Source organism: Hyaena hyaena, unplaced genomic scaffold, assembly GCF_003009895.1.
Source record: "Hyaena hyaena isolate Hyena2069 unplaced genomic scaffold, ASM300989v1 scaffold_375, whole genome shotgun sequence".
NCBI classification, from domain to species: domain Eukaryota; kingdom Metazoa; phylum Chordata; class Mammalia; order Carnivora; family Hyaenidae; genus Hyaena; species Hyaena hyaena.
The window spans coordinates 69,462-141,550 of NW_024081006.1; the positions used below are offsets into that span (position 1 = coordinate 69,462).

At 45.5% G+C, this 72,089-nt stretch overlaps 1 protein-coding gene across 1 annotated transcript; it reads left to right on the top strand.

Moving 5' to 3' along the window:
- Window positions 1-15,057: 15,057 nt before the first annotated feature.
- On the top strand, window positions 15,058-60,276 carry GALNT15 (polypeptide N-acetylgalactosaminyltransferase 15). The gene is made up of 10 exons (XM_039250596.1): window positions 15,058-15,596; window positions 35,887-36,053; window positions 39,371-39,575; window positions 47,404-47,571; window positions 48,293-48,410; window positions 50,105-50,299; window positions 52,248-52,379; window positions 52,761-52,865; window positions 57,560-57,703; window positions 59,925-60,276. Exons 1-10 carry the CDS (start codon window positions 15,070-15,072, stop codon window positions 60,069-60,071), a joined length of 1,908 nt encoding a protein of 635 aa, XP_039106527.1. The 5' UTR covers window positions 15,058-15,069; the 3' UTR covers window positions 60,072-60,276.
- Window positions 60,277-72,089: the final 11,813 nt, after the last annotated feature.

The following is a 72,089-nucleotide window of genomic DNA, read 5'->3' on the forward strand; positions in this document are numbered from 1 at the left end:
TTTCCAGGATTACACAGAAAATGAGTTGCAGAATTTGGGTTGGGATCCAATGTCCACCATATCTGTGACCAACCCAGGATCAGGTGCATAGACTTAATTCTAGCCTCTAAGACAATCTCTTAGAAATTTCCTCCAGACTCACCTCCATCTTAGTACACTCAAGGTGCACTTACAATGTCCGTCTTTCAAGAATTGCAGTCTATGCCCCATACTGTCTAGATACATAGCCTTCTGAACATGAGGCCTACTGGAAGGCTCCAGCAGGCCATGAGAGTTCTCCGTTCAGGCCTCTCTAAAGTATGGGAGGGCCCACATTTCTGCCTGCCCTATTCTTGCTTATTAGCAAACTGCTGTTGTCAAGAATCATCTCCAGCCTATACACTTTCTCTTAAGGATCATCTCATGTTTATAAAGAGATCACACAAGGTTTTCAAAAGCCTCCTTTAGAGATAGTTCCCACCCTTGTATATTGGGACACTGTACAAAGGACATCCAAGGAGTAAATCCCAGTCCCCAATCTTGGGGACCATTGTCCCCATTATCTTCCTACACCCGAGTGTTCTATAGTACCCCACCCTTCCCCTTCCAGGTGCTGCACAGTGTAAGGAGAGTTGAGTGCTGAGCTGGATGAATTCAGCATCTGAACCATGTCAGACCTTTGTGTATTAGACTATATGTATTTTCTAGTCTTTCCCTAGGGACTAAAATTGGGCTGCTCATAAATTCATCTCCTCTCTATCCACTTGGAGTTTACACTGTAAATGTTCACAGATTAGCTATTTCCGATGCCTTCACATCTCAAATGGCAGATGAAAGTGGAAGAGCTCAGGTTTAGCCAAGGAGAAGTCACGAGCTATGGACATGTGACCCATTGTTAGGGTGTCCAAGATTATAGTAACATTGGCTAGAGTTTATTTCACACATCTACCCTGCTGTGTCCAGCTCTGATCTGGTCTACAGAAGGGAGGCAGAAGCTTTTAAAAAATGATGATAAACAATGAGGTCACAGGCCAGAACAGCCAAGTCCTCCTGGACTCAGCCACAAAAAACAAAACAAAAACAAAAACAAAAACAAAAAAAAAAAAAAAAAAGAAAAAAACAAAACCACAATAGTCTTTAGATCACTGAGTCAAAGAATCATGGCTGGTAGTGTCAACCAGGTTGGGACTCACCAGTTGGGAGATCCACCTAAGAGTAAGGACTTAGAACTGAAGAATATATATGTAGTTCCTGGTGATTCTGACCCTCTGGTTGACCTCTGACCCCTGATTGATTAGGTGTTCTGCCATTCTCCACAATCAGTGACCTCTCCCTCCCTCTGTATTGAAGAAAATGCCAGATGGTGGCTAATTCCCTAGTCTCTGCTTCCACAAATACTGCCATGGCAAGGTCCTTCTGATGATGTCTGTTCTGTGTGCAGGTGGAAAGTGGGGCAGGCAGCCCCATCTCAGCTGTGGAGTGGGCTGACTGGCTGTGCAGACCAGCAGATGCCAGACAATTAGCCTGGCTCAGCTATTTTTTCATGAGAAGAAAAATGCCAGAATAGTGACAAGAAATCATGGTGAACTCCACTAACCATGACAAATGGTTGTCTTTGGACATCTGATAAACCTCAAGTCAGGAGAGAGATGTGAGCTCACTAGACAGACACAGAGGTGCCTGGCCGCGCACACATCAGGGCAGAGTTCACAGCCTCCCTTGACCGTCCCAAAATGCCTTAGATTTTGCACGAGATAAAGATATATTTTCCTGGGCTCATCCCCAACAGGTGGAGTTTTGCACAGCTTCCATCAGGGAGGTTGCAAATTGGCAGTCTGTGGGCTGAAGTTGGCCTGCCAACATGTTTTCTTTGGCCTTAGCAGTGTATTTTAAAATGTTTGAATTCATTGCCAACTCTTACAAATTGGGGATTTCACATTTTTAAAAATATGAATTTCCTACTTTTAGTGAAAAATCAGAAGATTTGAAAAGGATAGGCTTATTTTCCCTGCATGGCACAAATGGGCTGTACTGAGCAACAGCTGTTCTCATCCAACAGGGAGAAGAACTCGCCAGCTCCTGCAGTCCCCCCTAGCCGATTTCTCTTGCTTTGGTTACCTGCCTGACTTCTGGAGGCATTTGAGTGTACAGCCCTGGGCATCCTGTCTGTAGTAGATCCCCCTCTCCCACTGTAGTAGAAACCTGGGCTGGTTTCTTCCTTTTCTTTTCTTTTTTGTCACCTGAATAAATCAAGTGTACAGCTTATCATACTATAATGAGAATTTGTAGTAGCTATTTTTTATGAAGTTGTCGTGAACACAGATTAGTGAATACTGGACCATTGCTTCTGAGGTTGGGTTCTTAGGCTTTTGGTCACAATGTTTTCATCACCCAATCAATATATAACCTTGTTTTTTGTATTTATGTTCAAAGATATGTTATTCAATATATACTATTGATTCAAATCATTGAACTCATAACTAACAGCACTATAACTCATACCTGAATGAAGCTCATTTAATACATATTTTCTCCATAAAGCCCATCACAGCCTTCTTGGTCTTAGGAACACTAGACAGCACTTCAGTACTAGGCCTGGGAGCACCAATGAAAAGCACAAAAATGGGGGAAATGTGGCACAATATAGAACACCAAAAAGGTGCTTGGTTACAATATAGGAGCTAAAACAAGAAGGCAGAGTGTTACCATGTTTGACGTCAGCTGGCAATAGGTGTATCAGGCAACTCAGTTTTTTTGGTCACACTCTGCATGTCCACAAATGAATGTGAAAGTGCCACGAATGTTGATTTTGAGGCTACAAATAAATTATAGTAAGGAGGCAAATTCACAAATACAGAATCCATGAATAATGAATAATCAGCTATACCCCAGAGTGAGCTTCTAGGAGACCCCAAATAAAGACAACACCATAGAAATGCTTTCTTCCTCAAATAATTCAGTAGCAACTAAAAACACTGGGAAGAAATACTAAACTATGGTTTTCAGGGATTGGTCATCAGGCAGCACAGGATCCCCAAGAGAGGGGGCCAAACGAGGTGAGCCCTATGATTTCCCAAGGGTAATGCCTAGAGACTATTTCCAGGCTGCACTGCAAGAAAGAGGAACCCGGGTGGGACCTGGGGGTAGCTGTGAGTTGAAGAGATGGAGTTGGGGGACCAAGGAAGCCGAGCATTTACAAGGCAAAGTACTGGAGAGTCAAGAGTTGTGTGGAAAGAGAGCTTCAGAGGTTTGCAAGGATCTGTGAGTCTCCGTATGAGCTCTGATCAGGACCTGTGTAAGAGGAAACATAAAGACCATCTAAAGGAATGGAGGGAAGAGTCCTCAGAGCTTACAGAGGGTTGAGAATATTAGTATTCCCACCACCCAGCGTGGAAAACCTTGTAATTCCTGGGGGCATTGGGCACAGTACTCAAGAGGGTCTTGCTTCGGTGGCGGGGAAAATTGGCCCTCATCTAAAGACGGCTCAGAGGCCAAGCTGTTTTCAAGTAAGTGTACTACCTTCCAGGGCAAAGGTCAATAATACTTTCAGAAATACAAAAATCTCCAACATTCAACAAGATAAAATTCACAGCAACTGGCATCAAAGAAAAAATTACTAGGCATGCAAAGAACCAGTAAATGATGACCCATAGTGAGGAGAAATATTCATAGAAACAGACCAAGAAATGACACAGATGACAGTATTAGTAGACAAGAACATGGAAACCACTGTTATGACTGTACATTCCATACATTTGAAAGTGGAGGACAGATCAAGTATCTTAAGTAAAGACATGGACGGTATAAAAAAAGATCCAAATAGAACTGCTAGTGATAACATTAGAATGTTTGAGATGAAAAATGAAAAAATACACTGAATGGGATTAGTAGAAAATTAGAAGCTGCAGAAGGAAGATTACTTAACTTGAAGACAGAGCAATAGAAACTAGAAACAGAAAATGAAATTCAGAGTGAATAAAAAGAGTAAGATAAGTCAGAGGCTTTGTTAGAGAGTGGCTTCAAAATGCAGGTCATTTAGGCCCATTCCTGGAACCTGGCCTTATGTGGGCACTTGAGGTCCTTGGGAGGAGACATGATGGGGAAGCTGGACCAGGGCCAACTTTCCCAAATACCCTGTCAAAGAGAAGGCATGGACAAGCCTCCTGCCATGCTCAGCTTAAGGTGGCTTCCATCACTCCCTAGATTTCTTCCTTCAGGCCTTAGAGATTCAGTGGGGAGCTGCCTACTATATAACTTTAAGAGATGTTCTTCCCAGGAAATGGAAGGAATGGCTCTGGAGCTTTCTGTTTCTCCAGTTCCTTCCCTTATTTTTGCCCCCACCCATAAACATAGGAGCTTTTGTTTTAAGTCTGTCTACTCATTAATGTGAAAGGATAGATGACAAGAACAACAAAATGAAGATGACAGAAATGTCCTAAATACCACACTGAATTTTCACAGATCTCATTTCTACCGGATGGTAAAATATAAAAATGGCAGTGGACATCTTTTCCATGGACATCTCTGATGATATTAATATACCCTGAGTAAAGGCCAAGGCCCTGCAGAATGGATATTCAAACATTAGTAAGATACCAGCCAACTTTCTTTTGATTATAAAATATCTCAAACATATTGAAAATCATGTAATAGACACTCATGTATTTACATTCCAAATTTTTAAAAAGTTGATTTTTGGTCATATTGGCCTCAGATCTTTGGCTTTATTCAATATTTGATGTTACAGATACAGCTATATTCCCTACCCCTACTCTATTCCATTTTTTCCTCCATTTCCAGGAGTGCTCATCTCCTAGAAGTGTTTTACTTTTTAATAATTAAAATTTTTTTAATGTTTTATTTCTTTTTGAGAGAGAGATAGAGACAGCATGAGCAGGGGAGGGCCCGAGAGAGAGGGAGATACAGAATCCAAAGCAGGCTCCAGGCTCTGAGCTGTCAGCACAGAGCCCGATGCAGGGCTCAAACCCATGAACCGTGAGATCATGACCTGAGCTGTAGTTGACTGACTGAGCCACCCAGGTACCCCTACTTTTTAATAATTTTTATGTTTACCATGTGTACTTAATATGTAGTATTATTTTGGTTATTTCAAAAATTCACATAGATATTACACTGTCCCATTACAACTTAAGTTTTCACGCGATATTATGTTTTGCAGATTTGTGTGTGTTAATGCAGTTCATGTCGTTAGAGTTCACCCATTCTAACTGCTTGTATAGAACTTCATTATGTGACATTATGTGGACATTTGGGTTATTTCCTATCTTTTGTCATTGCAGTGCTTCAGTGAATATCCTTCTGTGTGTGTGTGTGTGTGTGTGTGTGAGTGTGTGTGTGGACATGTACAAAAGATCTTCCCAGAAGTGCAAATGCTGGGCTGTCCAATATGTGCATCCTTGACATTACTGGGTATTGCCAAAGTGCTCCTTAAAGACACCAGCTTGCACAGCTGTCAGTAATGTGAACAGTCCCCTTCCTCCCCATCCTTGATGGAATTGGTATCGCCAGACTTTAAATTTTGTATCAGTCTGTATCTGGACTCACTGTTCTGTTGCACTATTCTGTTTCTCACTCATTTGCCAACACCACACTATTTTAATTATGATAGCTTTATAAATTTCGGTATCTGGGGAGAGGTCTCCTTGTTCTTAATACTTACCCATTCTTGGTTCTTTACCCTTCTGTAGGCATTGTAGGATGGCTTGTGAAGATCTATGGGAAGCTCAGTTAGGACTTTGAATGAAATGAGAGTGAATTTTATAGATAAATTTGAGAAGAATTCACATCTTTACGATATTGAGTTTTTCACCCAGAATCTGCTATTTCTCTCCATGTTTGCTTTTATTCCTTTGATGAAAGTAATATTTTGCCCATAAATTTTGTGAGTCTTATTAGTAGGTACCTTAGAGTTTTTGTTGCTGAGATACCATTTTTCACTTATCAGGTAGGATAAGATTAAAAAGGTTAATAACATTCTATATTGGTAATACCATGGGGAAACAGACATTTTTATCTTTTATTATTGCAAGTGTAAATTAATTCAACCTCTTTGGAGTATAATTTGTAATAGCTTTAAAGTTTTTAATGCACATTTTATTTGACCCAGAAATTCCACTTCCAAGAATTCTTAAATAATAAGCACACATATATGAGATGTTGTGTGTATAAGGATATGGAAGGCAGGATTATTATAAAAGCAAAAGATTGATAACAACCTATATGTGTACTGTCTTGTATACAAGACTGGTTAAATCAACCAGTCAATTGGATAATAGTTTATCCAGTCAATTAAATACTATGTGGCCATTAAATAAAATGAGGTAGCTTTATAATGTCCAAAGTTTTTCTTTCTTCTTCCTGCTTGCTTTAGGTTTAGTTCTCTGTTTGTTTTGCAGAACCCTAAAGCAGTAGGTTAGGTTATTGATTTGAAATTTTTCTATTCTTTCAATATAGGCAATTACAGCTACAAATTCCACTCTCTGTAGCTTTAGCTACATCTCCTAAGTGTTGGCATGTTGTATCTTCATTTTCATTTATTTTAAATTATTTTCTAAGTTCTCATATGATTTCTTATTTGACCCATTGGTTATTAAGGAGTACATATGTTCAATTTCCACATATTTGTAAATTTCGCAAATTTCATTCAGCTATTGATTGTAATTGGTTGGAGAACATATTTTGTATGACTTCAATCCTTTTACATTTATTGAGGCTCATTTTATGGTTTACCATGTGTTCTATTGTGGAGAATGTTCCATGTACACTTGAGAAGAGTGTGGACTTTGTAACTGATGAGTAAAGAACAGAGCCACCTCTTAAAATTCCTTTCCTCTCTTCTTCTGCTGTTCTCTGTGGTTATTTCAGAGTCTCATCCTCCGAACTTGACATCTCTCACTCTCATGCCCAGTCCACAAAGCTTTCCTCATGTTCTCACTTTTCTCCTGTCTCACCTCTTTATTAGATGGATCAACTTAGCCTCTCTCATGGTGGCTCTCCCTCCCCCACCCATTTCTCCTCTTTATTCTCCACTTTTCCCATAATTCAGATTCCCTCAGACCAAAATAGAACCTAAGAACTGACCAACATGAAAATCCATTTATTTTCCCCATGCCTCTCTAGTGTCTCTCTATCCATTTTCCTAAAATTGCAATACAAAAATTCCAGGAACGGTTGATAAGGAGAAAGATCTCCATATGATCAGAATTCTCCATATGGTTAAAATGAGCTGATAAAGACAAAAGTTTTCCTTCTAGACCCACCACGGTCCATGGATCAAGACCCAGTGGGAGATTATATAAACAAAGTCTTCATCAGCCATCACAGAGTTAACTTCCTCCCTCAAGGTCACCTGCTGAAGCTCCTTCTTAGCTCTGTCTATGCCTCACAGAACCAAAGGCAGGGCTTTCAGAGTGGCAGCCTCAAATTTGGAATCAGTTTGGCTTTAATTCATTATTAGCACACTACTGAAAAGCTCTTTGAAAATTACAGCACCAGCAGGTGCCAAGCATGCAAGATCCCATAAAGCTTTCTAAGATCTTACAGCCTGTGGATGGGTGGAGAGATAATTGTACTTTTGTTGTTCATCAACAGGCTTGGAGAAATGGCAGGCCTTTACATTTTATTTTGTTTTCTTCATATCTACCCAAATATTTGTACGCATCTTTATGATTACTCCAAGCACAGTATGGAGTTATAATTGCTTGTGGACCTCTCTTATTGACCATATCTTATTCATTTTTTTATCCTTCCTGCCAAGCACCTTGCCTGGCATGTAATGGATATTCAGTAATGTTTTCAGAATGAATGGAAGCAACATAATAATAAATACACCCAGCAGAGCTTCACAGTGCTTTTCCCAATGAATAATCATAAGTACTGCAAACCTCACATATTGGTCACATGACTCGTCCGTCTCCAAAATCTACACCGAGCCCTGTGCAATTATTCTTCCAGGTACTCTCAAAAGTTTAGCAGCCTCTTTAATCCCTTCAACCCCGGTTCAAGTCAGTGTAATTACCTGCAAAGTCTATCCCAAATGTATTCTACAAATGCATATGCACTCATGCACACGTGCATACACACACACACACACACAAGCTACACATTTTCAAATATGAGTATTGAGGGTGGTGCATTCACCCTGCTTTTTACACCAGGACAGAAAGTAGATCTTTGCTTTCAAAATTAGAGGAATAATGAAAGACAGAGAAGTATTGTTCCTCTAGACCCCTCAGGCCCTCAAAGACACCTGGAGCTCAAATGGCAGGATAATTGGTATGTTTGCTCTCCACACAATTTCTTCAGTGCCCTAGCCCTTTCCCCATTCTGACAAGTAGCACCTCTCCTCATTGCCTTGAGAATGGCACTGAAGAAAGCTGCTCACAAAGAAATCAAATGCTTGACTATTTAGAGACAGAAACCAAAAAAAATGGAAAAACACCTGAAAAGTATCAACAGAGCTTCCCTGTTCTGCACAAGAGCCAAAGGTCCCCCACATACAGTCTGTTGTGAGTAGATTGTGGCATTGATAGTGACTGACAAGTCTGAGGGCTGTTACAACGAGAATCTTGGTCCTCATTCAGAAGGACAGGAGAGTCATCGGCAGCTGAAAAGATGGAAAAAATAAGAAGAGACTCTTCTGGAGTGTTCTCACAACATGAGGCCAAAATGCACACCAACTGAATTTGTATGGAGTCATTTTCCTGGTACATCTGCTGCTGGGAGCTGGCAGGAGCTGTCTGAAGTCTTGTTTCTGGACTCAGCACAATGTTGATTTGGGTCATGGCCTTGACCAAGTCTAGGCTTCCCCAGGCAGGCAGAGCCGGTGCTGTCACACCCTACCTATCCGGATGGATCTATAGGGGATAAGCTTAGTGTCTGTGATCTCCCTCCCTGTCTGACCCCCAGCTGATATTACTGAGCAGCCTGCCAAGAAACAGGGTTGATTTTCTGAATATTTAGGAGAAAAGTTGTTGCCTTTAAAATAAATACATAATTATGACTTGAAAACAAAATAACAGGATCTTTTTAAAAAATATTTTTAGTGGAATTGGGTGATTAGAATGAATTCCAAAGTACTGTTAAGGTCACTGGGATTAGTTAATCTAAACCAAAAAAAATTAGTTGTTGTTGTTTTTTTAACACTTTACAATATTAGGCATGGCCTTTACCCTTCAACATATTTTTCTGGGCATAATATAGAATATGCTGAAGAACGTTTCACTCCTTTAAGGACTTTAGATCTAAAAGAGTACTGATTACATAGCTATCCATTTTATTGCACAGGCTTCAGATCAGGAAATGTGTCATAGTCAGACTTACATAAAAAGAACAGAAGTGATCTTGCAGAGTACTATAGGGAGTTATTTCTTTCAGCAATTACTTTCCTCCACAAGCAGGAAGAAAAGAAATAAAGTCTTTATGCTGGTTGGTATCTCTTTCTTAGTTTGGATTCCCCTAAGAGAACTTGAACGCAAGTAGTCAATGTGGGGAGAGAACCAAGAAGTCCAAGCGAGGGGCTAAGGAGAACGAGACAAAGAAGGGAGAATGTGGATAAAAGGAGTATTGATGAGCAGACTACCACTGTGGACAACTAGGCCTCAATCCTGCTAGGAATTCTCTAATGAATTATGGAAGCCATATCTCAGAATAGTTTCTCTGAGCTTATTCTGTATTATACACCAACTTCCTTTCCTTAATGACAGAAGTAGCTCTGGCAGTTAAATCCCTAGCCTTCCTGCCTCACTCTGCATGACAGATGAGCGAGCTCCCTGATGTTGGAAAGACTCTCAGACAGGCAGGGAGACGTGCGTACTGGGGTGTATTCTCTGCATGCAAGCAGCTGTCCATCTGAAGCTGCAGTTGAACTCAGAGCAAGGCCAAGTGGATCCAGTATAGTCACTAGCTATGGCTGCTAAAATCTCTTGGGGAATTGAAAAAAAAAATGTTGAATTGAAAAATAAAGTTAAATATATATATATACATTTTTAAATCTACTAGGGCAGGAGAAGAAAGGTTGAAGAGAAAGCAAAGAGACTTTGGATCCCGGTGGGTCCCTGAAAAGTGCCCTAAACCCCTTCTCTATGCCAATTTCCAAAGCAGAAAGTATATGTGGAGGTAAATGACAGAAGCCCAAGATAAAGAGGACTAGTGTCCCCAAACTCAGGTACAGTCCAGGGTGATGGTAAGCTCCCAGAATCCTCTTCAACCAGCATGGGAGCAGGAGAAAAGTCTTACATAGGTTTAGGCTGGTGGGTGTGAGGCAATCTTACAGAGTTCCTCATGCCCCACAAAAAGAGTGGTGTGGCTGTGCCTCAGGAAGCCTATGACCCAAGGAAGCCTTGTGTTTGGAGAACAGGTGGATTCAGCAAAACCTCTGTAAGGAAGTTTCTAGAGATAGGATGGGAACGGGGCCCTTTCAGGGGACTGTGGCATAGAGAAATGACAATGATGAGGACAGGTGTGCTCCCTCTCAATGCCTGGGCCCTGTGTAGCACCCACAACCTAGACTCTGCCCGGGGGAGAGGAATGGGAGGAAAATAACTTGACAAGTTTCTTGACAGGTTTCTTAGGTTTATGCAAAAAGGCTGGATGAGTGTTTTTATTTTTGCTGTAAATAAACTCATGAACCCACACTGAGGAGAATGTGTCCTTGCACATCTGAGTCTGTGACCTGAGATTTGTACACACAAAACTGAGCTCCCTTACTTCCCCTTCATGTCCAGGAAGCCTATGTCCCAGACCAGAGAGGAAGGGAAGCAAACTGAGTTTGGATTTCTTCTTTGTCATGTTAAGGGAGAGGTATTCTTTATTTTTTTAAAAAAAATTTTTATTTGAATTGAAATAGAGTGACATATTATATTAGTTTTAGGTGTATAGCGTAGTTCTTTAACAATAATATACATCGGAGGAGATACAACCTTTTTTTTTTTTTTTTTTTTTTTTTTTTTTTTTTTTTTTTTTTTTGGAGAGAGACATAGAGAGCAAGCAGGAGAGGGGCAAAGAGGGAGATATAGAATCTGAAGCAGGCTCCAGGCTCTGAGCTGTCAGCACAGAGCCAGACACAGGGCTCAAACCCACGAATTGTGAGATCATGACCTGAGTCAAAGTCAGATGCCCAACCAACTGAGCCACCCAGGTGCCCTTTTTTATTATTTTAGTAATCACTACACCCAATGGGGGCGTGAACTCATGCCCCAAGATCAAGAGTCACATGCTTTTCCAGCCGAGAGAATGAAAAGGCTGAGAGGGATAAGGTGGAGACTAAGAGGGCTTTACGTTGTGTTTGGGGATCCATGACTTGCTTTGTTTTGTTTCTGAGCAGAAGACACAGAGAAGAAAATTCCAGCTGCATGAAGACAGAAGCTAAGAGCCAGGATTGTAGACCTCAGTCTCCATTCCATTGCTGACATCAGGGTTCTAAAGAGGGGCTCCAGCAGGTACAAGCAGGTAGCAAAGTAACGCCCCTGTGAGCCAGGAGCTGGGATGGGCCAGGAAGGCCTGCTGCTCCCTCTACTTGGGGTGACTCTGTCTAGTGGGGGATGTACAATGGGAATTTTATTTCCTTCTGGTCAGACTTAAAGTATCATCCCATGATTATGGGCTTTTAGAGCTGATCCAAATCTCAGAGTCTCAAAGGACACACTCAGAGATCTCACTTGCCTTGAATCAGAATAGCTATAGCATCGTCCCTATATTCATGCAACAAATATTTATTAAGTGCCTACGCTATGTCAGATACAGGTGCAGTCTCTGGGGAAACAGCAGTGAACAAACTGATAGAACAGCTCTCCTTGTAGAGCTTACCTTTTATGGGGGTGGGATGGGGCACAAACAATAAAGAACTGAGTGTCTTCCTTATCAATTGCTGGAAAGATCTACAGAGACTCTGAAAGAAAGCAAGGTAAAAGGACAGAGAATGCCATGGGTAAGATGGAGGGGCTTCTGCTGTGAAAAGGTGGGGAAAAAACACAAAAGCAAGTAAATGAGCCTTATGGCTGGCTCTCTGGGGGAAAAGCAGTCAAGCAAAGGATGGGCCAGGTAAAGGAGGAGGAGGGATGTGGCCGATGACTTTGAAACAAGTGTTGCTGGAGAGGGTAGGGGAGGGTGTTCCACCCTGAGTCTGGAGACTGTGCATGTTTTGTTCTCTGAAAGTCTCCTGGAATCTTCCTTGTTAACCTCAAAATGCCCCAGAAATTCTAAATTACATCTCCCAGAGTGTCTGTCTCTTGAACCTGGGAGCCATACAGCTCCCACCCCAGTACACCCTGATGTGGGATTCAGAAAACAGGGTCCAATCCAGCAATTCCTAACTGCTGTCTACCAGAACACTATGCTAGGCTATTAAGAACAATCACATATAACCCACAATGTCCCCTTGGACTCTGAAAGGCTTCAGGGGAAACACACACGCATACACGCACAAGCATGAGCTCTAGAAGAAGCAACAGAATCAAAACGAAAAACATTTTTTTCCATGAGATGTTTAAGCTCACATTCTAAAATCAAAATCAAAACAGAAACAATGAGCAACTCATTTCAGGAATTCCCCAGTGGCAGTTTTCCCCCACCCCACTCCTGATTACTGGGAAGCCTGGGCCTTTCTGCAGTCATCAGAAGAAATGCAGTTAGTCACCCTTGATCAGCTATTCAGGCCAGAAGCCCAAGAACTCTGAGCATGCTGGCGTCCATTCTCTCTCCCATCTACATCCCCCTGCCATGACCTTCAGACACCATACCTGTGCTGTTTTACCACTCGCAGGGCAGACCTCTCCCCTCACCTCCAGCTATTACATGTCCCTCTGCCTACCCTCCATCTCCCCTTGACCATCTACAAGACATCTCAAACTTCACATGGCCCACACCGCAACTGCCATTCATCCCCTTCTACCGACTCCTGGCTTCCGCATCTCAGCTGATGGCAACTCTATTATTCCAACTACCAGACTTGAAAGTTTGAAAGTCATTCTTGACTCCTTTCTTTCTCTTACACTGGACATCAGTTCATCAGCAAGTGCTATAGGTTCTTCCTTAAAATATTTCAGAAGCTGGGGCACCTGGGTGGCTCAGTCAGTTGAGCATCTGACTTGATTTCGATTCAGGTCATGATCTCTTGATTTGTGGGATCAAGCCCTGAATCAGGCTCTGAGCTGATGGTGCAAAGTCTGCTTGGGATTTTCTCTCTCTCGGTCTCTTTCTGTCTCTCCCTCTCTCTCTGCTGCCTCCAAAACAAACAAACAAACAAATAATAAACAAACATTAAAAAAATATGCCCAGAAGCTGACTGCTCTTCACCACCTCCACTGGTGCCACTTTGGTCCACTCCCTCATCATTTCTCACCGCAATAATGTTAGCCTGACTTGGTCTCCCTGCTTCTGCCCTTTGCTCCCCCAGTCTGATCCCAACATAGCAGCCAGAGCGATCCGATCAAGTCTAAGTCAATTGTGTCTATCTGTCCTCCGCTCACAACCTTCCAAAGGCTCCCATCTCACTCAGAGGAAAGAAGAAAAGCCAAAATTCCTACAATGTCCTCCGAGGTCCTGCAGGAGCCCCCTCGCCTCTCAGCCCTGCATTACCTCTTTCGTCCTATTTTCTAGCACACTCTGCCCTCCTGATTCTTTCCAGCCACACTGGTTCTCTCTGCTCCTCCAGACGCCTGGCGCACGCTCGCTGCAGGACCCTAGCATTGGCTCTGACCCTGCCCCAAATGCTCACCCCCACCCCGGAGGGCTGCCTGGCCCTCCTCCTCACACAGATTCTGCGAAGCCTCCCCTCACCACTCAGTGTCCCTTGTCAGTCCGCAGCCCACGCTCCCCAGCCCCTTTCCCTGCTTCACTCTCCTCCTTCTCCCTTATCACCCCCTGACCCACTGCCTTTTTAAATTAATTCTCTGTCTCTCCCACTAGAATGTAAACTCTATGAGGCACAAATTTTGGTGCTTTATTCATTGCTGGACTCCCAGTCCCAGAATAGTTTTGGCACATAGTAGGTGCTCATTAACATTTGTTGGTTGGATGAAGGAGGTTTTACAACTGAAGGAACATGCCCCCCCTTGCCTGATGCCCCTGCTGAGCGGCCGGTGCAGTCAAATGCTCTTGGGACAGGAGGGGCTTACAGGAGCGTCTCCCCCCAGCTTCCCTCATGGTCCTCAGGAAGGGGGGAGAGTCCAGCCTAACTTTACAGATCACCTGTGGGAAGCTCAGGGTGCAAATGGACAGCTAGCTGTTTGCATCTATGCCAGAAGCACAGCCTTTCTGAAATCAGGAGGGAATAATCTTTCCTTCTCCTGTGGGTGGGGAAAGAAGTCTTCCTATGAACTATGAACGAGATTCAAATCTTCCTGTGAACTATGAACAGCACTGGGATGTTCCTGTCTGGGTTTGGTCCTAACAGTGACGGCTCTTATTTTGCCCGGGCAGCTGTGCTCTGTGGGGTTGCGCAGAGCCTGGGAACAGTGAGGGCATTAGGACCAGGAGCGAGGCGCATGCTTGGCTGGGCTTGTGTCTGTCAGAAGGCTCTCAGCTGAGTGCGGAGCTATGTGTGAAAGGAAATCAGGCGCTGCCTGCCGGCTTCACATCTGTTGATCTGACCTGACTTGAAGCGTCCAAAGGAGGACCGCTGTCAGCGCTGCTGGACTGAGGACCCACCAGCTGCCCCCCACCCCCAGACATCGCATAGCAGCCTGACCATTCATGCAAGGGGGGAGACGAAACACGTGGGACTAGATACCTGAGCAGAATGGAATAATTATTTTTTTTATCCCCAGGAGAAAAAAAGGGGTAAAAGGGGCAAAACAACTCAATTTGAAGTCCCTGTGAATGGGCTTACAGAAGGCATTACAGAAAACCACTCAGAGAGGTCCTATGGCTTTCTGATGATAAGTGGAAGTCAGTCTTACACATGCTGTTGGCAAATGTCAGATGGGAAAAAAAGGAGCAGGTTAAGTGACCAGCAAAAAACTTCCAGGTGGAACTAGGAAGCCAGGTTCTCGTGCGAGCCCAAAGGAACCTGGAGCAGGAGGAGGAAGCGAACTTGAATATGACCTGTTGCGTTTGGCGAGTTCCAGCAACATGCTCCTAAGGAAGCGATGCAGGCATGGACCGTGCAGACTGCAATTCCTGCTGCTCCTGCTGATGCTGGGATGCGTGCTGCTGATGGTGGCCATGCTGCACCCTCCCCCGCACGCCCTGCACCCCGCGGTCACAGTCCTGGCCACCCAACATGGCCCAGGTGCTGGGTACCGCCTGGACTTTGGGGAATCCCAGGAATGGGTGCTGGAGGCTGAGGCTGAGGGCCAAGAGTACAGCCCCCTGGAGGGCCTGCCCCCCTACATCTCACTACGGGAGGACCAGCTCCTGGTGGCCGTGGCCTCACCCAGGGCCAGAAGGAACAAGACCCAGGGCAGGAGAGGTGGCAGCTACCGGCTCATCAGACAGCCGAACAGAAGGCAGGATGAGGAGGTCCCAGAGAGGGACTGGGGGGCCGAGGAGGAAGATGGGGAGGTATCTGAAGATGAGCTGACCCCACTCAGTCTGGAGGAGGCACTCAGTGCCCGCATCCCCCTGCAGAGGGCGCTGCCCGAGGTACGGCATCCACTGTAAGTAAGGCCCTGGCTGCCCCTTCCCCCAGGTACTGAGGCGTCATCAGCAGACTCAGGAATGCCAGCTTCCTGCCACCATTGTCCTTAGGGCAGCAGTTCCCAAGGTGTGGGCACCGGACCAGCCACAGCAGCGTAACCTGGGGACTTGTTAGAGATGCAGAGTCTCAGACCACATCCCAGAGTGAGTGAGAAACTCTGGGTGGTCCCACTGGTTTACCCAGCCCTGTGGGTGAGAAAGAGGGGAGCTCTTACTTGTTCTTCTCTTCCCCATCCTGGTTCTAGTCCTTCTGTCTCAGGATTATCGGGTCAAACAGCCTTATCCATATAACAGACCAGGAGCTTGGGGCAGACGTTCTCTAACCCACCTTCCAGGTCTAATGCTCTGCCTCCTATACGTTTTGATATTATGATTATTGTTAGGGTTTGCTTTCATTTTGGGTCAGAATAACAATTGCAGCTAACTTTTATGTGACTCCTTCCATGTGCCTGATTTTAAACGTTTTATGTTTTTCTTTTATTTCTGAGAGAGAAAGAGAGACAGAGCACAAGTGGGGGAAGAACAGAGAGAGAGGGGACACAGAATCTGAAGCAGGATCCAGGCTCTGAGCTGTCAGCACGGAGACCAATGCGGGGCTCAAACTCACAAACTGTGAGATCATGACCTGAGCCAAAGTCGGACACTCAACCGACTGAGTCACTCAGGTGCTCCGTGCCTGATTTTAAGCTCAGAGCTGTTCATATATTAGTCCTTACAAGATGAGTGCTACTATTACCATCAGGCTTATTTTACAGGTATGAAAACAAGGCACAGAGAGGCTAAGTAATTTGTCCACCATCACACAACTATCAGATGCCAAAGCAGGGATTTGAATCCAGGAAGAAGCTCCCATCTGCCTGAACTGCCACTCCATTAGACTTAAGGGGACAGTCCCAGAGCGCAGGAGCTAGAATGCTGTGCTCTGCAGCTTAACCTGGCGAGGTAGCTGCACTCAGGAAGCAAGCTGGGAAGTACATGCAGGCTGTATCCAGGGAGATGCTGAGCAACCTTGTGTATCCCCCGCCCTCTCGGTCCTTTACCATGGCTGGCTGTGGAGGAGGGCCCCGGTCCATCATCCAGGAGCAGTATAGCTGGTTAGTTCCGGAAGGTCCCTTCCCTATACGCCACTGTTCTTCCTAGAACCCAGAGAGTTTCTCATGAAGCAAACACATGTTCAGACCTTCCGGATGAGTGGATCCATGTAGGGTGCCGCAGTCAGGAGCAAGACAACGTACTCTCTGATCCCTGGTGGGCTTCCTGTCAGCCTGACCGCTTGGCATTCACCCTCTGGGTCATGCAAATGCAGGTCGGCACTGAGAACACCTTCTCAGATGTCATGTGTGGGTGCCTCTCTCATCTTATCCACCCCAACCCTGCTGCTGCAACTTCAGGTCTTGGCTTAAACAGTTCTTTTCAGGAAACTTCCAGACCCAGCCAGGCCCACCCCATTGCAATTTTGTGCTCTCAGCAGTTTTAATTCATAACACTCACTACAACCAAAGCTACAGGTCACTGATATATTGGTCTGATCAGTGTTGGGGTCCTTGCCATGCATGCAGTAAGGAAATGATTGCTGAAGGAGTGAACATACTGTTTGCAAACTCTTCGGATGCATTTTTTTCTTTGGTCGAGGACAAAAATGATTATCTTCATTTCGCTCATAAGAAACACTACTTCAAACAAGAGAGTCTCTGGCTACCCAAAGGCATGTACATGTGTCTCTGAGTTATGCAAGTGTGTTATGAGTACACATTTCTGCGGGTGCGTTGTATGTATCTGTGTATGAGTGTGTTGTATATGTACTGTGTTGTGTGTGTGGTACATGGATGTTATGTATATATATTGTGAGTAGTACATGTATGTAGTGAATTCTGTGGTGCCTGGTGCCTAGTGCCTGTGTACGTTGTGGTATGAGTTATGCGGTGTGCAGTCACAAGTGCACGTGTGCTGTGGATGTGTTCATGTTCTTATGCGCATGTGCATACTGAATGTGCAGTGGTGTGTGTGGTACATGTATGCTTGTGTATGTTTTGAATGGGTGTGACATGCACATGCATTGTGCACAAGTGTGTTATGATTTGGCTTTTGTTTTGTATGTGGTTTTGTGGTACCTGTGTGCATGTATATTATGTTGTGACTGTGCTATGTGTGTTTGATGTGTCTGTGTGAGTGTGCGAGTTACATGTGTGGTATAAATGCCTTGTTTGAGTTGTACATGTGTGTGTGCTGTGTGTGTTATTCATGCGGTGTGAAGTGCATGAATGTTGTGTGTGGGTGTACTGTAAGTGTGGGTGAATTTTGTGACATGTGTGTTGTGTGCCTGTGGGTAGTATGTAGGTGTATTGTGTATGCTGTGCATGTGGTGTGATGTGTACACGTGTGTGTTATGAGATGCTTCTTATTTTGCATGTTTGCGTGGTACATGTGTGCAGGTGTTTGTCGTGTGTTGTATGTATGTTAGAAATGTGTTGGGCAAGTTGTACGTGTGTGTGTGTGCAGGCATGTTGTGTGTGTTATGCTTCTGGTATGAAGTGCAGGGGTATGTGTTGTGCCCGTGTGCTGGGAGTGCGGGCACATTTGTGTCCTGCGTCCGATGTGCACTGACATGTGTGCACCACTTCAGTGGTCGCTTCTTCAAGCCAGACTAACCACCTCGGCCCAGTTTGTCTGGGTCTCCCCTGACTGGGAAACCCCCACAGTCCCGGCAAAGCTGGGCAGTTGGTCTCCCCGCACCCCTTGCTCAGGTTCTCACGGACTGCCATCAGCACTGTCTAGAGGTGTGTGGCGCCCTCTGCTGGCCCCAGGCGCCCTGCAGCCTGTGCGGCCTCCCACGGTCCCCAGCCTCTCCTCTCCCCTCGCTGGTTCAGGTGCTGCTGTCTCCCCTTCCTCTCCCGGTGGTCAGACCCCTCTCAGGATACACAAGGGATCTTCTGCAAACTAAGGCGACAACCCCCCCACTGTCCCTCTAGGGTAACAGGACTCTCCTGTCACTGCTTTAAAACCAGGCCAAAATGCAGCTTATCAAAGAACAGCCGTATATTAAGCACCTACTCGATGCGAGTCCTGCGCTGCTTTCCCTCCAGGGCTGGGAGATCTCCGGAGACCCTAGTGCCTCCGCCTTCTGCTCTAGCGTGCCAGGCACCACCCATGCCCGGGCTTTGTGCAAGCCCGTCCCAGCCCGGACAGTCCTGCCAGCCCTTCGTGCACCAAAATCTCCAGACCAGCACTGGCCTTTGCTCATCACCCCCATCCAGGCCACAGGCTTTTTCTGAGTACCTCTGGGGTCACTGCTGGAGGTCATTTTGAAAAGAGGCATGCCAGAAAGTTTGTAATAATGTAGGACCAAATCAGAGAAAAAAATCAGTGTAAAAGGACAAAAGGCAGGCTCTGGAAAGAGAGGTAAAATTACAGTGAACATTTATCTGAACACTTACTTATGTGCTAGGGACCCTGCTAAGTGGTTTTCATTCACTTAATCTTCATAATGAACCCTTAAGCTGGATACTATTAATATTTCCATTTTACACACATGAACTGAGGCACAGAAAGGTGAAGGGATTCGGGCCAGGTTATCTGACCAGGTGTGTCTGACAGCAAAGTCATGTGTTTTGTTTTTTTTTGTTATTCTCAAGTTAGATAACATACAATGTGGTCTTGGCTTCCGGAGTAGAATCCACTGATTCATCACTTACATACAAACACCAGTGCTCATCCCAACAAGTGCACTCCTCAATGCCCATCACACATTTTCCCCACCCTCCCACCCCCATCAACCCTCAGTTTGTTCTATGTATTAAAATTTTCTTAATGTTTATTTATACTTGAAGGAGAAAGAGAGACAGAGTGTGAGTTGGGGAGCGGCAGAGAGAGGGGGAGACAGAGAATTTGAAGCAGGCTCCAGGCTCCGAGCTGTCAGCACAGAGCCTGATGCGGGGCTCAAACTCACGACTTTGAGATCATGACCTGAGCCAAAGTCAGATGCTTTGAGCCACACGGGCACCCCTGTTCTCTGTATTTAAGAGTCTCTTATGGTTTGCCTCCCTCTCTGTTTTTATCTTATTTTTCCTTCCCTTCCCCTATGATCACCTGCTAAGTTTCTCAAATTTCACATATGAGTGGAATCATATATCTGTCTTTCTCTGACTGCAAAGTCATGTTCTTAACCACCATGTTGTACTTTCTGAGCAAGTCACTCAGGCTGGAAGTATTTCAAGTTTTTCCACCTATAAATTAGGGAGAGCTCACACCAGTCCTCAGGGAGACATGGAGGAGGATGTCTGTCACAGCATCCTTGGTGGCACTGAAGAGTTGGAAACTACCTGGGCATGTCATGGGAAGGCGCTGGGGGAGCTGGGTGCAGCCCAGAGACACTGCGAGAGGTAGAAGCAACAGACTCCGTGCACAGTACTGAAGGAGGGAGACCTTCAAGTACCATGCTGAGCGAAACAAGTAAGACATACAAAAGAGGTCCATGGCACGACATCACTGGGGCAATGGAGCTCCGTGCCTGCTGACCAATGCATTCTTTATAAGAACGGGTGAAGCTCCAGGGAGCAGCAGTGCCGTGTGAAGGGCTGGGTCCTGGGGGCAGGAGCAGGAAGAGAAGTGAATGAATACATAGAGGAAGTAAAGAGAAGGGCCCACATCGGAGCCCCAGACTGAAGACTCGGACTGACTCCAACCTTCAAAGCTGCTATCACAGAGGGGGTCGGGGAGGAGCAGGCCTTGCCCCTTCAGCCTCTTGTGGCATAACAGCTTTCCAGGCGCTTCCAAGCCCAGCTCTCCTTGATCACCCTGGAGTCCAGCGTATGGCAACGATCACCAGCATCAAAGAAGCTCCCGATGGAGAAGGTGCTTTGTGATGTGATCTGGTCCAGGCAGCGGCTCTCAAACCTGAGTTCACACGGGACCACCTAGAAGGCTTGCTAAAATGCAGATTCCTGGCCTCCTCTCCTACAGTGCCTGACGCAGCAGGTCCCAGGAGATGCTCATGCTGCTGATCTGTGGACACTCTTTATATCTAACAGGTTAGACAGAGACATGCTTCTCAAACTTTTAAGTGTGTGCACACCCCTCGCGCTGGGCATTTTATGAAAATGCACAGTCTAATGGAGTAGGCTAGGGGTTCCACCCAAGATGCTCACTGCTGTCAAGCTCCTGGCTGGTACTGGCATTGCTGGTCCACAGACCACATTTTTGAGTAGCAAGGGGCTTTATCAAGTATATTCACCAAATATGTACTTGAGAGATACCCCATATTGTTTGTTAAAAATGTAGATTTTCAGACCCCTTTTCTAGAGATTCTCCATAGTTCTTATTTGGAATGCAGTGATCTAATTTTTTAAAAGCTGATGTTAGTTTGGGGAATGAGTGATACAGACAGTGATCGGAGAGGTAGTAGAGCTCTGGAAGATTCCACTGAGGAGGTAGTCATGGGATTAGAAAATAGAAAAGAGAGGTAGTGAGTAACACAATCCCCTTCATGACCTGGAGTTTTGTACTTAAATATAAATGTCAGCTCAGCTATAGCTGGCTGTGTGCTACCTACTTGCATCAGTTTATAACTTGTGTTCATATTTTGGCCCGTGTTAGCCTGGTTTATATACCTACAACTGCAACTAACTCATACACCCAAAGAACAGTAGACTTGGGGCTGAATCCCAGACCCAGCTCTTACTGTGTGACCTTGGGTAATAACTCAGCCTCTCTAAGCCTCAGTTTCCTCAACTGTAAAATGTAGATAAAAGAACACCCTTGCGTGGGGTTATAGGTTAAATGAGATAAAATGATGGCCTTACCCCCAGTATTCAAGTTCAACCAGAAGTTGTCCTTATCATATTCTTGAGTGTTGGGTCTAGGAGTGAATTGAAAGATGGAGAAAAGTTGGAGCAGGTAACTGTGACATCACGTCATTGTCCTCTCTTTGATCAAAGAGTTATTTTCTACCCCGTGCGCTGCTAAATCATCACAAACTTGGTGGCACATTGGAATTACCTGTTAAGTGTTAAAAACTACACATATCGGGGTCCACTTCCAGGGATTCCTATTTAGTTGGTCTGAGAAGCAAAGCTGTGAGGCATCATGTGAGCAATGCCTTTTGCAGCCAGTGGGAAGACATAGGAAGGGGCATCCTCTCCTTGTTGTCAAGGAGAAGGCAGTGGTGCAGTCTACTTCCGGTCAGGTTGGTTGAGTTCCAGGCAGGCAGGGAGCCACTCCAGGATGCCTCCCTGTCCCTATGTTGGTTGGGACACCTGGACTACAAAAGAGAGAGAAGACAGCTGGGAGGGCATCAATAAATCTGAGTGAGTAGGCGTGGCCCTGGGGGGATTGGGGCTATGAGGTGAGAGCAGGGAGGAGCAAACACCTGGAACTGGAACCTTGCTTATCCACCCTCCCAATCAGGAAGGGAGGGAAGACACTCCAGTGTGTGGTCAGTAGGAGTGCCGGTTCTGGGCCTGGCCAGCCAAGTCACAAAGGGAACTCACAAGTACCAAGCTTTCAGCCCTCAAGCCCAGTGTAGCCATGGCTGGGAGTGTTGCACCTCCAGGTCTCCACCCGTCCTCAGTGGGCCTGTGGTATAGACAAGGCTGAGGATCGCCCTTTGAGATCAGATGTGCTCCCGGTAGCCCATGCAGTAGAGTCTTGCTTTGTGCTTCGGGTTAGGCTTGGGGATAAGATCAGGGGATTAGGTCAACCTGTGTCATATCTTTTTTAATTCTTAAGGAAACTGCTATTTCCACTGAAAGTATGGTCGTCAGACCAGCAGTATCAAAAATGCAGACTTTCAAGCCCTACTAAGACCTACTAGATGAAAATCTCTATTTTTAACAAGATCCACAGCTGATTTATATTCATGTCAGAGTTTGAGAAATGCTGATGAGGCCAGCGGTTCACAGCCCTGCCTGCACATTAGAATCAACTGCAGAGTCTTATAAATCATCACACCCAGGCTCCACCCCAGACCAATCAATTAAATACAACTCGCCTGGACTCTCCTAAGTGATTCGAATGTGCAGCCAGGCTGAGAACTCTTGCCAAATACTGGTGTCACTGCAGGTGGTGGGATTACTGCAGTCTGCACAGGACGTGAGGAACAGGGACAGTCCAGGGAGGACAGTGGGGGAGGGGGGTACAGGAGGAGGACAGGAAAGAGACTCATGAGCCACAGTACTTGTAGGGCTCGGGCTTCCTGATCTCCTCCAGCAGCTGGTGTCCCTGGAGCCTGCTCATATCGCCCCCTCATGGCCACTTACTTGCTAACATCTTGTCCTGACAACCATTGTCCTCTACTCAAGCCCTGGTCCGGAAGGCAGCAACCTTGGGATCACCTGAGATGCAGAATCTCAGGCCCCACCCAGACCTCCTGGATCCAAATCTACCTTTATGGAGATGCCTGCTGGTACAGGTGCAGGTTAACATGTGAGAAGCCTCGTGGCTTCTGCTGCCTCATCGTCAGCTTACTGTTTGTCCTCTGACCTGCTACCACTGCTGATCCTCTCTGTACATCCAAATAACAAACTCCTTGAGACAAAGGATCTGGAAGTTTCACCTGGCTATTATTTGGGGGAGGCTATGCCTGTTAGGGGAGACCATTGCACCTGGATGCTTCATAGGTCCTGGTCAGTGTTCAGACCAGCGACTACCTGTCAGCGCCCCTGTCAGGGCTAGGGACTGAGTCATAGCAAAGCTAAGGATGCCTGGAGGCCCTAGAAGGGGGCTGTGAGGCTTCCGAGGACCCTATGAAGAAAGGAGACTGTGTGCCCCTTGGGTGACTTCTCTTTAATTCTGGGGAATGATAGGCTGGAAGCATTAGCCTTAACCACGGGCTCCAGCCTGAACATACTTCCCTCTCATTCATAGGAGTGTTGTCTGGTCCTCACAGGATCATCCCCAGGCTGTGTCTCAGCCCTTGTATCTCCAGGCCTGGCCTGGAAATTGGTGTTCACAAGATGAGCCCGACTGATTACAGACAAAATGTACCGAACATTGAGATTTTCACAGAATGTAGGGAACTGAGTCTATGATGTTACCCTCCCATTTACATAGACAATCAGTCTATATCCTCTTTGTGAGCAAGAGCAGTGTCTACCTTCATTCGTTAACAAATAAATATTTAGCAACTGGTAAAGGTGAGAAGGTGAGCAAGAGACAGCCCCAAACCCAAGGAGCTTGGGGTGAGCTGAGGGTTACAGATAAACAACCAGGTTGTTACATCACTGGGCTCAGGGCAGCCATATGGAACCTCATCTGAGTGGGGGACCTCTGATGATTTGGTAGAAGCGGGAGGTCAGTAACCTCAAGACAGAAAATCCAGCAGAGACCTTTCTACCCTGGCCAGGCGAGGAAAGGGTGGGGGCGGTGTTTGTGCCACAGCCAGGCCATCTGGCGCAAAGCTGTGACTCATCCTCTCAGAATCATCATCCAAATGCATTTTCTGAGTTCACAGGGGACCCTGGAGCTGCATGCAGAGAGGGCATGCATCTGTGTGTAAAGCCAGACCCAGACTCCCCTGATCTTGGAGTGTGAAGATATGAAACTAACGTATTCAGCAGCTCTCTTAGGCCAGGATGATCCCTTTAATCCAAGCAGCTCCCCTGGGCTATAGAAAAGTATCGGCATCCCTGGGTTGGCTAATTAGGGGATGTAAATAGCAGAGCCAGGATTCAAAGCCAAGTTGATTTGATTCCAAGGCCCTCAGTCTTTCCTTCCTTATTGCTCCCACTCAGAAGATGGACATATGAGGCCAGGGTGAGCTTTTCATGTATACGAACTGAGGTAGTAAAATGTCCACCAGATAATATGGTTGAAGAACAAAGAATGTAACCCTATTAGCTGATAAGAAAAACATGCATTTCTTCATGGGTCCTCTTCACAACTACCTGTCACATCTGGATACTGCTTTGCAATGTCCCAAAGCTGTTCCTATGCACTGCCCCACTAATTTCCCCCAGCAGAGCCAGGGCACAGATAGAGCAGGAAGAATGTGCATCCCCACTCGACAGGAAGGATCTGAGACATGGAGAGGTGAAGTAACTTGCCCAGGGCCACTTGCGTGGACCATTTACCTTTTGCTCACTTGTTTGTTTGCCTATCTACCTTAATCCCTCCCTCAAAGGATTTAAAAATACATCATAAAATAGAGAATCGCTATGAACATAATGTTAATCAAAATAAGGGGAAATATACTTTCCTTCAGTTACTGGTATACGCCAAGCTCCTTTTCACCTCTAGGCCTTAGCAGGTGTGATGATATCTGTCAGGAACACTGTTCCCCACCCACACACCTTCCTTCAACTGCCTCCTACCCACCCTTCAGGTCTTGCCTTTCATATCACTGAGGATCTCCTTGGAGTACTTGCTATAGTTGTTAAATAATTATTTGGTCATCTGCTTAATAGGATGTAAACTCCATGACATCGGGGACTATCTTAGCCTGGGTTCTTCCGAAGCAGATCCTGAGACAAGGATTTGTTTTTCAGATGATGCCAGGGAGCATGGGTAGGGGACTGGGAATGTGGAGCAGAAAATAGGAGAGCAATGAAAGGTGTACCTGGGTGGTAACTTGAGCTAGAGCTCAGCCTGCCAGCAAATCTGGGGCACATAGCTCCGTGTGTTAGACCTCCTTGGGGGCAGGGTTGCTGGGTGTTGATATACCAACTCTTTCTGGTCATTGGCTGAGGGCAGCTCCTGGGGCAGGGGTGGAGGAGGATAATTGTCCAGCTCTTCAGGCCGGCTTGGGGATGGCAGCTCCAGCAGTCAGAGAAAGCCCCCAGATGATTGGAAGGCAGGCTGTTCCGTGCTGTATTGGTGGGGCATCACAGATTCTGCTTCAACGATCTTATCTGTTTTAGTCCTCATACCCATCAGGTTGTCAGAAGGAAAGATGGAAGGTCAAGATCAAAGAAAAAATTAGAATGAAGATAGACAGTCCATAGAACCATCTCAATGACTAAACATCCTATTTCCTTACTCGGAGCTTCCTGACAGCCGAAGTGAAAATGGCAACACCTGAGGTATATCATGATCCTTATTGCTCACGAGGAGAAAACATACCAAGTCCTCAGAGGAAGAAAAGTGCCGTTTCCTGGCACTTCTGCCTGACAGGAAGTTCCCTCCAAAGCTGCATGGGGGGGATAGTCAGTGATAGAGGACACAACACCCTCAACACAACAGGTTCCCTCTGTAATGTAAAGCAGGTTTCGTAAAACTGGTGAAAGCTGAGAGCATGATGCCAAGCATGACTCCACACAAGCACATTTCTAAGGCAGCCAAGACAGTGCTCTCTGAGGACCTTAATGAATCAGTGTGGACAGCCCAGAACATGAGAAGGAGTCAATGGATTGCGTATTCGTCAAACAACCCTCCATCATTATCACTTTGATCTTGACACCGGGACCCAAGCCTCATGACTCTGAATCTAGAACATTCTGTTAACACTTTAGTCAAAGATAGCCATATCTATACTGGTTAAGAGCATTAGGTTTAGAGTCAGACTGGCCATCTGCTATCTGCTGTGTAACTTAGCTCTCTGGGCTCTAGTTTCCTCATCTTTAAAATGGGAATATGTGTTCATTATTTAGTGCTGCATACACACCAGCTCAAAATTTAGTGGCTTAACAAAAACAGATAAACTGAACTTCATGAAAATTAAAAATGTTGTGCTTCAAGAAAGTGAAAATACAAGCCAAGAATGGAAGAAAATATTTGCATATCTAATAAGGGGTCTGTATCAGAATACATAAAGGCACACAATTTAAAAGTAGGCAAAAATAGGGATCCTGGGGATCCTGGGTGGCTCAGTCAGTTAAGCATCTGACTTTGACTCAGGTCATGATCTCACGACTTTGTGACTCCGAGCCCTACGTCGAGCTCTATGCTGACAGGTGGGAGCCTGGAGCCTGCTTCAGTTTGTCTCAGTCTATATGCCCCTTCCTCACTCACACACTGTCAGTCTCTCTCCAATATAAATAAAGTTTATATTTTAAAAAAACAGACAAAGATTTGATTCTTTGAGGCAAAGAATACATGAAATGGCCAAAAAACACATGAAAAGATGTTCAAACCATTACTTAGTAGGGAGACACAAATAAAACCACAATAGATACCAATTCACCCCCCCCCCCCACTAGAATGGCTAAAATAAAAAAAGACAGACAATCACAAGTGCTGACAAGGATGTGAAGATGTTGAAGCCCTCACACATTGCTGGTGAGGTTGCAAATTGGTGCAGCTGCTTTGGAAAATAGTCTGGCAGCTCATCAAAATGTTTGACAGTTACCACATGACTCAGAAATGCCAGCCCTGGGTATACAACCAAGAGAATTGAAAACATATTTCATATGTTCCAAAAAACTTATTTGATGAGTTCATAAAACCTTGTGCATGAATGTTCATGGCAGCGTTATTCAAAACAACCAAAAATGGAAACAAATGTCCATCAACTGACGATGAGATAAGTAAAATGTGGTATATTCAAATGATGAATATTATTTGGCAGTAAAAAAGAGTGAAGTATTAACACATGCTACAACATGATGAACCTTGAGAACATTATACTGAGTGAAAGAAGCCAGTCACAAAAGGCCACGTACTGTGGGATTCCATTCATACGTATAAAGTGTCCAGAGTAGGGAAGTCCGTAGAGACAGAAAGTAGAGTAGTGTTTGCCTGACACTGGCAGGTTGACAGAGGAATGGAGAGTAACTGCTAATGGGTAATATGTTTCTTTTAGGGGTGATGAAAATACTTTTGGGGGTGCCTGGGTGGCTCAGCTGGTTAAGCATCCAACTTCAGTTCAGGTCATGATCTCACGGTTCATGAGTTTGACCCCTGCATCTGGCTCTCTGCTGTCAACACAGAGCTCTCTGTCCCCACCTCTCCCTCTGCCCCTCCCCTGCTCATGTTTTTCTCTCTTTCTTCTCTCTCTCTCTCTCTCTCTCTCTCAAAAATGACAAATAAATAAATATTTAGATTTCAAAAATCTAAAAAAAAAATTCTGAAATTAGATAGCAGTAATAGATGAATAGGTTTGAATACTAGAAAGCACTGAATTACATACTTTTATAAGGGTAGGTATTATGATATATGAATTATATCTCAATGAAATTGTTATTTCAAAATACCGGTGGCTTAAAACAATAACCATTTACCCATGGTTCTATAATTAGGCCGGACTGAGCTGGGCACTTCTTCTGCCAGCCTCACCTGGGGTCCCTCCTGCGGTTGCTGCTGTCTGGAGCCTAACTGGGATTGAGTGATCCAAGATAGCCTCACTCATGTACCCGGCAGCTGATGCTGGTCCTCTGCTGGGGAACCTCAGCTCTTCTCCAAGGGGCCTCTCACCCTCTTTTAGAGTAGATGGGCCTCCTGGCATTGCAGTTTATGGCAGTGAGTGGAAGCGGCAAGGCCCCTGGGAACCTAATCTTGGGAGGCCCAGAACCTCACTCCCAGTACATTCTATCCACCAGAAAAAGTCACAAGACCAGCCAGGTTCAGGAGGTGCAGAAATAGGTTGCACCTTTCGATGAGAAAAGTGGCAAAGTCATGTTGCAAAGGAACATGCCTATGAGGGTGGACAATATTATGGTGACCCTCTCTGTACGTGTGAAAACACCCATTTCAAAGTGCACTTGGGAGGATTAGATGTGCTAACGCGTGTATTTAGCATGGCACCTGGTACACAGAAGGACTCGTGAAGTAATGGCTATAATGAAAATTAATAAGACACTGCAGCATCACATGGTCCACCCTAATTTCCCCAGTCCCGTATGGTGAGAACAGATTGTAGACAGTGAAGCTGGAAATGCCTTTAGACGTTGTACAGTGAGCGAACCCCTCCTTCATCAAGTGTGGAGACTGGGGCCGAGAAGTGACAGACCTGCTCCAAGTCCCCTCCTCACAGGGGATTTGGAAGTCCGAGCACGACATGGGCCTTCTTCAGCTCACATGGTCTCTGACACCCCGTCTCATACTCTTCCCTCCAGGCCAGTACCCTGGCTCGGGCTGTAATCATAGTGCTGGCTCCAAGCAGGAGGGTCTTAGAAGGAAAAGAAACAGAAGGCAAATTGTTCCCTGGGATGATGGACAGGAGTCTTAGGAGTTAGGGGTAACTCAGGTGTCACAAAAGGACGGCCCACAAGTTGTATCTTGTCACAGCCATGTTGTTTGGCTGCAGTTGTTGAGTTTTTTGAAGATTTTATTTTTAATAATCTCTATACCCAACAAGGGGCTTGAACCCACAACTCTGAGATCAAGAGTCATATATTCTGCTGACTGAGCCAGCTAGGCCATAGGATTTTGTTGTTGTTGTTTTGTTTTGTTTTTAATATTGGAAGAGTGACCAACATTTAAAAATTAAGAAGTTTGGGGCACCTGGGTGGGTCAGTTGGTTGAGTGTCTGACTCTTGATTTCAGCTCAGGTCATGATCCCGGTGTCATGGGATTGAGCTCTCTGTTGGGCTCCGCGCTGAGCATGGAGCCCGCTTGGGATTCTCTCTTTCTCTCTCTCTCTCTCTCTCTCTCTCCTTCTGCCCCTTTCCTCTGCTTGCTCTCTCTCTCTCTCTTTCTATCCAAAAAATTTTTTAAAAAATTTTTAATGTTTATTTATTTTTGAGACATAGAGAGACAGAGCACGAGTGGGGGAGATGAGAGATGAGAGATGAAGACACAGAGCTGTCGGCACAGAGCTGGACACGGGGCTCAAACTCACAGACCGTAAGATCATGACCTGAGTCGAAGTCGGACACTTAACTGACTGAGCAACCCAGGAACCCCTCAAAAATTTTTTTTTAAAAAAATCAAGAGGTTTCCTATAAATAATCAAGTTTATGGCTCATTCTGAAAATCATAAAGATCTGGCAATGTCAGACTGAATTTCCTCCTAGTAACATTGGCTGCTCCTGGGGGTTGGGGAGGCATGTGTCTCTAGCTCCCAGCAGCCCCCGGGGGCCATGCGTTGTCCTCTGGATGTCTGCCAGCCTCTGAAGACATTTGAGTCTGTGCCCAACCAAGGAGCACTTGCTAGGAGGAGGTGGCCTAGATAAACTTTAAGGCTCCCTCTTACCAATCTTTGTTGGCTGGATTTTAGAGGTTTGTTTTGTTTGCTTGCTTGCTTTTTAGAGGCTTCCAGCAGCTTCTCTGAATCACTGTTCAAGCTCTCTCCCTAGTATTGGCCTACCACACCCCTCACTCTCCACCCTCCAAAGCTCTGTAAGACTGGCAGGAGGTGGGCAGGAAGAGTGGGTATATTGGGAAGCAGATAGCAGGCTTTTAGTACCACCTGCTTTCCTCTTCCCCATTTCCCATCTTCCTCCTATGCCCTCTCTCTCCTTAGGGACCTGGTGTCCCCATGGTGACATCAGGGGCCCAGGGTTCCCAAGCACAGGTGATCAGGGCCCCATGATCTGGACCATTTCTTACTGTTCTGTCAGAATCTCCCAAGCCTTTCGTACCCATGTCAGTTAAGGAGAGAGTAGATGCTTGCTATCACAAGCCTTACTCTCTTGCGGAGAATTCATCCTACGTTTTAACAAAACAAAATGGAAGCCACGAAAGCCACTTGGATGAATGGGGGATGGGAGGCCTTTGTTCCCAATGACTGCCTGGGTGATTGTAGGCTGCTGTTCTACAGACAGTGGGAACAGCAGGGGATCTGTATGAACTCCAGTCACTCACATGGCTTTCTTTGCTTGGAGTCCTCTGTGGTAGATGGTACTGCCATGCTGTACAAGTCCAAGGAGCACCGTCATGTGGCATTCTATGAATGTGGCACCCACTGGAGTTGGGCAATGCAGAAGCCCCATGATGGGAATGAGCATTAAATGACATAGTACATGGAAGAATCCTATAAGTATCAGGGATCGTTATTTGTAGAACCCCTGACCAGTCCTCAGCTGTGATGGAAAGCAACACCAGAAACTAGCTAGCACACAACACTAACCTGAGTAATAGCAACATCTTCCATTTGTTGAAATCTTGCTTTGGACAAAGTACACGGCACACTCTTTGTTTATACAATCTTTACATAGCCCTCTAAAGTAACTCTACATGTTATCCTCATTTTATAGACAAACAAATTAGGATCTAGGGAGGTATCCTGGCACATTGGAAGGCTTGCAAGAAATAATAAAAATGAACACTTATTGAACTCTTACTATGAGTACTTTATATGTATTAACTCATTTGATCCTTCCCACAACCCCATTTTACAGATGAGAAAACTGAGGTTAAGCATATCACATGCTCAAAGACATACTGGAATCTAAGTCTTGCAAAAAAATAAGAACCGATTATTATAGACACAACTGGGCCTTTGGATCTGGAAATTGTTGAAAGGAAGGGCGGTTATCAGAGACCTTATATCACTTGCCCAAGCCACAAAGGACTGGTTCAAGGTTAGAACTCAATGCCAAAGCTTGAGCTCTGTCCACATGACATACAGACTCTTCCCAGGATTCCCTAAACTGACTCTGCACAAGGTGAGTGGGGTTGGAGTCTGGCTGCTCTCAGAGCATGGCATGTCACTCCTCCCCCACTCTGTGCACTATGCGGGCCCGTGGGGCACGGGGAGGACTCAAGCCATTTGCCCATGCCCATAAGCCTCAGTGCTGTGCACAGGCTGGTGGTGCCCATGTGTGGGATGATGACCGTGGACCCCCACAAGCCCATGCATATAGCAGGTCTACTTCCATCCACTAGTGTCTGGAATCCACGTAGCCTCCACTGTCCATGGGCCCCTCCTCTGGCCATTCTACTCACCAGCAATAAAATAGTCAATCCCTGGCTTCTCTGAAAAGCATCTAATATGCTCAGAGACACAAGGCCTTGCCAAACTTCTGTTCCTAATACTTAGAGCTGCACTCCAGAACCAGGCTGCAGGGGCTGGGCCTCCTCACACAGCACAGGACTCACTCAGAGCCCCCCTCATCCTCCCCTGAAGCACCACAGTATCTTCACAGTCATTTCCAGCCCCAGCAGTTCTGAGGCTGCCCAAAGAGGTACTCCAAGGGCTGTCGGTTAATGTTCTTGGAGGCTGCGCGAGCTTCTTTCTGTAGAGCAGGTTTCTTTCTGTTTCTGAGCTGTTGTGGGGATACCCATCTCCACAGCTCGGAGAGCCATCTCCTTAGCCTTGAAACAGCTCCCAGACCCCTCAATTGGCCTTGCAAAGTCTTAGCAGCCTTGTCAAGTTTATCCCAATCGCACTCCCTGTCCGTTTGTCTCTTCTCCATCTTCTCTCACTGTGAAGCAAGAGCACAGTTCTATCTGCAAAATCTAGAAAATCCGGGAGCAAGACAGCTAGCTGGAGGGAGAGGAATCTTAACAAAATTTCTCTTTGAAATCCCTACTCCTCTGGCTTTTCCTCTTGCCTTTCCCTCTCCTACTTGAAGCAGGCCCCAAAGAGCCAAGAACACTGAATTCCGAGGCTGGAAGAGCCTCAGTGATCATCCCATTAGGAATGGTCCATCTCACAATGGCAGCAAATTCTTACCTAGAGCTTCTTCTGTGCCAGTCTCTGTCCTGAGTGCTTGACAAAGGACATTCATCTCCACAGCAGCTCTGTGAAGTGAGTGCTGTTATTACCATCCTGAGGAAACCATAAAGCTACTTGCCTGGGGTCATTTGCACAGCTAGGAAGTGGGGGAGCCCCAGCATCCACAGCCAAAATCATCAGGCTAGACTGCTGCTCTGTGGAAAATGTACCCTGAAGCCAAAGAAAAGAAGCTGAGGGGAGGGGGGAGGTGCTGAGTGGCTCAGTAGGTTAAGCATCTGACTTGGGTTCAGGTCATGATCTTAGAGTTCATGAGTTGGAGCCTGGTGTCGTGCTCTGTGCTGACAGTTCAGAGCCTGAAGCCTGCTTCTGATTGTGTGTCTCCCTCTTTCTCTGTCCTTCCCCCACTTGTGCTCTGTCTGTTTCTTTCAAAAATAAACATTAAAACAAAATTTTAAAAAGAAAAGGAAGTTGGTAGCCCTGGGGTCATCAGCTATTTAGTAGAACAGAAAGCTCTCCTGTCTCCTGACTTTGAGGAATGTGTGAGGAACATGGTCCCAGTAAGTCTCTCTTATATTGATGGAGTCCCTACTACTTTACAGGCACTGTGCTAAACATCTGTTCCTTACAAAAGCTATGAAATGGGCGCTGTTGGCATTCCTGCTGTGCAGATGAGGGAAACAAAACTTCCAAAAGTAGTTCAGGCAGCCTCTCATGCCATACTGTAGAGTTTTTGTTCAAAGAGTATTATGTCTCACAAAGTTAAGCATAAATGCAGTGCACATACTAATCCCATTTTTTTCCAAGATAGCTACAAAAGAGCCACTATCTCTGGAGTGCGCATAATTATTCTTAGAGTCTCACAACAGGCCCAGTGTTCAGATGAGGAAACTAAGGCTTATAAATATCGAGTATATTACCCAAGGGGTTAGGAAGCAGCAGGGTGAAGATTCAAACCTAAGTATGATTCTGAAGTACAAGATCTTCAACCACTTTTCTTCAAGGACACACAAGCACCCCACACTTCTGTTTCCAGTGCTCACATTCTGTGGACTCAGGGAGAGAAAACGCCCCGAGGTGACAGACTTCAGTCCCTATAAAACTACAGCCCCAGGGCACCTGGGTGGCTCAGTCGGTTAAGTGTCTGACTTTGGCTCAGGTCATGATCTTACAGTTTGTGAGTTCAAGCCTCACCTTGGGCTCTGTGCTGACAGCTCAGAGCCTGGAGCCTGCTTCGGATTCTGTGTCTCCCTCTCTCTCTGCCCTTCCTCTGCTTGCGCTCTCTCTGTCTCTCTCAAAACTAATTCAACATTTAAAAAGTTAAGAACAAACAAACAAAAAGCTGCAACCCCAAGAAAGCCATATGCAGGCCTCTCTGTCCCCAAGCCTCCCTCCTACCTGAGTTGGAAAACAGCCCCCAAGCCATTGACCTGGTAATGTTTTCAGTACCCCCTGGATTCACGAAGGAGGCATGGTAACTTTTCACAGCCAGCCGAGGCCGCAGTCCTAGGACTTGGGAATTTCTTCCACTCTCGACCACAAAGGAAATAGAGAGGACACAAAGGAAATTTTGAACCTGTTTGTGAACAGGTCTAGAGCAATTCTGAGGGCAGAGTGGAAATTCTCAAAGTCAGTAGGGTGGGGGAGAAAAGTTCCATCAGGATTTGGGGAGAGAGGAGGGGAGAAGTGGGAGGGGATGCAGGTGTAAATTAACCTCAGCATATGCGCTGAGAACTCCTTTATCTTCTGAAAACCTTATGGGAATGGGTTCCCCTTTGGACCTGTTATGTGAACAGCCCTGAAAGCAGACTGTAAAAGTGCATATAAAATTCATGATTTCATTTGTTGTAGGAATGCTGGTAAGGACACTGTCACCCATTTAGGGACTTCTCTCTAAAGTCCATAGCAGTTTCCCTTAAAAACTAGTGTCGGATGTAACAACTGGTGAAGTTCAGATAAGGTCTGTATTAGAGCTAATAGTAACTGAACCGTGTGAAATTCCTGATTTTGCTCGTGGTGGATTATGTAATATATCATCACTGGGCGAAGCGGGTGATGATAACACAGGAACCCTCTGTACTATTTTTGCAACTCCTTGCGAGTCTAAAACTCTTTCAAAATAAAAGTTATTTTTAAAAAGTATTAGAGAGAATATCACTTTCCCTTAAAAACTCTGGTATGTAACCTCTCTGATGGTGATAATTCTGTTGCAGAATAAGCCTCCCATTTTCCTTTGGCTACTAGGAAGCTCAAATTTAAAATTCTTCCTGGAAACACCAAGGCCCTTATGGTCTATATCTTTCTGTTCTTTCTCCAAATGTTGACTTTCTACTATTGTATTTCCCGACTCCTGATTTTCCACCCTTACTTTTATATTACCATTATCTTACTGTATGTATTCCTTTTGAGGGACTTCAAATCCTTTATGGAAAGAAATAGTACATACATGTAGAAACTAATAACGTAATTGACACTGCGAGTTTCTGAGATGTTCATTTGTTGTTGTTGTTTTTTAATCTAGGATTTCTGTTTTCCTGTTACCTTAAAGCACTTCCCTAATATCAATTCCCTTCACCCCCTGCGATAGGATTTTTGCCCAGAGTCACATGCAGGTGTCCTGCACATGGAGACTCTCAGCCTTGGTTGGCGTGGTAGCAGGCAGAGGGACGCTGAACCCAGGGTGGCCTGGCATTTCCCTTAGGCTGGGCCAGCCTTTGTCGGCTGTCAGACCAAGAACTGCATGCAGTTCGACCATTTCAAATGCCTCTAGGTGTTGGAAGTTTGAGGTCCTGGAGACAACTACTCAAAAGCGAATTCTCCTCCAGGGAGGGACACTTAGAAGCTACCTAGCAAAAAAAGCACCTTTGTGAACAATTGTGAGCCACATGTTGCTCCGTGTGTCCCGTCGTTATAATTCATTCCACTGTGGTCTCACTCGGGACTCTCGGAAGATGCAGTACAAAGCAAATCCAAAGCGTCCTGTTCATCTGCAAAGGACCAGACAGGCTTCTGGAGGAGGTAGCTCCTCACACTCCCATCTGTCCAGCCACAAACCAGCAGAGACAGGGCACGATAGCTTTGAAGCTCTCTGCCACTGACTGGTACTGGGAGCTTTGATAAGTCTTGCCCATTCTCTGAGCCTCGGTTTCCTTATCCACAAAATGGGGGCAAAAGCCCAAACCAAAGACTAATTTTAGAGCAAACAAGCAGTAATATATGTAAAGGGTCTGGCATTTTGTTGGCCCTCACAAATGTTCAATCCTTATCCTTCCTCAAAAATAAGAATAACAGTTAACATTTATTATGTGCCCGGTGCTAAGCTAGATTGTATGGAAACAAAAATAAAGAAAATAGCGTTTCAATGAATGATGATTTGTGTTCATAGGACATTTGCTATGTGCCTCGTCCTACTTAAGCCTTATAACAGCTCTGTGAGGTTGGTGATGTCATTCATTCCCATTTTACAGATTAGGACAGCCATCTCCTGGGAATGGTGGAAACACCTCTCAAATGCTATGAGAGAGATATGGATTAAACTCTGTAAAGGTGCTCCTGGGATATGAGGATTGGGAGATCATAGACAGAATTACTCCAAGGTGTGGTGGGTCCTCTTTACATGGAAATTTCAAGCAAACCCAGAAAGAGAGCTACTAAGTTGGGGGAGGGTGTCAGCCTTCTGGTTAAAGCAGCCTCAGCCGGGACCTAGGGGGTGAGTTAGAGGCTGTGCAATGCTTATTTTGCTCTTCTGGTTCTCTGCCCTGCAGGTGTCTGCAGCAGCACCCTGAAGACAGCCTGCCCACAGCCAGCGTCATCCTCTGTTTCCATGACGAGGCCTGGTCCACCCTCTTGAGAACCGTGCACAGTATCCTCGACACGGTGCCCAGGGCCTTCCTGAAGGAGATTATCCTGGTGGACGACCTCAGCCAGCAAGGTGGCTATGGGCTGCCCCCAGCTCTTCGGGTGGGCCTAGACCCTGGCGGGGTCACATGCAGAGACTGGGGTTTGGAACCTCCGTAGGCCAGGTTCCCAGAAGCATCCTCCAGATGAGGTTTCAGGTGCAGGTAACTCATGAGTGAAGAACCCCAGGGGCAACCAGTAAGGAAATGGGGGGAGAAGACATAGAAAGCAGAGCCACCAAGCAAGGCAAAGAGGTCCAAGCAGGCGTCCTGGAAATCACTGCAGCCTGATCTCAGGGAGATCTCTCCCAGTCCCAGCCTCCACCCAGTCCAATATGCTTCTTCCCCAGACACTCTAGAATCACAGCAGGGTGGCCATTCATAAGTGCCCACTGCCTCCTAGACACTGGATGAAGCACTGGACGTGGATCAGTTGTTAAATCCCTCTCGTTTAGCCTCCTCCATTCATTTTCCAGATGAGGAAACTGAGTCCTAAAGACGAGAATTGACCAGGACTGAGTCAGGCCAAGTGCAGCAGAGTCAGACCCAGAGCCTAGACTTACAGAATCTGCTCACATGTTTACACTGACCAGAAACTCACTACCAGGGTCCAGCCCGCTGCAACGGCTGAGTCACTGAAATATGATGGAGTCAGAAGAAGGTTCCACGGTTCTCAAACTGAATGTACATCAGAATCACACGAAAACACTGGTTGTTAGGCTCTTCCCCGGGGAGCCCCCGAATCTGGTATTTGGCCCAAGAATCTTCATTTCTAACAATATCTCAGGTGATGTGGATGCAGCTGGTCCGTGGACTGCTCTTTGAGAACCACAGCTCTTCTTTGGGGCTTCAGGCCTTTATTTCTGGCTCAACTGAATGGCCTATGGAGGCCCCTGCTGGCCTTGCGGGTGAGAACAGACCACTCCAAGGGAAGCTGAACCTTTGCTAAGGTCCAAAAAACACTTTTCTAAGGGAAATAACAGAGGACTTGATCGAGTGGCCACGTGCCTGGGTTAGTTCTTCTGAAGGTCGTCATGTTGGGAATTTGCCCAGCATGGGCACGATAGTGAGTCAGACTAACCAGAGGCTCCAGGAGTATGTGAGGTCACTAAGATACATTTGGCTGCGTATTAGGCAGGACAGATGAGCAGATCCTGAGCTGGGCTGGCTGGTGAAAGTGCCCACAGACTCTCTACTCTCGCCTGCACCAGAGTCCTTCCAAGTGAACATCTGTGGTCCCTTCCCCGTCACCAGCTGATGAACTGCATCATGTCAGTGTCCCTTGGTACCTTCCCTTCTCTTTGTGTGTGTAGAAGCAGAGGAGCTGGGCCCCAGTGCGGTGGGTGCCCCCCCACATCCTCAGCATCTTCTGCTTTCCATTCAGTTCTACTTGGAGTATGGTTTTGGGCCCTACATCCCAGGCCTCACATGACATTCCAGGCAGAAAGAGTGAAATGCAGATAGGCAGAGGCTGGCCAGGTTTGGCATTTTAGAAAAAAAAATCAATAAAACAATAGGTTTTCCAGAATCTTCTTACCCAGTATATTTCTACCAGAGTTGGATCAAAAGTCTATTATTAGTAGCAAGGGAGTCTTGGGGTAGGTGAGTGCTTTTAGCTGCACTGAACAAAATCAAGCTTCTGCTAGCAGGGTGGTGGGAGAGAATGAATGTTGGATAAGACAACCAGCAGTGCTCAATACTGTGGAGTCAACGCAGGGCTGGTTTTCACACATCCAAGTTCAGAAATTTTAATAGCTTTGTTAATAGACATCCTTCTCTAGGGAATGGACTTGGGGCTAATAAGCTTATCATAAAAATAATTATAAAATAATAAATAGGCACAACATTTTACCACCAAGCAATTCAACAGCCAAGTGACTGGAAATCCTTATGTCCCCTGCTCAGGACAGTTTCCTCTGCAGAAAAGTCTCCCTGGAGAGACTCCCTGGGAGTCACATGCTGTTTAAAAGGTGGGACTTCCCAGTAAGGCTGCCTGAGCCTCCCCTAGCTCAATGGAGACCCAGCTACCAAAGCACCTGGGCTGTGTGTATTCCTGTCAAGACCGCCTCTGGGCTGTGGAACTGGGGGTATTCTTGCTCTTTGGCTTAGTTTTGTTCAACAGATGTACACTGAATGCCTACCATGGGCCAGCCCTGTGCTACGGCTCAGAGCAGTGGAAATGGGTGAAGTACCATCCCTGCCCTTGAGAATGTCTGAGTTCAGTGGTTAGGGGTGACTCCTTTCCAAGACTTCATGGAGGATGCTACTTCTCTCTGAATACATTATTCCTTTGGTTTCCACTGGCCTGTTCATCTTGGTGTACACACACACACACACACACACACACACACACACACACACAGCTTTTCTTATCTTAAATGAAAAACTTAAGAAGTCTCTCTCATTCTTTATCCCCTATAGAATCATTGTTCCTAAAAAACGTCTAGATTCTTGGCTCAATTTTTCATGTCTCACTTTCTCTTCGACACACTGTGTTTCCTATCCACCCCTACCACTACAATGAGACCACTTTGGCCAGCACCACCAATGACCCACCAGCAGCCACATTTAATGGACCCTCTGTCTTGAACCACTGTCTTAGGTCAGATTGTTTAGAAGTGGAGCCTGAGATGAGATTCATGTGCTCGTGATTTGGGGGATAGTTCACTTTCAGGGGAACTCCATAGGAGAGTGGGGGAGGTAGGAGAGGCAGAGGAAGGAGCTGAACCAAGATGAGGTTTCAGACGAAGTTCATCTGCAGCCTGATCACATGGAGAGCTCCACAGTGCAAACTGCACCTCCGAATCAGTCCTGCCTTGGGGCAAGGACTTTGGTAACCCTGCACTGGTTGGTCATTGACCCTGGGCATCTGGGGCCAAGTGTGGCATTCTGCATGATTCTCTGGCACTCACAGGAGAGGCAGGGCCATACCCAAGGGCATATCTCCAGAGAAGGATGCAGACTACAGTTAGCAGCAAACCTACAGCTGCTGGATACATGCAAACCAAACCAAACTAAACCAGTAAAAGGGAGCTTAGGACACCTGTGTAGGGCACCAGCAGTGTCTGCATAAGATCAATCCTGCATTTAGAGAAGGTTAGTCATTTCTCTCCTCTCCCGGTTTTACGACACCGTCTCTGCTGGTTTTCACCAGAGAGAATACTGACCCACCCCTAACTAACTAAGCAACTTACATCTTAGCAACAGCCAAGTGGAATGTATCTGAATCTCAGGACCTTGTGCTCACCCCAGCTCCCAAGAGAATTGCTGATAGTGATCCTAGTGACGGTCATCACAATTTCACTGGCTATGGCATCTGTGACCCCACTGACCATGACTCTGTCGATTCCAGGACAACTCAAGTCTTCTCTCAGCGAATACGTGGCCAGGCTGGAGGGGGTGAAGTTACTCAGGAGCAACAAGAGGCTAGGTGCCATCAGGGCTCGGATGCTGGGGGCCACCAGGGCCACCGGGGATGTGCTGGTCTTCATGGATTCCCACTGTGAGTGCCACCCGGGCTGGCTGGAGCCCCTCCTCAGCAGAATAGCTGGTGACAGGTAACTTCAGCCCTGAGGTCTGGGGGGCAAGAGGTGGGGCTGGGAGGAATTATTTACACCCTCAGCCACTCACAGAACATCTACCCACCACTGAAAAAGTCCTTGGGTCTCCTCCGCTATTAGAGAGCAACATGTGTCTTTGGATTTTTCCCAATGTTTGAGCTTGAGCCTTCTCAAAAGCACAGAGAGGTAAAGTTGGAAGTGAAGTTAGAAATCCCTCAGTCCATCTGCCTTGTTTTCTAGACACAAAAACTGGGGCCGGGAGAATAGCTTCTATTAAGTTGCAAATACTCCTGGATAGGGTAACATCCTACCATGGTTATCACTCTCTTTGATGAAAAGTGAGCAATTTTAATCAAGATTGTAATATAGCCCAAGAAAAAGTCTTGATATTTTGCTTTTAGTTACTTACCCCTAAAAAGAAAGCATTAGACTCTGTGATTGCTAACCTTGCATCAAGAACCAGCATTGGTTTTCTGGATGAGGGGTCTCTAATGTTCTAAGCAAGGCCTCAGGAATATGAAGTCAGAGACAACTGCATTAGCCAAACATTTAACATTTCTTCTTTGACCACTTTTCCATTCTTCTTTCCCATCTTACTGTCATTTACTCCCCTACTTCCTGCACTCCTTATATAGTTTCTAAACAAGTCTTGTCAACCATTTTCCTCAACCTGAATATCCCACTAAGGAAAAGCAACACCTGGTGGCCAGCCCTTGGACCAGTCCTTGGGGTTTGCAGAGGCCTATCACACAGTAGGGGCTCAATAAATGATGGCTTCTGATGATGCCTCGCCAGATAGGGCTGATGCCAGAACCGAGCCTTATGACTTCTATTCTTGCACTCCTTCCCATGGTAAATGTTCACTGTCTCTGTTGAAGCTGGGGATGACCACCTATAAGAAAAGACATTACTGGGCCAGGAGGTAGAGGAATTAGCATATTCCACTAGATGGAGGAGGTTGCAAGCAACACAATGTAAACTGTTAATAGCCCAGCAATTCCTTTTTAATAAAGAACAATCAGAGCTCAAGTGAAATCAAGAATGATTAATTTTGCAGCACCATGACACAGATTACTGCCCATTCCTGGTGATTATCTCAGATAATAAATCCAGCACCAGGACCAAGACAAGGAAACACGTGAACTCTACAACTCTGCCATCTTGGATTCTGCTCTCAAAACCACAATGACTGTGTATCTTTGGAGCAGGACCTAAAGTTGGTCCTGCCTATTCCCCCTCTAATTCCCATCCCCATATCACAGACATGGCTTTCAGAGGGACCCGTAAGATCATCTAGTCCTACCTCATGATTGCACTGCTGAAAAAAACCTGTGTTCCCAGGAGGGGAAGGGGACCCCTCAGGGTCACACAGGCACTGGATAGCTGGGCTATTTTCTAAACTTCTTTTATGCAGACATTTAGGGACCTGGTCATATATTATTAGGCCACATGTATGCATAACCTAACCCTAATAGGTTGTTTTCATATAATTCTTCATTGACCTACCCTCCTTGTGAGATGTCTCAGGTAGGTACTTCTGCTCCCATCTCACAGAGAGGGATGTTGGGGCTCCACGGGGTGAAATGATCTACAAGGGCACACAGAGACTCTACACCCAAGCCAGGTGCTCTAACTCTGCGTCCACTGCTCTCTGTGTTGTCTAGGAATTATTTTAAGAATTGGAGAGGGGCGCCTGGGTGGCTCAGTCAGTTAAGCATCTGACTTTGGCTCAGGTCATGATCTCACAGTTCATGGGTTTGGGCCCCAGATTGGGGTCTGTGCTGACAGCTCAGAGCCTGGAGCCTGTCTTTGGATTCTGTATCTCCCTCTCTCTCTGACCCTCCCCTGATCACATTTCTCTCTCTCTCTCTAAAACAAATACAACATTAAAAAAAATGGAGAGTGGCACCTGCATGGCTCAGTCAGTTAAGTGTCTGACTCCGACTTATGATATCATGGTTTGTGAGTTTGAGCCTCACATGTGGCTCTGTGCTGACAGTCTGCTTGGGATTCTGTCTCTCTGCCTCTCTCTCTACCCCTCCTGCTCTCTCTCTCTCTCTCTCTCTCTCAAAATAAATAAATCAACTATTTTTTTTTAAAAGAATTGGAGAAGCTGATCAGGGAGTAACATTTGGTCATACCCACCCCCAGCCTGGTTGTGAGATATGTGTTAAAACATTGATTAGAACAAGCCCCTCATGTCTGCTTCTCACATTGGTGCCATTTTCACAGATCTGGAGATTTCTCACTCTAGGCTGAGAGAGGAAGACTTGGCAATACCTCAGTGTCCTCAGCTATAAATAAAATGGGGATCCCTGAGAACTCTTCCACAGTTAAGAGGTGGGTCCATGAAATTTTAATTTCTTGGGCTCTTTCCTTCTTTTTATCAAACTTCTCTCCTCCCCCTCTCCTCTCTCTTTCTTCCTCCTCTCTCTCTCTCTCTCCCACACACACACACACACACACACACACACGCACAGCCACTGGTCTTGGACCCATTCTGGCTTGGCTTCCTCATCATGTCTTCTCTCTTCTGTGGATCGACCATCTTTTTGTCACCCCACACCTCATTCACAGCTTCCTGTTTTCTTTGGTGTTCAGCTTAAATGCCTTTGCAGGTGAGCGTCTGAAAGAAAAGCTGCCTCTCTTGGGTCTGATTTCTCATCTCTCTCCACTGCACACAGCGATGCTTCAAAACCTGCAGCCTGGTCCCCCTTTAAGGTTTGCTTTACTTCCAGAGAAAGTTTGCTCAAGTGTTTCCTCTGGCTTCCTGTGGCCGCTCACCTTGGGTAAATCAAAGCCATAGGAGTCAGTGGGCACAGTTCCTAATAGCTGCTGCTCTTCCAGAGAGGAAAGGGTCCCCAGCAGAGACTTATGGCAAGAGGCATGCTGGCACCAGGTCAGGACCCACTGTGCAGAGGGCGGGAAAAGGTCTTTAAGAACTTTTAATAAAAAGGTGGAGTGGGATGATGAGTAACAGTGCAATAAGCCACAAAGCAACTATTTCAAAGGGTCATAACTTACTCAACAATCTGGTCAGAGGGTTCAAGACCTGGTTCCCAGCCCTGGTTCTCTGCTCCTGTCCGCAGAACAGGCGTATGGAGAGCCATCTGGCAACTTTGTATCAATTGGTAGAAGGAGTCCCTTCTTCATCACCCTTTACTCCCATTTCTCAGAACATGTGTCATAATACATTCATTTTGTAGAACAAGATACTTTAATGCTAACTGCCAGAAACTTTAGAAAGAAGTATGCGAATTTCCGATGTCAGTATTTGAGGCATTCTCTAAGTTTGGGCAGTACACAACGCACATACCTGTACATAGCAGCCCCAGACAGAGTTACTCAAAGAACAGTTTTGTTTTTGTTTTTGTTTTTTAGAGCAGCCTTAAAGATGCTAATTGGTGGTTGGTTTCCATGTAAAGTAACAAAGGTAAAGATCAAGGGTAGCTGTCAACTGCCACGTGCTAACTGCCAGCTCTAGTACCTAAGCCACAGAGTAAGACTCATGGCCTTAGAAAATTGAGTGTTTCCAATGGGAAGGGGGCAGTCCTTAGTGAAGTGCTCAAAGACAACACCCTCTAAGGGGCGATGCTGGCTCCAGAGGCTGTTTAAGCTGTTTTCCACTTAAATTTGGTCTGGTCCTCTGTCTTACAGACACCTAGCTCTCTCTCTCTCTCTCTTTTTTTTTTTTTTTAATATTTACATTTATTTATTTTTGAGAGATAGAGTGAGTGCATGAGTGGGGAGGGGCAGAGAGAGAAGGAGACACAGACTCTGAAGCAGGCTCCAGGCTGTGAGCAAGAGTTCAGCACAGAGCCTGATGCGGGGCTCAAACCCATGAACTGTGAGATCATGCCCTGAGCCGAAGTCGGACACTAAACCGACTGAGCTACCCAGATGCCCCCAAAAAACACCTAGTTCTTAAGGTCACCTACTGCTTAGCCAGGGCTGAACCCGCTCAGTGGGGAGAAGCAAGAACCACTCTGCCCTGCAAGGGGTTAAATGATGGAAAGCAGTCTGAGGAATCCCGTGTATATGTGTGTGCGGCACGCGCGCTTGCTGAGGAGCAGCAGGGGACCCAGATGCCTCCAGCCCCCAAAGGGAGCAGCCTCCTTTTGGTCTCATGCCCCAAGGAAATTCCTCAGCTCTCATCTTACTCCACACCCCTCAGCATGACAGAATCTGACAGAGCCAACACCAGTCCCGGGGTCACACTTGAGAAGCAAGAGCTCTGGGATGAGAGAATTCAGAGCCTTGTGTTTCTTTTCTTTTCTTTTCTTTTCTTTTCTTTTCTTTTCTTTTCTTTTACAAATAGTTTATTGTCAAGTTGGTTTCCATATAACACCCAGTGCTCATCCCCACAAGTGCCCTCCTCCATGCCCATCTCCCCCACCCCCCCACATCCATCAGTCCTCAGTTTGTTCTCATCATTCAAGAGTCTCTCATGGTTTGCCTCTCTCCCCCTCTCTCCCTCTCCCCCACTATTTCTCCCCTTCTTCTCCCCCACGGTCCTCAGTTAAGTTGCTCCTAATCCTCCTATACGTGCAAACATATGATATTTGTCCTTCTCTGCCTGACTTATTTCGCTCAGCATAACACCTCAAGTTCCATCCACGTTGCTACACATGGCCATATTTCATTCTTTCTCATTGCCATGTAGTATTCCATCATATAGATAAACCACATCTTCTTGATCCATTCGTCTGTTGATGGACACTTAGGCAGAGCCTTGTGTTTCTTAATATAATTTCCCCAACACACCGAGAATGTGGGTGAACTTCCAAAATGACTTTAGACAACACAGAGCCAGAGGGACACTGAAGCACAGGAATGATGAAGAAGGATGAGATAAACTGGGGCTTATAAATAAACTAGGTTTTGTTGGTAAGGATAAAACCCATTATCTTTTGATAACTCTTGTTTGTTGACCTCACGTATTGCACTCAACCAGTGTTTGCTGACAGCTCTCCTACCTCTGTTTGTCTTTTGAAACCCAACTGCCTGACCCCCTGGAGCTTAGAAAGGCTTAGGAGAGAATCAACCTTGTACTTGCCTGAGAGTTAAAGCCCAATTTGAAAGAGAGAATGATGGTGTAAGCAGTTGCTTCGAGCTCTTTCCAAGTCAAACAGGGCAGCTTTGCTATGTTGCTTTAAGCGTATTCCAAGAACACCAGACACATCTGTAGGTACGAAACCCAAAGCTAAATATAAGACTGTTTGGGTTTTTTTAAATCACCATTTTTGAGTCACTAGACTACAGTTCCTCCCCAATTCAGCCATGGTTAAGCAGCTGCTATCCTCTTCATCTCTATCCAAAAGGCACTTAGAGAGGTTCGTGATTAATCACTTAAGTGCCTGGTCAAAATAGAAGGGAAGGAAATTTCAGACAGGAAAAGGTGGCATTGGATATTAGGGGTGATACACTCATTAGCAGTGAGTTTTGTGTAGACTCTGAGATTCCAGCAAGACAGAGCAAAAAGAGAAATTTGATAAATTCTAGAGCTCCCATTTTCTGATCAAAAGTAATGCACACCTTTGTCAGAAAGGACACAGCTCAAAGATCTAGGACCAACAAGTTATATAGATGCTTGGATGCGATTTCCTTTCTTGTCCTGTTATGATTACTAAAATGGCACAAATTTGATGGGATTCTTCAGGATTCAGCCACACAGATTCCCTGGCTCTCAATTCTGAAATTCCACAAAATGCTTTGCCAGTAGCCAAACCCATCCCATCTGCTCAGTTCACTCCGCAGTAAGTGGGGAGTTGTGGGGGGGGGTATCCTCCTTTCTTCTTTGATCTTGTTTCTCAGTTTTCTTAGGTCAATTCAGGATGCCAGAAAAAGTTTCCCTTACCTTCCAGAGGCAACAATGTGAAAAGGACAGGAGAACCACATCAGGACCCTTGCCATAAATATAAATCCCATGACTTCTTATGCCAATGTCAGTCACTTGAGGACAGATAATTGAGTCCCAAGACCAGCCTGGCTGTCTCCAAGATGGTAGGAACAGAGATGGACATCGATAGAAGCATATAAACACAGTACGGCTGGCATCTCTCCTGCCAGGAATCTGTCTTCTCTTAGAATGGCACCTTCCAGCCACCCCCAAGTTCAGGACTGATCTTTTCATGGCATAGATTTTAGAAGTAACGGTCACTGGGGCAAGTGGGTGGCTTAGTTGGTTGAAGGTCTGACTCTTGATTTTGACTCAGGTCATGACCCCAAGGTTATGAGATCGAGCCCCCACATCAGGTTCCATGTTGAATATGGAGCCTGCTTAAGATTTTCTCTTTCTCCTTCTGCCCCTCTTCCCACTCATGCTCTCTCTCTTTCTCTCAAATTAAAAAAAAAGTAACAGCCATGAGAGAAAAAATGTGAAAAAACAGAAAAAAATGTGACTGAGATATTGGCTAGGTGGAGATCAGCTCCTGGTACGCAACCTGAGTGATTATCTGTTTAGTTAAAATGTGAAGTTGTATGTAAGCGGCGAATCACAGAATCTACCCCCAAAAGCAAAAGCACACTGTATGCACTGTATGCTAGCCAACTTGACAATAAATTATATTTAAAAAAAAGTTTCTGACCTGTACCAGTTTCCCACATTACCCTCTCTGAGGTCATATCCTAGGCTGTGCAGGCAAAACAAAACAAACAACAATCATAAAAAAAGGGATAAAATACAATTACCAACAGCATCAGTAAATGAACAAGCAAATAAGCCTGGGCGCAGGATTGCCGTTTGCTTGTAGACACCACGTGCTCACATACACATGCATTAACACCTGAGACACTGGGGGCTTGGCGATCCTGATCCCTCCAACCAAGTTGTATAATATCAGGAGGAACAAGAAACAGACCCTAGAGCGGGGGCCCATGAATCCTCTGAGATTATGCATAATACTTTGGATATGTGCATATGATTTTTTTTCTGGAGAAGAGTCTATACTTTTCAAAGGGGAAATGGCCCCAAAAGAAGTCAATAGGCATAGTCCTATAATGTTACTGCTGAGAAAGGTATTTGTGGGAAATGGTTCCACCTCCCACTTTACAAATGAGGAAACTGAGGCCCAGCGAGGTACAACAGCTATCTCAAGGTCACACAACCAAGGGGCTCCTGAGTGGCTCAGTTGGTAGGGTGTCCGACTTCAGCTCAGGTCATGATCTCATGGTCTGTAAGTTTGAGCCCTGTATTGGGCTCTGTGCTGACAGATTCTGTGCCTCCCTCTCTATCTGCCCCTCCTCTGCTCATGCTCTGTCTCTCAAAAAAAAATAAACATTAAAAAAAATATTACACAGCCCATTACTGGCAGAGCTGAGCCTAGAACCCCAATTCTCCTGTCTTTCAGCGCTATTGACAGAGGTTTATCAAAAAAGAAAAAGGCAGGCATGCTATTTAATGAAATGAGCCCCCAGCTCCTTATGCAAAAACATATTTTCTAGAACAGTGCTGTCTAATAGAAACATAAAAAGCCATGTATATAATTTAAACATTTCTAATAGTCACGTTACAAAGCAAAAAGAAACAAATGGAGTTAGATTTAATAATACATTTTAGCAAACCCAGTATATCCAAAATGTTATTATTTCAACATATAATCAGTGTAAAAATTACTGAGATTTTTACATATTTTTTTTTCATACTGGGTCTTCTAAATCCAGTGTGTATTTTACACTTATACCACATCTCAACTCAGACAGACCATGTATAAGTTTTAAGTGGGCAACAGCCACATGTGGCCACCGGCGTGAGTGTAGATCATCTTTCTGACCCCCAGCAAGTGAATGGTTTGTATCCCTTATTTGATTGAACACTTCTTTCCAGGAGCCGGGTGGTGTCTCCAGTCATCGATGTGATTGACTGGAAGACTTTGCAGTATTACCCCTCCAAGGACCTGCAGCGCGGGGTGTTGGACTGGAAGCTGGATTTCCACTGGGAGCCTTTGCCAGAGCGAGAGAGGAAGGCCCTCCGGTCCCCCATCAGCCCCGTCAGGTGAGGTTCTGTCACACATACTGCTTTACCGCCACTGTCCTCAGGATTGACTCAGGGGCCAAACTGTTTGGGACCTAATCCTGGCCCCACCAATTTCCTAGCAAGTTACTTACTCTGTGCTTCAGTTTCCTTATCAGTGAATTGAGGGTAAGAGGGTTGTTGGGAAGACTAAAAGTTACTGCATGAAACGCATGGAGAGAGTGCCGAGCACTCAACACTTGGTGTTATTAGTGTTATATTCTTACGTGAAGGGAGCCCAGCTTAAGTTCTTCCGGGAGGGTCAGTAGATCTACCTCCCCAGGTAACACTGGAGTTTCCTGACCTCAGGTACTTTCTTGCTAAAAAGGAAGAATTCAGCCAGATGAATGCTAAGACACCAGAACTCTCAAAATGTATCAAATTTTACAGTTGCTTGCTTGTTTTGGTTTTTGGACATGTTTGGGTTTTAGACAATTATCCTACCTAAGAAGATGTTCTAGATAACAAGCCACTGAAACTTTGTTGTAAAATAACAACAGTTTTTTAAACATTTTTTATTGTTTATTTATTTTTGAGAGAGAGAGACAGGCAGACAAAGTGTGAGCAGGGGAGGTACAGAGAGAGAGAGAGGGAGACAGAATCAGAAGCAGGCTCTAGGCTCTGAGCTGTCAGCACAGAGCCCGATTCGGGGCTCAAAGCCAGGTTCTGAACTGCAGTCTGTTCCTGCCTTCCGTCTGCCTAGGAGCCCTGTGGTGCCCAGCGGTGTTGTGGCCATGGACAGACATTACTTCCAAAACACTGGAGCATATGACCCTCTCATGTCACTGCGGGGTGGTGAAAACCTCGAACTGTCTCTCAAGGTATGTCCTGGACCAAGGGAGGAGTTCTGTGGAGTAGTGTGTAAGGTCCCAGCTTAGACGCGGCCATAAGAAACCGCCCTGGTCAGGGACAAGGCCACAGGCTGTGTATAAAGTCATGAAATGTAGTGTGTTTCTTTCCCTTCCCATGACTCTCATGCCGTATTTTGATTGTGCCCCCCAGCCTCCCTCTTGAAACCAGCTATCCAACCTGTGCATAGGAAAGGCCATGGCATCAGCCATCTATACTGTAGCGCAGGAGTTCCGGTATAGTCTCTGTTCACAGCACCGTTAGCATCTCGTTATTATGCACAGCACCCATAGGCCAAAACAAGTGCCAAACAGTTCTGTGCATTGAGTACATTGGTCCTGCCTTGTCCATGGTTTCAGCTGCCCATGGTCAACCTTGGCCCAGAAGCAGATGATCCTCCTTCTGAGGTAGTAGGTAGTAGCCTAAGACTAGGTCATGATGCCTTGTTATTCCCTTACTCCATCTATCATGTAGACATTTTATCATCTCCCATCACCACAAGAAGAAGGGTGGGCACAATATAAGAAGATATTTTGAGAGAGAGAAAAACCACATTCACATAACTTTTATTACAGTATATCATTATATTATTCTATTTTATTATCAGTTGTTAATCTATTACTGTGCCTAATTTATAAATTAAACTTTATCATGGGTATGTGTGTGTGTATATATATATATATATATATATGAAAAAACATAGTATATATAGGGTCCAGAACTATCTGTGATTTTAGACATCTGCTGGGGATCATGGAACATATCCCCCATGATAAGGGGGGAGCTCTATAGCTCCAAAACATAATTATTTGTCCTAAAAATTTAATGCCTAAATTTAGTGTTGAGTAACACGCAACTTCTCAAACCCTGGAATCAGATCAGACACCACCACCTTCATTTCCCATTCATGTCGATTTGAACACAAGACTTGCTTTTTCATCATAGCAATCGCTGAAAACCAACCCAATGAAGATGTACATTATCGAAAATGGCAGCCATCTGATGTTAAAACCATGAATCTCAAGCTTGTAGTTTGCAGAACTCCCAATAGATGTCACTATGTTTCTCTCAAGCATTTAAAATACCCTGCATGGCCCTGGGGCACCCCAGGGGTACCTTGGCACACAGTTTGGAAACTCCGTCTTTGGTGTGTTTCAGTTCATACGCTGCGTTTTGGGAGTAGGCAGGAGTTAGTGGAGAACAGTGAAAACCTTCCTAAAGAAGGAGAGAGTATGTTTAAGGAAAGTTTGATTTGCTCTCCACATAAGACTTCACAAGCTTGTAGAAATTCTCTGATCACCAGGGACTCCTTTTTCCCCGAGGAAGCAGCTTTGGGGAACAGGGGTGCTAATCCACATTGCTGTATCTCTAAAGATGCTGAATGTGTCCATGTGCTTTTGGGAAAGGGCCTGTTCCAGTACTGCACTGATGTGGTTCCCTTACTCCACTGGTCCTGTGCTGGGACAATGGCCCCCATTCTTCCCACACTGTCACTCCCCTGCCCAGAACCCCCAGATCTGGAAACTCTACGGCACCCTGAGGACTACCATTCTCTTCACCATTTTGTGTTCATGGTTTCCTGTGCATTTTGCCAGCCCCTGTCAGGATCCCCAACTCTGTGTCCTTGGAGTTGTGTTCAGATGCTTATTTTCTCCTTTCATGGCAGGCCTGGCTCTGCGGTGGCTCTGTTGAAATCCTTCCCTGCTCTCGGGTGGGGCACATCTACCAAAATCAGGAAGCCCAGTCCCCCTTTGATCAGGAGGCCACTCTGCGCAACAAAGTTCGCATTGCTGAAACCTGGCTGGGCTCATTCAAAGAAACTTTCTACAGGCACAGCCCAGAGGCCTTGTCCCTGAGCAAGGTAAGGAGAGATCCCTGCAGGGATTTCTGGGCCCACCATGGGGCTGCCAGCAGGAGGCTCGGCCAGGGAGTGCCTCTCCCTCCAGCTTGCAGGGAAAATAAAAGCTTCTGGCTTGTGCTTCCCTTAAGTCGCCCCTCTCAAGTAGCTCCTCAACTTGGCAGAGCTGCCCGTCTGTCCCAAGCATCTCCACAGAGCATCACTGCCGGTCTTGGCCTGCAGCCCCCTGAAGTCTGTGGGATGGCATCTAAGGGCTGTGATCCTGTATCCCAGGGCCAGAGCGCAGACTGGGCAGGGAATAAGCAGTGACAAGTCTCAGAGCACCCTTTCATCCCGGGCAAAGCACTCAAACTGTGGGATTATCCAAGGCATGAAACAAATATAAGTATAAAAATAAACTTAAAGGATCTGAAACAAGCCACAAAAAAATTAAAATTTTAAACATTTCATTAAATGTCCACAAACAGCACGTTTTCAACGGTCACACAGCCCAATTCTTGTGGAATTAGCACATAAATGCTATTCAACAGGAGACATGGGTTCCCATTATTGTCTGCTATGCTGGGAGTGGGGGCTCCGAAGATAAGATTTCTGAGACCCCACACAGGTCTTGCGACAACCCCCATGAGCCCCTCACCAGACCACCCCCTCCCCCCACCCCCACTGCTGGGTGTGCTCCCTTCTCTGATCCACAAACCTCCCCATCATCTGGTCACCCATGACTTCCACAAGGACAATAGCACCTCCTACTGGTAAATGAGAAGACCGTTTTTTCTGGCTTTTTAAAAAATATTCCTATTAATTCATGTTTTGGAAATGTTCTATGGCTGACATCAATGTTACGATTTTAATACTGTCACTGCAGATTCTGTCAAAATGCAGATTCCAGGGTTGCTGGCCCAACCTACTAAATCACAGTCTCTGGTATAGGACCTAGGAACCTGCACTTTTAACAAGTTCCTTGGGCATTTCTGAGCCAGTTGCACAGGGGATCACACTTTGGGAAGCATACCGAGAGCATTTCAGTATGACAGATTCAGACCTTCTCCTCCCAACATTTCTATCTGAGGAGTAAACAACGGAAAAAGCAGAATCACTTCCTTCAGCCTGTTAGCCTAGTTTCTCCTTGCCCGACTAGACTAAGACCATCAAGGTGAAACTCTGACATGGACTTGCTTGTCCAGCTCCCTCTCCTTTCCTCTCCTCAACCCAGGAAATATGATCTCTCTCTCTTTTTTTTTTTTTAATTTTTGGTCCTTCCTACCCCTCCTTAGCACCACTGTCTTCCCTCACAATATCCAGGATTTAATACTAAATGTATAGGTAGGTTTCCTTATATCTTATCAATATAGTCAAATATATAAATTTATACTGAAGTGTTAAAGACTTACCTAATATCCATCCCAGGACAACTGTATATAAAGGAGAATCTCAAGGAAAGGGAATAGTGTAGCCCAAAGGAATGATTCATTAATGGAGGAAACTGGGCACATTGAGGGGAAGAAAAGTAAACTTGCCTTGTCCCCACCCCATCCCACAATTTCCTATCTTATTTCATCTCAGTTGCCTTTAGGTCAGTTCCCGCCTCCATATGGCTCATTATGGTGCTGCACCATGCCAGTCTGGGTGCAAAGCCCTACCATTTTGCCAGCTTCCACTTTGCAGATTGAAGATGTGAAGAATTGTGGGGAGGGAGTGATCTCACAACCACACTGCTGGTTCTACAACTCTTTGTGGGGAGGACCCATCCTACTCTGTCCCTTCTAAACCTCTTCCCCCAACACATGATCTTCCCCACTCACTACAGCCCTAGGAAACCATGGCCTTGGTTCCCTCACTCTGTCCCATTCCTTCAGCTACTTCCCAGCCCCCTCTGTCCCTGCCCCACGTGCGAAGTGTGGTGAACGGCAGGCTTTCCCCACCTCACGCCCATGTCTTTCTCCTCCATCAGGCTGAGAAGCCAGACTGCACAGAACGCCTGAAGCTGCAAAGGAGACTGGGATGTCGGATGTTCCACTGGTTTCTGGCCAATGTCTACCCTGAGCTGTACCCATCTGAGTGCAGGCCCAGGTTCTCTGGAAAGGCAAGGCACACCCCCAGGAACATGAGAAGGAAGGCAAGGGGGTGGGCAGCCTCCCAAAACAGAACCTGTATATCCAGATGTTTGCCCATAAACCTGGCCACACAGTCCTGAGCTCAGGGGGACCTCAAAGGCTTCCATTCCTACCCCGAGGGAGGTGACTGGGTTGCCCCAAAATCTGTTTCAGGTCCCTTCAGCATGAAGGTGTGGCCTGCCTCCTGTCCATTGGGATTAGAGGCTTTAGCTTGACCTTGCTTATTTCCATGGCCTGAACCTGGAACCTTGAGCTACACTCAAGAAGAGAAGGAGAGGACTAGCACCTGACAGAGGGTGTCTTTACAGTGGGGGGAGGGGGTTCACTTTTGTGTGGATGTCCACTTGCAGCTCCACAACACCGGACTTGGCTTCTGTGTCGACTGCCAGGCAGAAGGGGACATCCTGGGCTGTGCCATGATGCTAGCTCCTTGCAGTGACAGCCGGCAGCAACAGGTGGGTGGTCAGGGTTCTCAGGGTAACAGCGAGGGAACACCAAAGAATGGTTTTTCCTGGGATGCACCTCACTTCTGTTTGGGGCACTTCCTTTCAGTGGCCCCATGTCCCCCACCACGATGGCCCATCCCACCTCTGCCCATGCTGCCCCCAGGCACGATCACAGACATGGGCCATCATCAGAGAATACAAGCATCCGAGCCTGAAGCAAACGGAGACTATCTAGCCAATGCTTTCATCTAACAGATGAGGAAATTGAGGCTCAGAGAGTGACTGGCCCAGGGATTGCAAACTCAGATATCCTCAGAGTTGGGGGGGATGAACACAGTGGGCTGGGTGGAGGCTGCCTGAGGAGCACGTGCCCATCAGAAAGGACACCTGTGCCTGTCCCCCAGCCTCAACACATGTTTTCTCTTTTGTATCAAAGTGGGTCCAGTATTATGAGATTAGCCCTGAAACTTAAAAGACATTGGAAAGCCAAAGTTTAAGGAAAATCTCCCTATTTAAATTAAAAATCTATAATCAGAGGTCTAAGTAATTGACACACATTTCCATCAGGGCATTAGAGTGTGTTCCCCACTTACAGCGGTGCCTCAAACCCACGACTGTGGTTACAGTCTTGTCTCAGTCCTCTGATTCTGAGTCCTCCCACACCGTGTGTTGAGACTTTCGGGGATTTAATGAGGCTCTATGGGAGCCAGAGTTCACAGAGGGGGATCTTTACCACACAACAGGGACCTGGTGTGTGTGTTTGTCTGTGTGTCTGTGTCTCTGTGCATGTGTCTGTGCATCTGTGTGGGTGTCTCTGCATATGCACGTGCATGCGTACGTGTATGTATGTGTGTGAAGCAGAGAAGGAGGGCTGGATTTGGAGCAGGTAGGCCTCGTGGCTCAGCCCACCACATGCTCCACTTGCTAGAGGATGGCTTACACACAGACGAAATCTCTGGTCCCAAGCTGCAGAGCGCTGGCCTCTTTCAGAAGGTACCCCGAGCAGTTTGGTCTGTGAGATCCCTTCCACAAGGAAGAAGTCTTTCATTCCACAGTCAGATGGAAAGCAGAGAGTACAAATACCCCTGGGGGGCAGAGGAGAACAGCACAGAAGCTGTACCGGGAATGTCAAGGCTGGTGGGGCCTCTCCCCAGGAGAGAGGGCTCTGATGACTGCTTGGGGAAGGACTGAGAGGCAGCAAGGAAGACAAATTGCATGACTTTCCCTGAGGTCCCACTATGCAGTGTGGCCAGACCTGTCAGTACCCAAAGTGGATGGGGCTGCCCTGGTGACAGTAAAAGCTGATGGCCCAAAGGGCAGCCTCAGAGAGATGCTGAATGAGCCTGACAGGCACCCTGCCTGCAGGGAGAGGCCCTTCCTTGAGCCAAGGTTCCTGTTCTTGGATACAGATGGCTCACCACAGGACCGGCTATTTGAAATTGACATTGAGAAATCCAGGTTAAAATGTAGGCCTAGTAAGGCCTAGTAGGGGCCTACACCCCTACCTGTGCTTCCTAGCCTTTTTAGGTAGTATCTTGTGGTTGCCCTGTGGGGACAGGATCACCCCCTGACCACAAATTTGGTTCAGATACTGAGACTGATAACTCTACATATGCAACACATGCACCTAATGAGACTTCCTGGCAGAGAACAGGGCAGGCTCCCAAGCAGGCCAGGAACTGGCTTGAGACAGCAAGAAGGAGCGACTGTCTTTGGATCTTATATGGTTGAGGGGTTGGCCAGGTGAGGCTTCCCAAGCTCTGGCTGGTCTTCACCTGGTTCGAACTTCCCACCAACACCAAAGAAGAAAGCACTGGGCTTTCTTATAAACTTGCCCAGAAGTGGGGCAAGTATATAAGGTGGAGGAGTGAGACTTGAATGTTCAGAGGTCAGACATTAGACAGAGTCAGACTCTTTGTTACACATCACGTAGTTCCTTTAAGAAGCTAATGAATGCTAAGGGCTCTTCCCCAGAAAAAAATACATATAAGCACAGCTGCCCAAAATGTTAACAATTTCCAGGGTTCATAGATCCCATGAAGCCCCCTCCGGTCCATGGGGCTCTAACATCCCTGGTTCATAATTCCTAGAAACTACAGGAATGGGTTAAAGGGTAGAACCGAATCTCCTCCTGCAGTGCCCCAGTGGTTGGTAAACTTTATGCTCTCAAGTGTCTGAGGAGAGAAGGGGGTAATTGAGTCAGGGGAAGGCTCTAGATGCAGCAGGGTCATTCCAGCATCCATGAAGTCCCCTTGGTTATCAGGAAGATCTCTCTGTATCTTAGGATATAGCTTCTCTTCAAAATTCCCACCACAGAATAACTTCCCAAGGTGGTGGGGAGCCTCAGTGATGCTGGCTGAGGGTCAGTGGGTCCACTTCCTTTCACAACCTGGATGAACCTAGAAACCTAGCCCACCCCCAAATCTCTTTTAGCCCGTGATGGGGCCTTTGCATTAAGGTATCATATCCCAAAGGCCTCTGTTAAAAACAAACAACAAAGTACACGTTGCTGGAGTTACTGATCAGATGAGTCAGGTGAGGCCCCGCAAGCCTGGGGACAAATGCCAGAACTGTCTCGGAGGGTCTGTAGTCCAGCCCTGCAGGGAGGACTGGTGAGGCCAGGCTTGGCAAAGCAGGTTCTGGGATCCTGGAGGTGGGGGATAGGGTAGGGTTGGGGTCAAGGGTGGGGAAGGGGAGGCCTGCATCTGAAGTGCCCGTGGGGAAGCAGGTGCTCAGGACCCATGTGGTCTCTTTCCGCGTTGCCCTTTACCAGTGTTCCAGAACACAGCAAAAGGCACTCACGCCTGGCGCAGGAGAGGAGGCCATGGGCATAAAGTGCTCAGTGAGGAAGCAGTATAATGCGGTGCGAACAGCTTGCCACTTTCTAGCTGTATGACATCAGAGGCTTCTGAAACCCTACAGGTCTTGGTCTCCTCTCCACCTGGGAATAATGCAGTGTTGGGCATGCAAACAGAATGTTCGCTTTTGTGGGTTTTCTGATTCTTCATGGGGAGGAGGGGACTAGCAAGGACCTCATGGCTAGCAAAACTGTGAACTGGATAAGCTGACAGTCCTTCTCCTGAAAGCACCTAGACGTGCCGTATAAAAAATTAAGAAGAAACACATAAGTAAGTGACTTGGTAACAAAGGGAAATCTCCAGGGGCCAAAAATCAAGAGACAACTGAAAATAGAGCCACAGGGCATTGGCCACGGATACATGAGCCCTACACGCAGGAGTAGTCAGTGAGAGCCTACTTTCAGCCCATGACAGATGAGAAGTTGGAAATGAGATGCCATAGAAAGTCAGCTTTGACCTTCAAAGAGTTACCTACCTATGAAAAGTTTGACTAGAAAAATCCACCCATTGCCACAGGAAGATGACAAGGAAGTGTCTCCACAGGGTCTTTGTATAGGAAAAATTACTCTTAAAAATTTTGTTAATCACAAATCTGAATCTAATATGGGTTTAGAATTCAAATGTATATGAATTGTGTGGTGTGAGAATCCTCAAGCAAGACTGGAGACCTAATTTTGGGGCCCAGTGCAAAGTGAAAATGTGGGGCCCATAGTTCAACAATTATTAAGAATTTCAAAACCGTGTAACATCTTGGGGCACCTGGGTGGCTCAGACAGTTGAGTGTCCAACTTTGGCTCCTGTCATGATCTCATAGTTCATGAGTTGGAGCCCCACGTCAGGCTCTGTGCTGACGGCTCAGAGCCTGGAGCCTGCTACAGATTCTGTGTCTCCCTCTCTCTCTGCCATTCACTTGCTCGCTCGCTCTCTCTCTCTCAAAATTAAAACAAAAACATTAAAAAAAAAAAAAGACTTTCAAGATTGGGTGCCTGGGTGGCTCAATTGGCTAAGCATCTAACTTTGACTCAGGTTATGATCTCACAGTTCGTGGATTCAAGCCCTGCTTCAGGTAAGCCCTGCCTTTCCTCTCTCTCTCTCTCTTTTCCTCTCTCTTTGTTTTTCTCTCACTTGTGCCTTCTCTCTCTCTCTCAAAAAAAAAGTATTTCAAGATAGTAACAGTAGAGCATTAAACCAAGTATACTAAACAAAGGACACTAACCCCTTCTAAGCATGAGGCCCCATGTGAATGCACAGATCACTGAAGCAAACCCCATCTCCTAACCACAAAATTAACGTAAAATTCACTCAGGCTGCACTTAACAGGAGTAAACAGAAAATGGTTTTGTCGGAGCAGCTCTGCAGCTAGGGCACCCCAGCCTCCTACAGTTAAAGCCCCTCTGCAAAGATATGTACCATCCAATCACATAAAACACTAGAGGAAAAAATGACCATCAGTGAGAGTCAGCAGATGCAACAGACAATTAGTTACAGGCCAGGTGAGAGGCCAGGTCAGATCTCTCCGGAAAGAGATCCCTTGGGCCTCAGAAGTGTCCTTATCTGCCCTCCCGGTAGTGCACTCACACGACACACAGCATTCTTTATGTATGGCCTCATGCAGTGAAAAAGAATGCTGGAGAAACATGCCACAGCATAGAAATATGAATGCAACAGCAGCTGGCATGTGCAGATTTCAGAGGCTGGGTCTAGCCTGGCATCGTATGTGTGGGTGACCCCAATAGAATCTATAGATTGCCCCTTGTGAGCGCCCTATTGTCAGCGCCCTTTCCTTCTTCTCCAGCTTTGGAGAAGTTCTCCTAGCTGTGCTAACAAGCACCCCCTCTGTCCCAGCACCTGAAGCACACCGGCAGGAAGGAGATCCGCTTTGGCAGCCCACAGCACCTGTGTCTTGACGTCAGGCAAGAGCAGGTGACTCTTCAGAACTGCACTGAGGAAGGGCCTGCTATCCATCAACAGCACTGGGACTTCCAAGAGGTAAGTAATCTGTTCAAGAAGGGCTCAGCAGTGCTCTTAGCTGGGACCATGGCCCAGGGTCTTCTAAGGGGTCAGGTCGTATCATACAGGTCAGTACCCCTATTGTTGAACTTAATGACTTGGAGGAAGTAAAGCCAACATTGTAGCAAAGTTGGACCGCCAGCATCTTAAAGTGTACTCATTTGCCATGTCTCTGTAAAGCTCTGACCATGATCATGGCAGAGAGAGGAGATGGCCCCTTTTTGAAGTTTATTAGCTCAGGTCACCAGTAAGACCATGAAGCATGTTACAGAAACAGTCAACAACCTCAGTGGTGTGGTTTAGGAGCAAGAGAAAGTCCCTTCCTTCTCTACTTGGTGACAAGTGAACCCAGACTTGGGGCCCATACACATTCAAAGTCACCTTGGATCATTCTAACCAAGTCCTGTGGATAAGATACATCTTAGAAACAGCATGTTAAAATAAGATAAAAGATTAGTGAGTAAGATATACCCAGTATATTTCAGATATTAAAAACTAAGACTTTAAAAAAGCATCATGGGGCACCTGGGTGGCTCAGTCTGTTAAGCATCCAACTTCTGCTCAGATCTTATGGTTTGGGAGTTTGATCCCCACATCAGACTCTGTGTTGTCAGTGTATAGCCTCCTTCGGGTCCTCTGTCTCCTTCTCTCGCTGCCCCTACCCCGCTTGTGCTCTCTCTCTCTCTCAAGAATAAACATTAAAAAAATATTATCATTCAGTCATAAAAAGGTATGAAGTACTGTTCATAGAAGCTCTTTTTACAATAGCCAAGAGTAGAAGCAATGCAAGCATTCAATGATGGGTGAATGGATAAACAAAATGTGGTATGCATGTATATATATGCATGTGTATGTATGTGTATATACATATGTATATATGCATATGTGTGTATAAATGTAACATGGAATACTATTCCATGGAAAGGAAATTCCATCACATGCTACAACATGGATGAACCTTGAGACCATCACACTAAGCAAAATAAATGTGACACAAAAGGACAAATTCTATAAGATTCCACCTAAATAAGGTATCTAAAGTAGTCAAATTCATAGAAACAGAAAGGAGATCATGGTTACGAGGGGTTGGGGGGGAGGGGAGCATTAGTTAATAAATAATAGACTTTCAGCTTTGAAAGATGAAAAAGTTCTATTTGTTTCACAACATTGTGAATATACTTAACATTACTGAACTTTACCCTTTAAAAAGGTTACAATGGTAAGTTTTATCTTATCTATTTTTACCACAATACAAATTAAAAATAAAAGAAATTAGGTACCATGTATGCTACAAGATGGATGACCCTTGAAGATATCATACAAAGTGAAAGATGCCAATCACAAAAGGCTATCTATTATATGATTACCTTTCTAGGAAATGTCCAGAATAAGCAAATTCATTAACATAGAAAGCAAATTAGTGATTTCCAGTGGCTGGAAGGAAGGGACAGGAAGTGATTGTTAATGATAATGGGTTTCTTTTTACAGGGATGGTTGCATATACTCTGTGAATGTACTAAAAACCATCAAGTTGTATACTTTAAAAGAGTAAATATTATGGTATGTGAATTATATCTCAAAGATAAGTAAACAAATGGAAATGATCAGCGTTGTTGGTTAAAATGTTTAACTTTTCATAAAGAAATCAATTTTTGTTGAAGAAGGTATGGCTAGATTCAGTAGTACGTCTGGTGGATTTTGAGCAGGCCGCAGCTATAGTCTTCCAAACATGGCTGTTTTGGGCCCTTAGTGTATCCTTGATCTTTTACTCTCTACTGCAACCTGATGGCAGCAGTACTAAATTGCAGGAGTAACAGTGGGTAGAGTCAAACCATTTTGAAAGCAGAAATATACAAGCACAATGATAACATTGAATGTCACCAATATGCTATAGAGACTGAATATGCTCTATACACTGGCATGTTACTAAACAGAACTCTCTAAGAAATGGCACAATTATACAATCTCAATAAAGATAATTGAATTAATGATCTCAAGGTTTCAAATGATATTTATATTTAGGACTACCTAAATTATATTTTACACTAACCAACATAATACAGTTCCTTACCAGGTGAGTTCACACCACCTCTGTAATGCTTGTAATGATTAGCACAAATCTTAGAAATATCCTTCTTTGTGAACTGATTAACAGGGAATGGACTGTTTTTTTTCCTTTTTTTTTTTTCTTTCTTTTCAGAATGGAATGATTGTCCACATGCTTTCTGGGAAATGTGTGGAAGCTGTGATGCAGGAAAACAGTAAAAATTTGTACTTGCGCCAGTGTGATGGAAAAGCCAGCCAACTGTGGCGATTTGACAACATCTACACTGTGGATGAACGATGAATGCCTGTGTCAGAGGGAAAAGACAAGTTTAGCCATAACAGTTCATCCCCAAGGGAACTAAAAGAGCATGTGTATTTCATGAAGTCGACCCTTTTGTGTCTGTGCACCTGGTGATAGTAGAGAAGAAAGCTCTATGAATGAGTATAGAAAGTCTTTCCTTCTCGCCCCTTATTGCATCGACTGTTGGCTGTTTTAGAAAAAGAAAAAAAAGTGGATTCATTATTTCATTGTCTTCATCACTAGATGATGGTCATTACATAGTACGGAAGATTGTTGTTTTGTTTTGTTTTGTTTTTCCATTGAGCACTTGAGAATTGCTTTTATCTCTGACAAAGGAAAGAGGAATGGACTGTCTCGGGCAATACCTCCAGGATACATACATCCAATTGATAAATTTTTTGCAAATGGTCTTACCTTGGACTATGTGTAGCCAACCATGAAAATTAAAGTGTGAAAAGGGTGTAAAGGTCTGACAACCCCAAAACTTTGGATTAAGCTCATTAGGAAAAATTCCATGTTCACTTTTGAGCCATAGCTCAGAAGAAGGAAGGGAAGCCACTGAGCAAAGAACAGCGTTGAAGAGAAGATGGAAGAGCTTTGACCCAATTCTCCAGCTCAGCCTGGCCCCTGGAAAGAGTCAGCACACCTGGAATAGGATGTTTTCATGTAAATGAGAATTTCCTCCTTACTTTCTACCTCTATTTACCCTGCCCTAACCCTCCTCTAGCTTGGTTAACCCCAACCATAATCTCATGTAACATATTTCTCATTAGTCATTGGCATAGGGTCAGCTCAGACTAAGCATTCCTGATAACTAGGTATATATAGTGGAGAAGCTTTCCTGATGCCCTATTATAGGATTTTCATTGACTAAACCAGAAATAGCAACCTCTGTAAAGAGGCAAACCTCCCCAGTAGGAGAATGCCAGCATCTGAGCCAAAATTCACGTGAGAGGAACCAGAGTTGGGTGTTTATGTTCATTAGAGTTGATGTGGTCATCTCTGAGTCTTGGACACCCAAATGTGCCTGCAGGTTGAATGTTCACAACTGTAGGGAGAACGAGCCTCCACTAGAGCAGAGCCAGTGTTAGCAAGAGCTGAAAGGCTCTCCTTGGTGTGACCTGGCCTACCTAGTTTGGCCATAAGGAGCTGTGGAGTGGGGTTGGTTCTGCTGTTAAGAAGACACCATTTATGCCCATTTCCCCTCCAGGTGGCATTTACTCTTCATATGGTCAGCTTAGAAACCTCCTTTCAAAGATATTGACCTCCTCTGGGCTATCTCAGAACTTGGTGTGTTTCAAACAAGAAAAACTAGATAGGAAGTGGGGGTTTCTAAACAAGGTGTATCATAATTAACGTATTCTTTTTCCACCAGCTTAAGTCAACGGCCTGCTGCATTTCTCCTTCCTTAGAATACACTCCAGACCCGTGCTGTCTACAGTAGCCATTAGCTGCATGTGACTGTTTAAATGTAAATTCATAGAATTAAAAAAAAAATTAAAACTCAGTTCCTCAGTTGTATTGGTAACATTTCTAGTGCTCAATAACTTCCTGTGCCTAGTGGCTACTGTATTGGAGAGCATAGATATAGAGCATTCTATCACTACAAACATTTTTATTTGGATAGTGCTGATCTGGATAGATTCATCATCTCATTGAGAGATGAGATTGTGGTCACTGTCTTCTTTCTTCAGATATACGTATATTTAAAGCAAATTCCCCTACCATCCTGAGACTGAGATGGAACTAAAAATTCTCAGATGTCAACCTTGTAAATGGTATTAATAGTTGCAAAACAAAAATTAAACAAGACCTCTATTTTTTTAAATGAACTTAATTATTGGCATTGTGTTTGAAGTTGCTGGAATAAATTAATATAATTAAATAAAAGGCTGAATTCAATTGTGTAAGTTGTGTTTGACAGTAATTAACAAAAGGACCCAGATGGCTTATTGTTTAATTGGTGGAACAAAGAGAGAATGTGGGGTTCCTTGCTTCCTTAACCATCCCCATGATTTATTGCTTTATTATAGAAATGGCTGTCAATTCGGTCCCTGGCTGGGACTTACAGATCCTTAATTTAAACAAAACAGATGTCTCCATTTAGTTCTAATAGAAATTCAACCTTCTCCTCACAGTGTAACCAAGTGTTCAAATTATGTTCTCTGTGGACTCTGCTTTGATTGTATCCACAATGATCATTTTAAAAGTAGAGAAAACTGACAGTTGGAAGATTTGATTCCCAAGAGTTTTACCTTTACTTTTATAACTGGACTTTATTGTTCAGGAGTAGAGGCAAGAGATAGATGGACTATCTTGATAGTATTCAAGTTGTTGGTTCCAGTTTGTTCTCAAGGTCTTGCTAGATCCTTGTCCTCAGAGTCCATGAGACATCTCTTAATATTTTGGCTTAATCCAGAACTCCCCAAATTTCAATGTGCTCACAAATCAGCTGGGGATTATGTTAAGATGCAGATTCTGATTTGATAGGTCTTGGGTGGGGCTTGAGATTCTATATTCCTAATGAGCTCCCAGGGGATGCTGATGCTGATTTGTGGACCACTCTCTGAGTAACAAACATTTAAACATTTCCAGTAGTCTTCTGTTGTTACTTGGAACTAGGAGAGTCCTCATTGAACCAGTTCTTGAACTATTCTTTGCTTCTTACAGATCTCTTTTTGAACCCACATGGCAGGATGGTTTGATACTGTATGAGGTAGGACAACACACCTTGTTCAATGTAATTCCTTTTCCTTTCTCCCCTCAACACTTTTCCTTCTCAATCTGTCTACTAGCTCTGCTCTTTTGATCAGGAGAGTGCTTTATTTTTTGTTGTTCTTGCTGTTTGGTCTGTAGTTATGTTGTGATTTCCTTGCTTTCCTTATCTTGTCCTCAGCTTCTCCCTTTTTCTCATCTCTGATCAAAGCTGTTTTTCCAGTAGCCATGCTCTTGTGGCAGCTTTTCTCTGACTTTCCCTTTTCTCCATCTGGCCCTCTATGACCTTACATTACCAAGTACAACTGACTAATCTTGATGGAATGAACACCATTGGTTTCTCCAAAAGATTTTCAGAGCACTGATCACATCAATTAATTGCTCCATTTTTTAGCTCTTCTCAGCCTTCACTTCTCTCCTGGAAGACGCCAGCGTAGGAGGGAGTACAAATGCCATTTTGCATGGATATGGGATGATTGGTGCTACTGGAGGTGCTGCCGCTAGTCATGGGAATACGGCCCTTGCCTTGAGGAGGCAGCTGGGGTCTGGCAGGCAGGTAGCCCTATCTAGAGGATCTACAGAGAGGCAGCTGTAGGGGACCCTTGGGAGATGGGCCAGGACCTGTGACCTCTGGAAAATGGCTACATCTAATAACCAGACATAAGATTAGATGATCAAAAAACAAAATCTACCAAAGCCCGAAATTCGATTCTCTCAATCCTCAAGTTGCACAATAAAGATAAAGCACAACTAAGGAGGTGCCAAATCTACCCTTTAACATCGGAGTCTCTGGTAGTGACATAGAGTATTCTGCTCCCTTCAACCTCCCTCTGGCCTCACAGCTTCAGGGAGCCCCTGAAGAACTTCCAGCTGTCAGTATCTGCATTTCTTTGCCTGAGAAATAAAGCTGAAGAAGGCTGCTTTATGATGTGGGGCAGGCCAGAAAGTCATTCCCAGGGAGTGGTCCTCAATCAATGACTGCTAGGAGTAAAGATGCCTCAGTTCCTTTATCCTCTCCAACAGGATAACTCTGAGGTGTAAATTCCATACAGTTTCCCAGAGCTTACTGTGGGATTACACTCAGATCACCCACAGTGGTAGCTGGCTTGATAATACATCTTTAATTCACCACATCCCCTTCCCACCCCCTACTGGTGCTTCCCAAGCTCCCCTTCCAGGTAAACTGCTCACACTCAAATCCTTATTTCAGTGTCCCCTAACGGGAAAACCCATCTTAAGATACACGGCCTGGCCCTCCAAACTCTTTCATCTTCAGCAGTTACTCTGCTTATCAATTCCATTCCTTTTAAAAAATTAATTTAGTTATTTTGAGAGAGAGAGAGAAGAGAGATAGTGAGCGTGCACACAAGTAGGGAGGGACCCAGAGAGGGAAAGAGGATCCCAAGCAGGCTCCACACTGCCAGCACAGGGCCCAACACGGGGCTTGACCTTGCAGACTGCGAGATCATGACCTGAGCTAAAACCAAGAGCTGGATGCCTAACCATCTGAGCCACCCAGGTGCCCTTCATCAATTCCACTCTGTCTCAGTAGTCCCGCCCCATGTACCAGATGCCCTACTCCCCTGAGCTTATTCCACTGAGCTGCAGGACCAGGGTATGGACCTCTAGGAAGCTGTGTCTCAGGACGGAGAGACTGAGGAAGGGACAACATCCTCAGTCCTTATCCCAAACATATCAATAATATTAGGCATCCTTCCTCCCTAGGGAATAATGACTGAGGGGTAGAGAGAGGCCACAAGTATTCCACTAACTGGTGTTCCTCCTTGTAGAAGCCTGAAGCCTAGGGAAGCCTAGGTTACTCCTGAATCTCACACACACACACAAAATGCTCCCTTTCATATTCTAGTTATGTCCCAATAACTGGTACATACCAGTGTTAGAGGATGTGCGGGCATACTATTAAGATAGGAGCGGAGAGCGTGATTATTCTCCATGATAAAATGAGGGGGATTCTGATATGTGGTGGGTGTTCAGGAAGAGATGGCCAAATGATATGGTGAACTCCTAAAGAGCAAGATGATCCAGGAGGGATTTCCAGTGGGGGCAGGAGGAGTTGCCAGAGGGATTTTCAGAGTTAGGTGATTAGTCCTCAATGTAAAGGTGCTTCCTTATTTTCACTTGAAATTTTTAGCCAAGACTTACATACTGACTTGTGTGCTGTGTTGGAGGATGGGCTGAGCAACCTGTCTGGGACAGAGAGGAAAGAGAGCAAACTTTGCAGGTTGGATAGATACCAGTGAGACTGGACATGCAATGGAAGCCAGGTAACATCAGTATAGAGAAGAACTAACACCAGTTCTGGCCGCCACACTGTGTCAATAAGGATAAATTCAATGAGACAAGATAATATATTAAAATTATGTTAGATTGTGGACTAGAGAAGAGGTCAGCAAACTTTGCCGCTACAGGGCTAGACAGTACATATCTTTGGCTTTGTGGGCCCTACTGTCTGTCACAACTACTCACATCTGCCACTATAGTGCAAAAGCAGCCACGGATAACAGTAAACACGTAAGTATGGCTGTGTCCCAATCAAACTTTACTTAAAAACACAGACTTGGCTAGGGGCGCCTGGGTGGCTCAGTTGATTGAGTGTCTGACTTCAGCTCAGGTCATAATCTCACAGTTCGTGAGATCGAGCCCTATGTCAGGCTCTATGCTGACAGCTCAGAGCCTAGAGCTTGCTTTGGATTCTGTGTCTCCTCCTCTCTCTGCCCCTCCCCCACTCATACTCTGTCTCTGTCTCTATCTCTCAAAAAGAAATAACATTTAAAAAAAAACAAACTTGGTGCATAACCATACTCTGCCACCCCCCTGGAATAGAGTTTCTGACCCAGCTGCAGAAGGAGATAAATTACACATTTCAAAAAACAAAAATATTACCAAAGAAATTGTGAGTATGCTTGAAAAATGTAAAAGTGAAGTATTTCTGTACTATAAATAACAAAAGAGCAAAGAAAAACAAAAGGGGAAAACAATATACAGCATATGTTCTCACTGTAAGCAGACCTCAATCCTTTTTAGAAATAGGAATAAATAAATCTTCTTTTTTCTTAATCAAAATATAAAACAGTGACAGCCCATAGCCTTCTTTCTTCTGGACACCTACAGATTCTAGGGGCCTTTGTTGTCCCCGGAGGTTAGGCAGAACAAGCTTTCTTAATGAGCCCACAAACGGCTGCAAGAACAGCAACGTGGGAGGCTGCTAAGAAGCAAAGAGTAACTCTCTGCATTTTAGCCAAGCCAACAGGATTAAATTGCACTAACATGAAATTTGTCACTGAGTTTTCGTCATTGTGATGAAGACACTCACAAAGGGCAATGCACACAGTCCCTCCTTCCCTGACACCATTCTCTTGCAGTTGGGATTTGGAGACAATCAGATACAAGTGGGCAAGAGCAATAACCCCTGGGTGTTTATATAAACTCTCACCCCTGACATCCAAGTTCACCAGACTTCAAAACACAAACAGCAAAAGTCAAGTGGAGTAAAGCGGTTTCCAAAAGCTTGTGTACCAGGCCAGCAAACCTCGCTTCTATGCTCCTAGGCCAGCACAGGCTCATAATGCAGGTTTAAAGGCCAGACCCACTGGCGCCTCCTGCCTGTTATAACCTATGTTTGGGGCTGCCAGCTTATCATGCCTCTTCAAGTGTCAGTTTTGGCATGTCCAAGGCTGACTCCCAGTAAAACAAAGAGCCTTCCCACTCTCAAGGACAAGGCCAGAGCTATCCAATCCCATCTCTACCTTACAACTAGTGTTCTACTCTCCACGCTACTGAGCCTACCTGTCATTGTCCAGTGAGCCTTCACCAGGCACAAGGGACACACAGCTCCATAGAGCTGGTTACCCAGATGGAAGCCACAGTTGAGGCCTATTGACTTTTATTTTGGAGAGATCCTGTTTCTTCCCCCATGTTGGTCAGATGCTTAAAGTAATAGACGGAAGAAAAGTCCCTGTTCTTACTATTCATTGGGAACGTCATTATCTTCTTTAGTCAACTCTTAGAGAATACCCTTTTTTTTTTTTAGAGAAAGAGGACACAAAAGCACAAAAGGGGAAGAGGGGCAGAGAGAGAGAGAGAGAGAGAGAGAGAACATTAAGCAGGCTCCACATTCAGCACAGAGCCCAATACAGGGTTCAATACCATGACCCTGGGATCATGACCTGTGCTGAAATCAAGGGTCAGCTGTTTAACCACCTGAACCACCCAGGCGCCCCGAGACTATCCTTGACCACTCTCCATGGGAGGGCCTCACACCTAGCTCTAGCTGGTGGGCTGGTCTGCACTGAGCCACTACTGTCTCCTTGGGGTTCCCGCTCTTTGCCCAGCAACAACATCCCTTCACGTATTTGTTTGGGCAACGGCAGCTGGTCAGGTCTCTTTGCCTCCTGTCCAAAGTGGGAGTCTTTAATTGCCCCAGACCCAGCTCAGTTTACTCATTTTGGGGTAAGAGGAAGGCATTAAGTGTACCTGCTATCTGGATCTTACCTTCTGTGATCTTACCTTATCACAATAGGTCAGATATTCAACAAAGCAAATGTGCTTTGATCTCTTCTATTACACACCTTTTGGGAAAAAAATTATGGCCCCAAAGTACCATCCAATAAAGCTCTTTTCTTTTATTTCTGTCTCTGAGAGGCAGCTTTCTATTTGTATTTTAAAAGAAACATAAAAAGCAAGTAAGCACAGCTTATAAAAATGAGAGGGGGATCTTTCCATGGGATTTGTAATGATTTTCTTCCTTCATTGCATATCATAAGGGAGTATATGATGCCAGAAGATGCTTGGGAACTTTGCTGAAAACAAGTTACAGCCTGTTAACCCCATCTGCTTCCATGAGCAGGAAAGCTATTATGTGATCATGTCAAGGGGGCTCTGGATTTTCTCAAGGCTTTTCCATAAGGCGTGGGCTTAAGACAAAATCCTCCAACCCTTTGGTTCTAATCTTCTCCCTTTTAGGCCAGTCAGTAACCACAGAAGGTAAGAGCATCTGGCCAATACCCATGAGTGCTGAGTTGGAAAAGTTTAAATCTTTCTGTGCTCTGAAAGCAATGCAATGCAATGAAGAATCCAGAAATTTCAATGGCTGGGCTTAGATTTGCAAAGTACAAAGTTAAGCATCTGGGTGATGTGTTTACTGTTATAAACCCAGATTATAATGCTCTTTCCAGAGTGAATTCTAGACTCTTAGGGTCACCTTCCTAATTAAAACAACTATAAATATTACTTGAATATCAACTATGTGCCAAGAACGTTTCCAGGTCCTTGTCCCATGTGTTTTCTGAACTGTTAGCTCTGATGAACTTGATGAATCACTCATGAATCAGAAAATTGCAAAATATCATCTTCACTGCATATTATGTCAGCGCAGGCTCAGACAGAGTTGGATATGTACACTTTAGTTTCTGGGAAGGCAGAGAGATTTCAAAAACAATTCCAGGAAAGGAAGTGAATGTGCCTTTTGATACATTAGCCAAGTGGGACACAAAACAGACCTAAATTTGTAAATAACAATTATTTTCCCAAAATTGCTGTAGGGACATCCTAGAATTCAGTAACCCTTAAAATATAATCCACCTATGTTCAAATATTTCCAGCTATTTCTCCAGCCTTGAATCATCCCGGGACCTCAGATCCACTCATTTAAGCAACTTCAATTGACACTAGAACCCAAGTGACGAAGCTTAAGTTCTCCCCTGCTGGAAATCCTTCCATATGGCTCCCCATCACCTTCAAAACAATGCTCTGCCTTCCTAACACAACCTGCCTACAAGGTCCTTCCTAGCCTGGCCTTGGCCTTCTGGACTTACCACACCAGGAGTCCCTAAAACAACACTTTCTCTTCTCTGCTCTGCCACACTGTTCTCTCTTCCCAGAGTGCCCTTCTGTCCTTTCACCAGCTTATTCTTGTCCATCGTGCAGGACCCATTCATGTACCCATCTCTCCATGCTCCCAGGCTGGGCTAAGTGCCTGTCTCTGGGACACTGTATACATAGCTTTGACTGAACACGGACCACTCGGTATTACAATAACCACACACATTTATCCACAAGACTAATCAAATTTTGCACATCGTTTCACCCCGAGTTCTTCACACACTTTCTGACTTTTGTTAGACACATAATACATGCCTACTGAACTTGACCTGAAGTGGTAACAGCATCGTGTGTGTGTGTGTGTGTGTGTGTGTGTGTGTGTGTGTGTGTGTGTACCCAGAGTCAGGTAGAGTGAGAGCAAAAGAAAAGCTATAGAACCTAAATTTAGATATCCAAGAGCTCTTATGTGAGGTCAAGCTTAAGAGAATTTTGTCCTGATCACGTTTTAGTCTTACAGAATCTATGGACTAGGATCCAAAAATGCACAAGTCTAGTTCATTGAGATCTAAAGGAACCCTTTTGAAAAAGCAGAAGCATCTTTTTTTTCCCCCCAAATAGTGCATGCAGGGACACAAATCAGAAAAGCAAGTGTGCTGACTGGAAATGGATTGAGCACACCTCATTGTTCTACCTAAGGAGACTAAGGAGAAAAACTTCAAAGGGGCTGGAAGTGGCAGACATGAAAGATAGCAGTGCTGGGGGCAGGAAGTGAGCACTCAGCTCCCCACAGAAGGCTTGGCATTCTACCTGGTGCCCGCTGGTCTTAGAGCAAGCCAGGGAGCTGGGGTCCTCTGGAGCTGTAGATTTGCCCTGCACATGACAGCCCCTGATGGCAGTCCAGAATGGGCACTGGTCCAGCGCCCTTCCCAAGGCACATATCAGCAGCTAACTCCCTACTCTTCTCTCAAGTCTGCCAGAGTGCCATCTGGACATATCCAATGTCCCAGACAATGGAGTGGGCACTTGTATGGAAGTTTCACTTTGACTCCTCAGGAGAGCTGCGGGCTATGTAGGTATACCCTCACATCCCCTCAGAACCTAGACTTGCACACTCACAAATCTTTTCTTTGAATTTAAAATTTTCCCCCAAGGCAGAAAATGCTACAGACCTGGTAAGGCCTGAACATCCATACTTCGAAATGATCTCTGGATGACTCTGACACGTAGCTAAGTTCAGGGGTTTCTGATGTCCTTGAAATGTACCCTTATCAGGTAACTGCCCTTTAACAATTGCAGAGGCCAGCCAGAACAAAACTAAACTTTATATTCTTCACAATGTAAAGGAAAACTGGGGGCTGGATCATTTGGGATAATTTGGTTTACAAGCAAAAGAAAACCTGACCCAAACTGATTTAAGCAAAAAGGGGAAATCATAAACTTGTGTAATTGGCAAGTCTGGGATAGTTTGCCTTCAGATCTGGCTTGATCCAGGACTCAAAAGAGATCACAGGGATCCATCACTTGCTCTGGCTTCCTCCAGTTTAGCTCTGTTACCTGGCTGCCCAAGATGGCCACCTGATGGATTGACTTCTCTTCCGGCCACAGTAATTCCAGACGGCACGTTTTCCCTCTACACCGCTCTAGTGCTCGATTGCCACATAACAAATTATCCTTACATGTAATGGCTTAAAGCAACTGTTTTATTATATCTCACAGTTTTGTAGATTAGGTGTTTGGGAATACCTAAAGCTGGGAATACCTCAGCTGGGCAGTTCCTTTGCTTCATGTGGCTCTAATGGGTGTCACTTGGTGGCATTCAACTTGTGGCTCATCTACTCTAGAATTGTGCTCACATGCTGGGCCTTTCAGCAGGGGCTTCTGGAAGGCTGGCCTCAGCTGGGCCCTCCCTTCTCCAGTAGTCTCGGGGCCCCTTGCATGGTCTCTGCAGCAGGCCTGTCAGGTGGCTCATACAGTGGCTCAGCACACCCAGAGACCAACAGAAGCTGGTAGTCCTCTAAAAGACCAGACCTGGAATGGATACAGCACCCCTTCCACTGTTCCCCATTGCTCAAAGCAATCACACAGCATCTCAGATTCAAGAAAAGGGGAAACAAAATCCTACCTAACAAAGGGAGGAGTAATAAAAAATGTTACGGGTGTCTTTAAACCTCCACCCCTACAGGTCCAGTGGCAAAGCCCGAGTCTATGTTCCAGAACCCCTAGCAAGAGCCCTGAGATTAATCTGTGGTCAAACTGGCTTGGGGGAATGCACCCACCCCTGAACCAATCGCTATGACAAGGAGCTTGGGAAATTTTGATTGGAGCTGGGAGTAGAAATAATCCTAGCTGATATTATGGCTCAGAAATCCTATAGGAAGAGAATGGTGGTGGGTAGGTCCTGGGCAAGAGGTTAGGTTATCCTAAGGAGCAGACCTGAACAAGGTCTTGGATGCAGGTACTTTACTTGGGAGGTAACCCCAGGGAGCAGGAGTGGGGAAGTAGTGGGAAGGAGACAAGAGGGATGAAAAGCCAATGTAAGAGTGTTGTGAGCAATGACGCTTGATTCTTCCCACTCTGAGATGCCCACAGAACATGTTCCAGTCCTGTCCACCTGAAGGACAGCAGGCCGGGACATTGTCTAACCAGTTCCTTCCTTTACTGGTTACAGGCTGCTCCTGGGGGCATCTCCAGTGCACCTTGCAGGCTGCACTTGCAGGAGCAGAACAGGCTCCCAAGGCTTCAGAGAAGACCCCAAGGCAGAAAAGTGGGAAGTTGTGAGCTTGCCCTTCTCATGGTGCAAGATGAGTCTAGCCTGTAGGGAAACGTGGTCCCTGAGCTGATGCTGAAATCCAAAGAGGACCAGGGATGGGATTCTAGGTACCAAAAGCATCCATCATAGGCGTCAACCAGCAAATGTCCCCCACAGGGTCAGAGCCTAAATCACTTTGCCGAATGGCTCCAGGGAGCGCTGCTGCAGCTGATGCGCTAGGCATCCAGGGAGCCCCTCCTGTGCAGCAGATCGGTGCAGGACATCTTCCCTTTAGGCCTGTCAGTGGCACCAGCCAACACCATCAGAACACACCTGTGGCCAGTCAAAGGTGGGTTCATTGGCACTCGTAGCAACAAGGGAGACCACACACCATAAGGAACCATGTAGGAGGTTGTTGAAAGAGGCTTTGAGATCAGATCTTCAATTGGATGATTTGAGGAAGTTCCAGGATGTATGGTCTTGCTCTAGACTGGACGCTGTGAAAAAATGGGGCAATTTTATGACTGGGCATCCTAGTAATTTTATATAGAGGGCGATGGGAGGAACAGAGTGGGGCTAAAGCTGTAGTTGATTAGTGATCATGCATGCTTTCCAGGCAGAGGATGCTATTTGGTCATCTTTATAGTTTGCGCAATGTTTTTGCTTTTGTCTTTGCTTGCACATGATAACAACATGGCTTTGTTCTGTCTCAC

What these genes read in the sequence shown, in the direction of transcription:
- GALNT15 (XM_039250596.1), top strand. Translation starts at nt 15,070, where the DNA reads ATGCTCCTAAGGAAGCGATGCAGGCATGGACCGTGCAGACTGCAATTC. An exon ending in GGACGACCTCAGCCAGCAAG is followed by an intron (nt 36,054 to 39,370) that starts GTGGCTATGGGC and finishes TGTCGATTCCAG; the next exon opens with GACAACTCAAGTCTTCTCTC. An exon ending in GTGACAGCCGGCAGCAACAG is followed by an intron (nt 52,866 to 57,559) that starts GTGGGTGGTCAG and finishes CCTCTGTCCCAG; the next exon opens with CACCTGAAGCACACCGGCAG.